General features: G+C 48.0%; 4 protein-coding genes across 10 annotated transcripts; 2 read left to right on the top strand and 2 right to left on the bottom strand.

Annotated features, from left to right (window-relative positions):
• The first annotated feature begins 4,869 nt into the window (after positions 1-4,869).
• LOC128847914 (zinc finger protein 569-like) lies at positions 4,870-14,219 on the top strand. The gene is made up of 4 exons (XM_054047645.1): positions 4,870-5,047; positions 8,344-8,470; positions 13,094-13,207; positions 13,576-14,219. Exons 1-4 carry the CDS (start codon positions 5,003-5,005, stop codon positions 14,217-14,219), a joined length of 930 nt encoding a protein of 309 aa, XP_053903620.1. The 5' UTR covers positions 4,870-5,002.
• Positions 14,220-23,446: 9,227 nt separating this feature from the next.
• LOC128848333 (zinc finger protein 251-like) lies at positions 23,447-33,925 on the top strand. 4 transcript variants are annotated; one of them, XM_054048303.1, is made up of 5 exons: positions 23,447-23,631; positions 24,318-24,434; positions 28,713-28,839; positions 31,694-31,807; positions 32,161-33,925. In XM_054048303.1, the coding sequence occupies exons 2-5, from the start codon at positions 24,384-24,386 to the stop codon at positions 32,805-32,807; spliced, it is 939 nt and encodes a 312-aa protein (XP_053904278.1). In that variant the 5' UTR covers positions 23,447-23,631; positions 24,318-24,383; the 3' UTR covers positions 32,808-33,925. The 4 variants fall into 4 exon arrangements, with proteins under 4 accessions (XP_053904278.1, XP_053904281.1, XP_053904282.1 ...); XM_054048306.1 differs by lacking the exon at positions 24,318-24,434 and adding an exon at positions 27,227-27,299; XM_054048305.1 differs by lacking the exon at positions 23,447-23,631 and adding an exon at positions 27,227-27,299 and having other exon boundaries at positions 24,346-24,434.
• Positions 33,926-35,812: 1,887 nt separating this feature from the next.
• On the bottom strand, positions 35,813-36,112 carry LOC128847915 (zinc finger protein 558-like). The gene has a single exon (XM_054047646.1). It carries the CDS (start codon positions 36,110-36,112, stop codon positions 35,813-35,815), a length of 300 nt encoding a protein of 99 aa, XP_053903621.1.
• Positions 36,113-40,110: 3,998 nt separating this feature from the next.
• LOC128848314 (zinc finger and SCAN domain-containing protein 2-like) lies at positions 40,111-56,458 on the bottom strand. Of its 4 annotated transcripts, none has more exons than XM_054048258.1 (4): positions 56,252-56,458; positions 43,334-43,459; positions 42,409-42,515; positions 40,111-41,945 (listed from the first exon to the last, which is right to left on the bottom strand). In XM_054048258.1, the coding sequence occupies exons 3-4, from the start codon at positions 42,485-42,487 to the stop codon at positions 40,795-40,797; spliced, it is 1,230 nt and encodes a 409-aa protein (XP_053904233.1). In that variant the 5' UTR covers positions 42,488-42,515; positions 43,334-43,459; positions 56,252-56,458; the 3' UTR covers positions 40,111-40,794. The 4 variants fall into 4 exon arrangements, with proteins under 4 accessions (XP_053904233.1, XP_053904236.1, XP_053904232.1 ...); XM_054048261.1 differs by having other exon boundaries at positions 40,111-41,942; positions 56,041-56,458; XM_054048257.1 differs by having other exon boundaries at positions 56,041-56,458.
• Between the last annotated feature and the right edge of the window lie 4,490 nt (positions 56,459-60,948).

The following is a 60,948-nucleotide window of genomic DNA, read 5'->3' on the forward strand; positions in this document are numbered from 1 at the left end:
AGATTGGGATCCAGCCTCTCTCTGGCCCTTCTTTTAGCATCTCCAAAAGACAAGCTCCCAAACAACTCCATGGAAAAATCATGGAGCAGGTCCTCAAGGAATCAATTCTGAAGCACTTAGAGGAGAGGAAAGTGATCAGGAACAGACAGCATGGAGTCACCAAGGGCAAGTCATGCCTGACTAACCTATTTGCCTTCTATGACGAAATGACTGGCTCTGTGGATGAGGGGAAAGCAGTGGACGTGTTATTCCTTGACTTTAGCAAAGCTTTTGATACAGTCTCCCACAATATTCTTGCCAGCAAGTTAAAGAAGTATGGGCTGGATGAATGGATTATAAGGTGGATAGAAAGCTGGCTGGATCGTCGGGCTCAACGGGTAGTGATCAATGGCTCCATGTCTAGTTGGCAGCTGGTATCAAGCGGAGTGCCCCAAGGGTTGGTCCTGGGGCCAGTTTTGTTCAATATCTTCATTAATGATCTGGAGGGTGGCGTGGATTGCATCCTCAGCAAGTTTGCAGATGACACTAAACTGGGAAGAGTGGTAGATACCCTGGAGGGTAGGGATAGGATACAGAGGGACCTAGACAAATTAGAGGATTGTGCCAAAAGAAATCTGGTGAGGTTCAACAAGGACAAGTGCAGAGTTCGGCACTTAGGATGGAAGAATCCCAGTCACTGCTACAGACTAGGGACCGAATGGCTAGGCAACAGTTCTGCAGAAAAGGACCTAGGGGTTACAGTGGACAAGAAGCTGGATATGAGTCAACAGTGTGTCCTTGTTGCCAAGAAGGCTAATGGCATTTTGGGCTGTATAAGTAGGGGCATTGCCAGCAGATCGAGGGATGTGATCAGTCCCCTCTATTTGGCATTGGCGAGGTCTCTTCTAGAGTACTGTGTCCAGTTTTGGGCCCCACACTACAAGAAGGAGGTGGAAAAATTGGAAAGAGTCCTGTGGAGGGCAACAAAAATGATTAGGGTGCTGGAGCACGACTTCTGAGGAGAGGCTGAGGGAACTGGGATTGTTTAGTCTGCAGAAGAGAAGAATGAGGGGGGATTTGATAGCTGCTTTCAACTACCTAAAGGGGGTTCCAAAGAGGATGGATCTATACTGTTCTAAGAGGTACCAGATGACAGAACAAGGAATAATGGCCTCAAGTTGCAGTGGGGGAGGTTTAAGTTGGATATTAGGAAAACCTTTTTCACTAGGAGGGTGGTGAAGCACTGAAATGGGTTACCTAGGGAGGTGGTGGAATCTCCTTCCTTAGAGGTTTTTAAGGTCAGGCTTGACAAAGCCCTGGCTGGGATGACTTAGTTGGGGATTGGTCCTGCTTTGAGCAGGGGGTCGGACTATATGACCTCCTCCTGAGGTCCCTTCCAACCCTGATATTCTATGATTCTAACTACCCTCCACTGACTGACTGTACCCACTAAACTGGGGTGTGGGAGTCAGGGTCTCATCCCCATCCAGATTCTCCCTGGCCACAAGGGGAGATGGGGGAGGAAGCTGGGGGCAAATCAAGCAGAGGCAACTGTGCCCACAGCCCCGGCCACTGAAATACTTCAGGCCCTCGGGGCAGGTGAGCATATCTTGCTGGCTCCTCTGTCAAACACAAAGGGTCCTCTGAGCTGAGGGTGAGGCAGGGAAAGGAGTTACAGTGAGACATGGAGGGGAGCATCTCCTTCTGGGGAATTGGATCTTGTCCTGGGGCCCCTGGCAGGGAGTTTGTGACATCTGGTGACTCAGGCTCTCTATTCCCAGGCAGTGAAGGGTGGACCAGGATTGGGTAGTAATTAGAAGGGAGGGGATGGCTGGCTGGGAGTCAGGACTCCTGGGTTCTATGCCCAGCTCTGGGAGGGGCAGTGAAGTCTAGTGGGTTGGGGCAGGGCTGTGAATCAGAACTCCTGGGTTCTTTTTCCACCTGTGCCACTGGCCTCTCTGTAACCTGGGTCCTTTGCTCACACTGGGACAGTTTTCCTCTCTAAACATTTCACATCATACCCCTTCCTAAGGGGATGATTGTTTCTGTGTATTTTTGGTTTAAAACTTGTAGAAAAGGAGAGAGGGGGAAAAGCCCAGAAAAACCTATACATTATTTCTCTGTCTCAAGCGGGAAAAGCTCTACTCCCTCCTTCTCCCCCCACCAGTAGTCTCCTCTCAGCCAGACATGCCTTTCGCCCCAGATCAACCCAGGCTGCTCCCCCTGCAAACTCTAAGCCCCTCCAGCTCTGTATTTACACTGGCGTAAGTCTTGGACACTTCCACAAGTGTGATGAAAGTCTCTCCCCTTGGAGGTTCTTCCTGCCAGCTGGGTTCCTGTCTGAGTGGGAGCCTTACAGAGACAGGAGAGCCTGGCAGTACTAACATTGGCCTCCCCCATCTTGCCCTAGGAGGGGATGGCTATAAGGAGACTGCGGGAGGCAGGGGTTTGGGGGGGGGACGGACCAGGGGTTGGCTGAGGAATTCTGAAAAGAAAAGGGACATGGCCCTGATGAGGACGTGGCCCCAGGGAGCTCGAATCCTGAAACCCAATGTAGGAGTGTCCACCAAACGGGATTGCACTGACATAAACTAAACTGATTTAAAAACAGATTAGGGAGAGGGCTGCATGGGAAGTGAAGGAGGGAATCAACGTTCACACAGAGACAGGGGTTTAACACGCTTTAGTTAATCTGGCCTGATTTCCCATTCACACGACCCCTCAATTAAAACCAGTGCAATATCTGGGGGTGGACCAGCCCTGGGAGGGGCTGTCTCTAGTTTATTCATTTCACTGGTTGCTACCGCAAGAGGGCTCTGCCTATTGCTACATATGGGGGCAGGCAGGGAAACATCCCTGGCTTGTTTGCTGGCTGGTGAACTTCCTGGGTCAGACGCTGCTGCTCGGTCTCCATTGTGAGCCGTGGGGAGCCCGGGCTGAGCCGCTGCTGCTCCCCTGCGGGGGCTGGAACCAGCCCCTGGGGCAGCCCCGGGCTCTGCCGACACCAGCCCCTGAGCCGGAGCCTGCAGGTGAGGGGAGAGACCCGGGGGAAAGGGCTGGGGCCGGGCAGGAAAGTGACTCTACATCACCGGCCGTGGGAGGCTCAGATCTCGGAACCCCTGGGAATCTGCCCCCTTGTTACTGCACGGAGGGCTGGGAGCTCAGTTAACAGCAATTAAGCTGCTGCCTTTTTGCCGCTCCGGGGGTAAAAATTGGGAGACATGCCAAGGAGACAAAAGAGGGGAGAGGAAAGGGATTGGGGAGGCCATGAACAGGGCCCCAAATGTCTCCCCCTTCTTTTTCCTCTATTGGGGGTGGAGTTGTCAGGAAGGAAAGGGGTAAAAATAGGGATGAGAAAGTGTGTGACATCTGATTGCATCATCTCTGCGCAGGGAGGGGGAAAACAGAGGGGGGAAGCACTGGGATTTATTCTTTGCTGAGGGGGTCCCTTCAAACTCCACGATGTTGGGGAAAGTCTCACCGGTATTAAAATTCTGACTGGAATGTGTTTGATCCATCAGATGTGCTGGGTCTTAAGCCACTTGGTGTCTTTGTGTGAAAGTTTCCATATGACCCCCTTTCTCGTGAATATCGTGACACCCCCTGAAAAGACCCACATGGATCTGTGAGAAGGATTGGGGCCCTGGGTGTTTTTCTAATCTGATTTGGTGGCTCTAGTGAGTGGCTCCTGAACATTCAGGTTTTGGGGGGGATATTTCTGCTTCAAAATATCTGTGTGTCTCCAACACACTCATATCTTCTTAGCTTAAAAAAATCTTTTTCTTGGGGAGGGGAGAAGTTTGGGATTTAGGCAGAACTGATGTCAGCTGGGTCTCTCTCTTGGCCTGGCCTGGGTCAGGCCATCTCTTAGACTCATGGGGATGGCCCAGGGATGTATTGTGGAACCCAGGAAATACGATGGTGTAGCTTGCTCCTTCCTCTTCTTTCAGTCAGCCATTGTGTGCTTGCACTTCTCCCCAAAGCCTTTTATTTTATGGACCCACAAAGGGAATGATAGATAGGCCCACCCGGTGGCTAAAATAGTGAGTGGATGGGCTAGTCTAATTTTCAATACACCAATTTTGGTTCATTTATTTCTGGTCTCTCACTTTTCTTGTTTACCAAGCATGATCTTAACAGAGTCCTTGAGTAATATCAGGAGGCCGTTTTGTTCTTTGGACTAATGTAGTCTGTCCATCTGTCTACCTTTTGCACCTTTTCCCCATTAATATTTGTTATTGGTCACTGTCATGGTTCATTAACTTTCACTCACTTTTTACAGGTGAGCTCACAATTAGGGTAAATTTGTAGGCCCAATTATCACAACACCTCTCCGGTTCCCATGGAGGCTTTCACCCCATGGAGTCCCAAAAGCTCCAGGTAAACATCCTTTGGGAGGGTTGCTTCCCCCAGGACTGTCTCTGAAGTAGGAAAGTGGTGGCTTTCTATTCTGTGCAGGAGGGGGATAGAAATTTCAAGAATCCTCTAGGTCCTCCATCCACCTAGCACTCCTTTGCTTTAACCGCAACTCCTCGAATGTTGTTACCAAATCCCCTCAGGATTTCCTGCTCGCTGTCTTGAAACTGCAGGAATTTCTGGGTTTGGAGGAAACATAATTTGCATTGAGCAGCAGAGAGAGGAAAAGCCAGTTCCTGCCTCTGCCTGGTCTCCGCGCTGCTGGGGGAATGGCCTGCCCTGGGGACAGTGTTGAGGGATCCCCCAAAGCGTATCCTTGATTCTGCTCTTTCCTAGAGTTTGCTTCAGAGATTTTGTTTGTTAGTTAATTACTGGGAGGGTTTGAAAATGTCCTGGTGGGTTTAGTCCTGTGGGAGGGGCCAGGTCTGCGCTGTAATGAAGTGACCTTTTCCCCAACATTGCAGGGTCCAGGGAAAGAGCCTGGGGGGAATCGGGGTGTGAAATGGATTAACGCCCCTTATGGACCCTGCTCCATCGCCCTTCTCACCCTGACAGGCTGAAGAATTGCGTCCACGTTTCGCTCCAGATTAGGAGACTGGGCAGAGAAATGGCTTCTGCACAGCTGGTGCAGGATGCAGCACAGCTCATTGAGGTAGGGGATTTCCAGGGAGCTGAAGGGTTTGTCCTGGAGAGGGGCAGGTGGGGAAGGAAATACACAGAGGGAGGGAATAGGAGGTGTGGACAGGGTGTGAAAAATCTGCTGGCACTTCTTAAAACTGAGGGGGAATGTCTACTCTGCCCATCTGTGGAACAGGAAACAAGTCACTTCACCTGGCACTGAAAAATGTATCTGACTCCTGCTAGCCACAGCCTGAGGTGACTAGCCAGCAAGCTGATGAGGGGGAGCACCAATGAGACCAGGGAAGAGATCCCATCTCCCTACATTAAGCCACTGAGATTGCTGGAATTCTTACTGGGATGCTGTCCATGGACTGCGCTTAGCGACAGACAGGAGATGGAGCCCCTATCTAGTTGCAATGCAATAGAGATCCCCACACAGACTGCTTCAGACTGTTACGCTACTCCCCAGGAGCTTCCTGTTGCCCTGACCCTCAATTAATAACTCCTGTGCAGCCTCTGCTACTGCTGAGTTTCACAGTGGGCAGCAGCAGGAGAGAGAGAGTTTCTGATCAGTTTCACAAACGCCCCCAGAGCTCTGAAGAGCAGCCTGGAATTGACCAGCAGAGATGGCTGCCTCTGGGCAGACTGGGGAAGGCAGAGTGGCAGCTTTAAGGAGAAGGCTGAATCATTTTTTATCCTCTAGACTGGTTGGGAAGAGCATTCTTTTTTAAGCTTTTGGAGTGCTGCAAAAATTTGTGCTGCTGCCCAGGGGAAAATTCCTGGTTCTCTGAAACCATTTTCTGTGCTAGGGAAGATCAGCTGCACTGAGACAGCAATATTGGAAGCTCCAGCTCCACACAGTGTGGGCTTGAATGGGCTTTACCAAGATTTTGAATTACACTAAATACGTTGGTAATGCACATTGGAAAACATAATCCCAACTATACATATAAAATGATGGGGTCTAAATTAGGTGCTAAACCACTCAAGAAAGAGATCTTGGAGTCCTCGTGGATAGTTCTCTGAAAACATCCACTCAATGGCAGTCAAAAAAGTGAACAGAATGTTGGGAATCATTAAGAAAGGGGTAGATAATAAGACAGAAAATATCATATTGCCTCTATATAAATCCATGGTATGTCCAGATCTTGAATACTGTGTGCAGATGTGGTTGCCCCATCTCAAAAAAGATCTATTGGAGTTGGAAAAGGTTCAGAAAAGGGCAACAAAAATGATTAGAGGTATGGAATGGCGGCCATATAGGGAGAGATGAATAAGACTGGGACTTTTCAGCTTGGAAAAGAGACGACTAAGGGGAGATATGATAGAGGCAGTGATGAGCTGCCAAAATCTGAACAACTGGTTCCCTCCTCACCCCACAAGGAGGTCATGGGCCGCCCCTGCCCCCCCCCCCCCGGGACTCCTGCCCCATCCAACCCCCTGCATTCCTTGATTGCCCCCCCGTGACCCCTGTCCCATCCATCCCCCTCCTTCCTGACTGCTCCCCCGGGACCCTTGCCCCCATTCAACCCCCCTGTTCCCCACCCTCTGACTGCCCCGACCACCCCACCCACCCCGAACTCCCCAGCCCTCTATCCAGCCCCCTTACCGAGGTGGCTGGTGGCGCTACAGCCGCGCCACTCGGCTTGAGCTGGGCCACGCCACCGCCGCGGAGCACCTGGAGCACCGGGTCAGGCTGAGCTCGCAGCCCCCTCCCCCCCCCCCCCCCCCGCTTCCCGCGAATCAGCTGTTCACGCAGGAAGCCTGGGAGGGCTGAGAAGCAAGCAGTGGCTTTGCGCTCAGGCCCAGGGAGGTGGAGCGGAGGTGAGCTGGGGTGGGGAGCGGTTCCCCTGCGCGCCTCTTCCCCCCCCCCCCCCTGGTTACCTGCTGCGGCACAGGTGGACCCCTGCCCCACCTCACATCCGCTCTGCCTCCGCCTCCCAGGGCCTGAACGCGAAGCCACCTCTTGCTTCTCCACCCTCCCAGGCTTCCTGCACAAACAACTGATTTGCGGGAAGTGGGGGGGAGGGGGAAAAGCAGGGCAGAGTGTTCAAGGGAGGAGGTGGAGCGGAGGTGAGCTGGGGGCGGGGCGGGGATCTGGAGCACCCATGGGGTCGGCGCCTAAGGCGCCACTTTTGGTCACTTCAACTTATCGGTTGTTAAATTTAGAAGCCCTTTTTTAGAACCGGTTGACCTGTGCAGGACAACCGGTTCTAAAAAAGGGCTTCTAAATTTAACAACCGGTTCCCATGAACTGGTGCAAACCAGCTCCAGCTCACCACTGGATAGAGGTCTATAAAATCATGACTGGTGCGGAAAAGGTAAATAAGGAAGTGTTATTTACTCCTCATAACACAAGAACTAGGGGTCACCAAATGAAATTAATAGGCAGCAGGTTTAAAACAAACAAAACACAATGCACAGTCTGTGGAACTCTTTGCCAGAGGATGTGAAGGCCAAGACTATAACAGGGTTAAAAAAGAACTAGATAATATCATGGAGGATAGATCCATCAATGGCTATTAGCCAGGATGGACAGGGATGCAAAATCATGCTTTCAAGTGTCCCTAGCCTCTGTTTGCCAGAAGCTGGGAATGGGCGACAAGGAATGGATCACTGGATGCTTATCTGTTCTCTTCATTCCTTCTGGGGCACCTGGCGTTGGCCACTGTTGGAAGACAGGATACTGGGCTAGATGGACTTTTGGTCTGACCCAGTATGGCCGTTCTTATGCTACTTTCAGATCCACCTTTCGCTAGTATGTATGTGGGTCTGGTAAACCACAGCATGGACTTCTACCACTCAAGCTAAAGAAGTAATACCGTTTGCTGGGGCAGTAATAGTTAGCTAACTTCTCATGGGTCAGCCACTAACTAGTGGCAGTAGTAGACTATTACCTTCTTGCAGACCAGCCCCTAGAAGGGTGTGACTAATGTATTGAACAGAATAGCAGGAGCAGACAGAAATTCATGCAATGCTGGTGAGTTTCTTAGCTGCTCCCAGGCTGTGTAGAATGACTCTGAAATGGATGAGGTTTTGTTCTGCTGCTACAAGTGCTGAGCAGCACAAAGGGGCCAAAACTGCCTATCGGGAGGAAATGCGGCAGCATCCGTGCCCCATTTGAATTCATCCTCTGAGCCAGACAGGCCAGGAACTTCTTGTCCTTTATGATGAGAGCTTTAATTCTGTAGAAATTCCCCTTGCTTGCCAGGGAAAATGTCTGCTCTTTGGGGCCAAGGGGGATTTTTTCCAGCCCTGCCTGTGACTGAGTTGGGGTTGTTGCTGAGATAGCAGATTTTAAGTGGAGGATTGTTGTGGTTGATATAGATGCCGGTGACCTTCGAGGATGTGGCTGTGTATTTCACTGATGAGGAATGGGCTCTGCTGAACCCCGGTCAGCGAACCTTCTACAGGGACGTCATGCAGGAGAACTATGAGAATGTGATCTCACTGGGTAAGGATTCCCATCCCTGCAGGTGTCAAGCTTGGGGGCTGAGGAGGTCTCTCTGAAGCACCCAGGCTGGCTTCTGCTTGGGGGGGGGTCTTCTCTAGTTCCTTGCGTGTCAGTGTGATCAGCCCCAGAACCCATGTGAGGGGGAGTGTCTCCTACACACCCTTCTGTGGATTAATGGGGATTGAGGATCGAACAGCCTCCTCAGGTCTCATCCTGTCCCTCCACCTTGGAGGAAGGCAAGGTTGTGTTGATTTCAGCGTCCAGGCCTAAATTCTAAATGTCTGGAGGGATGGGGCTTCTGCCCCTGCTGAGACTGTTTGTTTTCCCCCCTCCCGCTGCATTATCTTGCCATGGGATTTCTCCAGGTTCTTCCTCTCTCACCAATTCTTCATGCTCCCCGTCTTGATTTCTCTGGTTGGAGACAAATTTCTTTAAAGCAGTTCAGCCTCTTGGCCATTTGTGGTATCAATTTCCTCCCCTTTCTTACTTGTCCTCCCCCACTAGGGCATCTTTTCCCCCAGTAACTTGACACAAAATCCCTCCTAGGTCCCTCTAATCCTTTTGGCTGTGTAGCCAGGGTGAGTCCCAACTGTCCTCAGCCAAGTCTGAGTCCAGCATCTAAGCTCACCTCTCCTGAGTTTGGCTTTATTTCTAACACCGAAACCTTAGCCTGAGCTCCCCTCACAGCTTGGCCATTCCCAGTGCCTCCCTCCAGGACCCCCTGCCTCCCAGTTCTCTCTCCCCACCCCCACTTCCCTTATAGCCAGGAGGGAACTACCAAGCTGCCCCAGCCCTAGTGAGTGACCAGGGTTCAGCCAGTGGCTCCATGCAGGGTCCCAACACCTGCTCCCATGCTGCACATGCCAGGAGCACCTCCCCCATTACAGGCTGTGGGAACTCATTTACTCTTCCCTGCAGGCCTGTCTGACCTTGAATAGCCTTGTTCACTTTCCTCCAGTTTTCCAGCATGGGTTTACTTAACCTCTGGATCTTTCAGCCAGCCCCTCCTAAGGGACTCTCCTTTCCCCCCCCCCCCCCCCCCCCCGGCTTTACATTCTCTAGGGCAGGGGCAGTGGTGTTAGCCTGTACAGCACTTGTGGCAAAGGAGCCTTCCTCTCTGACCTGGGGCTCCGGAACGTTCCCACAATACATCGCAAATAACTTGGCACAACATTAGCTAAGGTAGGGTTACCATACGTCCTCTTTTTCCCGGACATGTTCGGCTTTTCGGCACTCAAACCCCCGTCCGGGGGGAATTGCCAAAAAGCCGAACATGTCCGGGAAAATGGCAGCTCTGCTCCTCCCCGACTCTTCGGCTCTGTTTAAGAGCCGGGCTGCCCGAGCGCTACCGGCTTTGGGCAGCCCCCGTGCCTCCAGACCCTGCGCCGCCGGAGCCCGGGAGGGGAAGTGCCCAGCTGGGGGCGCAGGGTCCGGAGGCATAGGGGCTGCCCAAAGCCCGAGCGCTACCGGCTTCACGGTTTGCTGGGCAGCCTCCAGATCCTGTGCCCCCGGCTGGGCGCTTCCCCTCCCGGGCTCCAGCTGCGCTGGGGAAGCGCCGGCTGGGGGTGCAGGGTCTGGGGGCTGCCCGGCAAACCCTGAAGCCGGTAGCACTGGGGCAGCCCTTTCCCCCTGGCTGGGAGTGGAAGGGAGGAGGGGGCGGAGTTAGGGTGGGGAAGGGGCGGGGTTGGGACGGGGCTAGGGGTGGGGAAATGGGCGGGGCCAGGGCCCGTGGAGGGTCCTCTTTTTTTTTATTTTTGAGATATGGTAACCCTAGCTAAGGTTGCTTCCATCAGTTAACTAAATGATTAGGAAATACAAAGTTAGGGATCAAAAAGTTGCAAAGGCAAATGTTCTGATGTTAGGAAATGCCTGGGCAATGTTCATTCGGGCCACTTAATGCAGGCCTCTTCTGCATGTGCATTATGGTACAGCCTTTAACATGCAAAAGTGAAAAGATTTGGAAGTGACTTGCCCAGCAACACACAAACTTTGTGGCAGAAGCAAGGATAGAACTCCACGTCTCCAGGTGACATTTGACCATCCTAATTACAAAACCATCCATTCTCTTCTGCAATCCTCTGCCTCATTCACATCAAATCTTCTAGCATTCTGCAGTAAATGAGGCAGACAACACTCCTTCCCTACAAAACTGAGATTCATTCCCAGAGCAGAAGTGGCCTGTGCACCAAATGAACCAGGGGACCTGGTTTAAATAAGTTAGTCTTTAGTTACATGATCCTATATTATAATGCACATGCACAAGGGGGGCAAATTAAGGTTGCATGGGCATTGCTCACTTTTGGCATTTTGCGACTTTTTGATTCTCTGAATCCTTCATTTTTTGTATTTCCTAAATTTTTATGTTTTAATTTATTGATGTGAGCAACCTTCACTAATGTTAAACTTAAGGAAATTAAAAAATAGACTTAGATTTTCTTTCTATTTTTTTTTTAAAGTGTAGGCTTGGAAGGATTAGATGTTTTTACCAGTAAATGCTGGCAAATGTTTTCACTGTACATGCAAACTGACGACACCAAAAAAAAAAAAAAAAAAAAATCAGTGGGAGATAGGCAAAGTAAGAATGCTGCTTGAGAATTTTAGTGTTTGTATATTTTGACACATGACAGTGTGTGTTTTAACAGTTCTAAATCTTTAACTTTTTGAATATCCATATTTACTGTCATCATTTGTCTGTTGCCCACACAATTTCTGGCAACTGTGAAAATTTAAATGGATTAATTGAAAAATATATGCTTAAAAATAAACAGTGATATTATCCTTTGAAATTATATTTAAAAAAAAATCAAATTTGGCCAAGTATACTTATATGCAATTTAAATAGTAATGAATGTACACCTTTATTGTCTTCAGTGCATTGTATTGGCATTATCCTTGTGGAGCTCCATATTTCATTACTCCATGCTATGTTGTGCAATATATTGAAAGTAACTAGATTAAATCATACTCTATTTACTGCAACTTCTAAATGACTTGCCTCAAAACAAAAATAGAAAACTGAGTAGGAACCCCTATCTGTAAGAAAGTAGGAAGTTAAGAGGTAACTATTCAGAGAGCCACCCCCCCCCCACCCCCCCAGTAGTAAAAGCTTGTAAACTGGTGCTTCTCAACCTGTGGCCCAGTCAGCACACAGCTGCAGACAATGTGACATCCTAAGGGCCATACGTGTGTGTGTGTGTGGATGTGGTCCATGTAACACATGGAGCCACATATGTGGCCCACAGTGGTAAATAGATTAAGAACCGTTGATATGAACAATGTACATGAAAAAGAGCTGTAATTTTTGTATCTTACTTTCATGTAACTCTTTTGTTGAGGAGAGTAACCAACAATTACCCTTTGGAAAGAAACAGTGTAACTTACCCCAGGTGACATGGCAGGAACTCCTCCAGAGCCAGTGTGCTTTCATTACTGCTCCTCCTGGGACCCTTCTTTTTAATGAAGTTATGGTCATCAGAGGTAACTGGTTGCCCTGGCAGCTGTCATGACAACTAGGGTCCTAGTGACTTGGGTAGCAAACGTGCCCTGGGGGAAACGGGCTTTTCTGGTGTTCCAGCTTTCCCAAATTTCGTTCATTTCACCCCACCCCACCCGACCTCCAACATGCAAATACAAAATACACAGTGGAGATGTTTCCATACATGAATTGTTCAAATTCCCTATGGCATACTTACAAAAAAAGATGCAACACTGAGGTACAGACCCTGTCCAACAGAAAATTCTGATGCAACCTTAACTAGTCTTCCTGCTGCAAGACCTTAATATTTAGAGACTGTCATTGGGGAGCAGACTAACACCCCAGCTTTCTCCAGAACTGCCTCCCACTGCCTCTGCACTCACTGGAGATCTGAATTCCACAAATGTGCTTTTTCTGACATCTAATCCCCCTGAATGGTTGCATTCTGTTCCCTTCTCTTCCTTACTGTGCTGAATCCCACTAGCTCATGCTCCTTGGTCCCGACTTCCCTAGGACTTTCTCACCATGTCTGAGCCCATCTCTGTCAGTCAGAAGTGGCTACAGGCTGCCTTCCACTGTGGCTGGAGTCTCCTCTTTCTGGGACATAAAGCTACCTTCTCAGTATTTTGTGAACCTCTTTTGATGCATGTCTGGCTTGAAGACTTGATCCAAGCAGAGATGGCCTGGGACCTGGCTCCCTAAGAGAGAAGCTTTCCCTGGGCTATAGAGTCAGGACTGCAGACAGTGGGGGGCCTAAACTGGAGCCCCATTTATACAAGAGAAAGAGCTGCTGGCAGGGCATTCTCTGTTGGAACCCTCCACCTTTGGAACTCTTTGCCACCCATTAGCTTGCAATACCCTGCAAGGCCCATGGTTTGTCCACAGCCATAAGGAGATGGGTAAGGCCAGGTTATAGTGGAGGGAAATTCTGGAAGGGATTCTGTCCTGGTTGGTAGACTATTAAATAGGAACCCCCTCTTCCAGAGATTGGCTCAAAGTAGAGATTGCTAATGGAGGAGCATTTAACTGGGCATCCAGTGGCTTGGAAAGACGTCAGAAGGATTTTACTATTTTGAATGGGCTAGAATGTACATTTGAATCTTTGTTACCACCCCCATTGATAATTCACTTTATCTTCCCTGGAGCAGGATTTCTGATTTCCAAACCTGACATGATCTCACAGCTGGAACAAGGGGAAGAGCCGTGGGTCCCAGATCTCCAGGACTCTGAGGAAAGCAGGATCCTAAAAGGTGCCCGCATGGGTGAGGATTTGGTTAAACTGACTTATAAAGCATCCATCTGGGATTCCAACAGAGGTCCCAGGAGCTCCCCTAGTTTTCCCTTATCTCACCCAGGTCAAGACTATGCCCAGCAGGTGCTGTATCCTCATGGCAGACATATCACATGGCTTTCCCCCCCGTCCTGACACCTGGCAGTTGCTCACTTCCGGCTGAATGTTCTCATGGGATGCAGATGCAAAATTGGTCCCATTTTTCCATCTCATTGGGGGATGGGTTTAGTGAGCTTTGCATCCTAATATTTCAGTTTCCCAACAGCTATTTAGGCTTGTTTCACCCTTTCCCCAGCATAGAAAATGACTCGTGTCTGGATTCTCTCCCTGTCCCAGCAGGTGACTGGATGGTGAGTGAGAACGAGGAGGAGAATCCCCCACAGAAAGCTCCTAAACAAGTGGAGTTGCATGGGTTGCTATTGGGAAGATCCATAGGTGATGCTCCCGCACAGGGAGAAGCTGGTGGGAGTCAGCTTGGATCAAAGGAGCAGAAGGAAAAGCACTCAGGGAAGGGACAGAGCAAATCCACTCCCCATGAGGGCGTTTCCAGAGACTTCCACAAAACCACGGTCCAGCAGACCGGAGAGACGCAGAAAATATGCCAGTACTGTGGAAAAATCTTCAGCTGCAACTCACACCTCACTCGACACCAGAGAACCCACACGGGGGAGAGACCCTATGAATGCCCCATCTGTAGGAAAAGCTTCGGTCAGAGCTCGCACCTGATTGTACACGAGAGGATCCACACGGGACAGAGACCCTTCAAGTGCGACGAATGCGAGAAAAGCTTCAATAGCAGCACGCGCCTCGTTGGACATCAGAGATGCCATAGGAAGAAGAAACTCTCTAAATTCCCTCTGTTGGCTAGAGCAAATCCCACATTTCCCAATTCCTTGAGTATCCAGCTACCTCTTTCTGGGGTCAGGGGGCAGCTGCAGGTGCCTCTGGTCTGCTCAGTGAATCTCTGGCTCTGCCTCCAGTAGCAAACCCCAAGCAGAGGAGGAGAAGCCCCGATCAATTTTTCCTCATTGCTGCACTGCCAGGCCCCTCTGCCTCTTGCCAGCCAGGGTGGGGTAGAGGAAAGAAGAACCTAGCTCCCCTAGCAACTCCTCTCCCTGGACTCAAATCCCTTTCCACTAACCAATTCCTTGAACTAAGCCACCTTTCTCCCACCAGAGATCTCTCTACACTCACAGCTGGGTCTTGGGCTGCCCTCTTCCCCCTTATTGGAGCTATTTCAGGTGGGGTGGGTGTCCCAGAGACTTTGTAGACTTTGGGAGGAAACCAGGGAGTTCAAATGCTGAGGACTAAGACTCAGACTTTAAGGTCAGAAGGGACCATCATGATCACCTAGTCTGACCACCTGCATATTGCAGGCCACAGAACCACCCTTCTAACAGTCCCCTAACCTCTGGCTGAGTTACTGAAATCCTCAAATCATGATTTAAAGACTTCAAGTTACAGAGAATCCACCATTTACACTAGTTTTAAATCTGCAAGTGACCCGTGCCCCATGCTGCAGAGGAAGGCAAAACCCTCCCAGGGTCTCTGCCAGTCTGGCCCGGGGGGAAAATTCCTTTCTGACTCTAAATAGGGTAATCAGTTTGACCCTGAGCATGTGGGTAAGACCCACCAGCCAGACACCTGGGGAAGAATTCTCTGTAATAAGTCCATCCTCCCCATCTAGTGTCCCATCACAGGCTGTTGGAGATATTTGCTGCTAGCAGTCACAGACTGGTGACGTTGCATTGTAGGCAGGTTCATCAGACCATCCCCTCCATAAACTTATCTAGTTCAGTCTTGAAGCCATTTAGGTTTTTTTACCCCCACTTGGAAGGCTGTTTGAGAACTTCACTCCTCTGGTTGTTAGAAGTCTTCATCTAATTTCAAGCCTAAATTTGTTGAGGACCAGTTTATATCTATTTGTTCTTCTGGCCACATTGGCGCTTAACTTAAATAACGCCTCTTCCTCCCTGGTGTTTAGTCCTCTAATGTATTTATAGAGAGCAATCCTATCTCCCCTCAGCCTTCGTTGGGTTAGGCTAAACAAGCCGAGCTCTCTGAATCTCTTCTCATAAGGTAGGTTTTCCATTCCTCAGATCATCCTAGCCGCCCTTGTCTGGACCTGCTCCAGTTTCAATTCATCTTTCTTAAACATGGGAGACCAGAATAGCACACAGTATTCCAGATGAGGTCTCACCAGTGTCTTGTATAAGGGTACAAACACTTCCCTGTCTCTACTGGAAATACCTCACCTGAGGCATTAGCCTTTTCCAAGTCACATGGGTGGGTCATAGTCATTCTGTGATCAACCAGTACACCCAGGTTGTTCTCCTCCTGTCACTTCCACGTGATATGTATGGATGAAGTGTAGAGGAAACAATGTTTTTGAGCAAAAGGAAGATGGTGAGTGGGCAGAGGGATTTGAATCAGCCAATGATAAGGAGCTGAAACTGGAGAACACTCTACGCTAGTTGGTTATAGCTCATTACTGCACAGTAACTGTGGGTGGCATGAAGAGAACAAGGGAAGGTACTTTGTGCCAGGCAGCGCAGAGACTGCAGTTAGTCTGTAGTGATCGGACAATCCCTGAAGCTGTCAAATAAACTCTTCTCTCCGAATTCAGAGTTGCAGCCCTAACCAGTTTGCTGTTTCTGATGTTCAGTTGAGACCACATCAGAGCACAATGAACTAAAGGGGTAACTAATGAATAACCTGGGGCTCTACCTAACTGGGAATCTTCCAGAGAAATTAGAGATCAACTTTAAAGTCCTTCTCTGTGTGTACTTTGGAGTTTGCAACAAATGAAATCTGCAGAGGGGGGGAGGGGAGGACTTTGGCTTATATTTATTTGAGGAAATACCTAAGTTATTTCAATAAGAGCAATTATTCTGATTCCTCTGAATATCTACTTTCAGAATGGCTGTTGGTCATGGTCACTGCCACTCAGAACTTCTCATTGTCCTCGTGGAGGACTACAGCTTTTGCTGACTAGGATGCAGAGAAGCTGTGCCTGTGAGAACATGCTGGTCATGGGATGTGGTGAACAAGGTTATTGTTTCTTTGCTGTACAGAGCCTCTTTCAGGAGAACCCTTTATTCCCTCTCCCAGAACCGTCCTGAGGTCACTTTTCATCATGCCTCTTGTGATGAATAAAATTTGCATATTTAGAAACAGTTTGCAGTCTGATTTCCTCTCTTCCCCTCCCACTGCCCACCAGTTCTTCTCTTCACTTGTATACTCTCCTGTTCTCATTACAGTGACACCCAGCTCCTTTTCTCCCCTTGTATGCTGGCTTTTCTTTCATTGTGCCTATACTACACACACACCCCACCACCCCCCACCCCCTCCCGGGCCTAAAATGTTCCTCTACATCTTGGCTGCAGCCTCTTCTTAGGGCCTTCCCCTTCCCTGCTGCCCCCCCTCCCCCAAATTCCAGTTCTTGGTCCTGCTTGCACCCTGGTTTTCACACCATACTGCTCTTTGTTCCCTTGTGACGGTGTTGTGGCAGGACCAAGGAGGGCGGATACCCCTAGGCACTTAGTGCAGGCCCCCAGCCCTTGAGTTCCTCCTGCTGGATCCACTCGGGTCGTGTGTGGGTCTACACTTGGGAACTGTAAAGGCATCTGCCTCCTTACTGTGTGTGTGAAGGGACTGATCAGGGGTTTTGCAGGGGGACAAAGGAGCATCTCCTTGAGGATCTTTGCAGGGTGTATGTGACATTCAGTCAGGCCCTAGCTGAGGAAACCACTCCTCAGCCTGGATGGGAGACAAGTAACTTCATTCTCAGGCACCCAGGGGGTGCCTGAGAGGCAGGACTCCTAGGTACTAGTTCCACTGTCCCTCTAACTTTTCATCTCACGGGGAAAGCGCTCACCCAGCCACATCTCTCATCCCACACCACTCCAGCTCTGGATCTATACTAGTCTTAGGCACTCCCAGAAGTGTGATGAGAAAACCTTGCCATGCAGGACCTTCCTTCCAGCCAGGCTGAGGACTCCTTAATGGGAGCCTTGAGAACCTAGTTGTCCTGGGATTGTGGTGGGAGGGAATGGATATAAGGAGCTTCCAGGAGCCTGGAGGTGAGAGTCCAGTAAGACTGGGGTTGTCTGGAGAATCCTGACAATAAAAGGGACGGGAACCTAGCCAAACAGAGGCTGCTAGGAGCCCTGCATCACATTTCTTTAGTTTAGTTTACACACAGCTAAATTGCTACAGATTACAAAGGGGTTGCACTAATATAAACTAAGGGCTTGTTCAAGGTGGGAATAGTTACTCTATAATAGCTCTCTGTGTTGACAATTTCATTGTTAACCACATGGGGAGTTAATGTGAAATAGTGCTTGTCCTCTAAATTCACACCCAGGCTTACTTTGCAAGATAAACTGGAATGATTAAAACAAAACAGTATGGCACAAAACAAATGGATTAAAAACTGGCTAACAGACAGGTCTCAGAATTGTAAATGAGGAATCTTCCCTGAGCGGGTGTGTGTATAGTGGGACCCTGCGGGGATCAGTTCTTGGCCTAACACTATTTCACATTTTGATCAGCGAGCTGGAAGAAAACCAAAAAGTATCACCCATAAAGTTTGCAGATTGCACAGAGTGTGTGTGTGTGTGGGGGGGGTAAATCACGAAGGAGACAGGTTGCTGACAGAGCAGTCTGAGTCACTTGGTGAGCTGGGCGCAAGCAAACAATTTATGGTTTAATATGGTCAAATGCAGAGTTATGAATCTAGAAACAAAGAATGTAGGCCACACTTGCAGGATTGGGCACTCTATTGTGCGAAGCAGGGACTCTTAATAAAAAAAAAAAAAAAAAAAAAAGACTTGAGGGACTGGTGGATAATCAGCTGAACCTGAGCTCCCAGGGCAATTCTGTGGCCAAAAGGGCTAATGCAAGCCTTGGATGCGTAAATGAGAATATCCAGGAAGAATAGGGAGGTTATGTTACCTCTGTATTTGGCTGTGGCTGGACCATTGCTGGACACTATTGTGTTCAGAGAATGATTAAAGGACTGGAAAACAAGATGTACAGTGACAGAGTGAGCTCCTGGGGTCGATTTTGCTTTGCAAAGGGAAGGTTAAGGGGGTGTCTTGCTCATAGTCTATACGTACCTATGTGGACAACAGAAGTGTGATACAGGAGGGCTCTTTATTGTGGTGAACAAAGGCATAAATGCAATGCACAGACAATCCAGGAAGTTTTTAAAGAGTGTTCGGGACAACTTTCTGGTACAAGTGCTGGAGGAACCAACTAGGGGCTGTGCTCCTCTTGACCTGCTGCTTACAAACAGGGAAGAATTGGTAGGGGAAATAGAAGTAGAAGTGGGTGGCAACCTAGGCAGCAGTGACCATGAGATGGTTGAGTTCAGGATCCTGACAAAAGGAAGAAAGGAGAGTAGCAAAATACAGATCCTGGACTTCAGAAAACCAGACTTTGACTCCCTTAGGGAACTGATGGGCATGATCCCCTGGGAGGCTGTTATGAGTGGGAAAGGAGTCCAGGAGAGCTGGCTGTATTTTAAAGAAGCCTTAGTGAGGGTGCAGGAACAAACCATCCTGAAGTGCAGAAAGAATAGCAAATATGGCAGGTGACCAGCTTGGCTTAACAGTGAAATCTTCGTGAGCTTAAACTCAGAAAGGAAGCTCACAAGAAGTAGAAATGTTGACAGATGACTAGGGAGGAGTATAAAAATATTGCTAGAGCATGCACAGGTGTAATCAGGAAGGCCAAGGCACAACTGGAGTTGCAGCTAGCAAGGGATGTGAAGGGTAACAAGAGGGTTTCTACAGGTATGTTAGCAACAAGAAGAAGGTCAGGGAAAGTGTGGGACCCTTACTGAATGGGAGAGGCAACCTAGTGACACATGATGTAGAAAAAGCTTTTTTTGCCTCGGTCTTCACAGACAAGATCAGCTCCCAGACTGCTGCACTGGGCAACGCAGTATGGGGAGGAGGTGAACAGCCCTCAGTGGTGAAAGAACAGGTTAAGGACTATTTAGAAAAGCTGGACATGCACAAGATCTGCACCATGGGTCCAGATCTAATGCATCCAAGGGTGCTGAGGCAGTTGGCTGATGTGATTGCACAGCCATTGGCCATTATCTTTGAAAATTCATGGCAATCGGGGAAGGTCCCAGATGATTGGAAAAAGGCAAACGTGCCCATATTTAAAAAAGGGAAGAAAGAGAACCCGGAGAACTACAGACCTGTCAGCCTCACTTCAGTCCCTGGCTAAATCATGGAGCAGGTCCTCAAAGAATCCATTTTGAAGCACTTGGAGGAGAGGAAGGTGATCAGGAATAGTCAGCATGGATTCACCAAAGGCAAGTCATGCCTGACCAACCTGATTGCCTTCTGTGATGAGATAACTGGCTCTGTGGATATGGGGAAAGCAATGGATGTGATATATCTTGACTTTGGCAGAGCTTTTGATATGGTCTACCACGGTCTTGCCAGCAAGTTAAAGAAGTATGGATTGGATGAATGGACTATAAATTGGATAGAAAGCTGGCTAGATTGTTGGGTTCAATGGGTAGTGATCAATGGCTCAATGTCTAGTTGGCAGCCGGTATCAAGTGGAGTGCCCCCAGGGTCGGTCCTGGGGCCGGTTTTGTTCAACATCTTTATTAATGATCTGGATGATGGGATTAATTGTACCCTCAGCAAGTTCGCAGATGACACCAAGCAGTGTGCCCTTGTTGCCAAGAAGGCCAACAGCATATTGGGATGTATTAGTAGGAGCATTGCCCGCAGATTGAGGGAAGTGATTATTCCCCTCTATTCGGCACTGGTGAGGCCACACTCGGAATATTGCATCCAGTTTTGGTCCCCCGACTACATAAGGGATGTGGACAAATTGGAAAGAGTCCAGCGGAGGTCAACGAAAATGATTAGAAGGCTGGGGCACATGATTTACGAGAAGAGGCTGAGGGAACTGGGGTTATTTAATCTGCAAAAGAGAAGAGTGAGTGGGGATTTGATAGCTGCCTTCAACTACCTGAAGAGGGGTTCCAAAGAGGATGGAGCTAGGCTGTTCTCAGTGGTGGCAGATGACAGAACAGGAAGCAATGGTCTCAAGTTGCAGTGGGGGAGGTCTAGGTTGGATATTAGGAAACATTATTTCACTAGGAGGGTGGTGAAGCGTCTGTAATGGGTTACCTAGGGAGGTGGTGGAATCTCCATTCTTAGAGGTTTTTAAGGCCTGGCTTGACAAAGCCCTGGCTGGGATGATTTAGTTGGGGATTGGTCCTGCTTTGAGCAGGGGGTTGGACTAGATGACCTCCTGAGGTCTCTTCCAACCCTAATATTCTATGATTCTATAAACAAGTTCTAATGTCTGGAAGTTGAAGCCAAATGCAGACAAGAAATAAGGTGCAATTGTTTAATACTGAGGGTTATTAACCAGTGGAAAAACTTACTAATTTTTAAATCAAGATTGGATATTTTTGGAAACCATATGAACTAGTTCAGGCAGGAATTAATTCAAGGAAGTTCTATGGCTTGTGTTATAGAGGAGGTGGGACTAGGCAATCACAATTGTCCCTCCTGGCCATGTAATGGATGAATCAATGCAAAGCTTCCCCATGGAGACAAGCCCTGGCCTAAACCTATTTGGAATTCAATGTAGAACTTGTCTGCACAGGAAGTAAATGAAGCATCCTTCTCTGTGAATGACCATAAAGGGGTTTAATGTGCTTTAAATTCACACCTGTAGCCAAGTGGATTTAATTTCCCCTCCAGACAAGCCCTGTGAGTTAATTCAGTGCAATTTCTGTGTGTAGACCAGTTCGCTGCCTGTCTCTGTCTTGCATAATGACAAGTTTCAGAGTAACAGCCGTGTTAGTCTGTATCCGCAAAAAGAAGAACAGGAGTACTTGTGGCACCTTAGAGACTAACAAATTTATTAGAGCATAAGCTTTCGTGGACTACAGCCCACTTCTTCGGATGCATATAGAATGGAACATATAATGAGGAGATATATATACACACATACAGAGAGCATAATCTTCCCACTGAAGATTACCTAAAGAAACTACACCATCTGCTAAAAAAACTCCCTGACAAAGCACAGGAACAAATCCGTACAGACACATGCCTAGAACCCCGACCAGGGGTATTCTATTTGCTACCCAAGATCCATAAACCTGGATATCCTGGACGCCCCATCATCTCAGGCATTGGCACCCTAACATCAGGCTTGTCTGGTTATGTAGACTCTGTCCTAAGACCCTACGCTACCAGCACTCCCAGCTATCTTCGAGACACCACTGACTTCCTGAGGAAACTACAATCCATCGGTGATCTTCCAGAAAACACCATCCTGGCCACTATGGACGTAGAAGCCCTCTACACCAATATTCCACACAAAGATGGACTACAAGCTATCAGGAACAGTATCCCTGATAATGTCACAGCTAACCTGGTGGCTGAACTTTGTGATTTTGTCCTCACCCACAACTATTTCACATTTGGGGACAATATATACCTTCAAGTCAGCGGCACTGCTATGGGTACCCGCATGGCCCCACAATATGCCAACATTTTTATGGCTGACTTAGAACAACGCTTCCTTAGCTCTCGTCCCCTAACGCCCCTACTCTACTTGCGCTACATTGATGACATCTTCATCATCTGGACCCATGGAAAAGAAGCCCTTGAGGAATTTCACCATGATTTCAATAATTTCCATCCCACCATCAACCTCAGCCTAGATCAATCCACACAAGCGGTCCATTTCCTGGACACTACTGTGCTAATAAGCGATGGTCACATCAATACCACCCTATACCGGAAACCTACTGACCGCTACACTTACCTACATGCCTCCAGCTTCCATCCAGGACACACCACACGATCCATTGTCTACAGCCAAGCTCTAAGATATAACCGCATTTGCTCCAATCCCTCGGATAGAGACAAGCACCTACAAGATCTCTATCAAGCATTCTTAAAACTACAATACCCACCTGCTGAAGTGAAAAAACAGATTGACAGAGCCAGACGAGTACCCAGAAGTCACCTCTTACAAGACAGGCCCAACAAAGAAAATAACAGAACACCACTAGCTGTCACCTTCAGCCCCCAACTAAAGCCTCTCCAGCGCATCATCAGAGATCTACAACCTATCCTGAAAGATGATCCTTTACTCTCACAGATCTTGGGAGACAGACCTGTCCTCGCTTACAGACAACCCCCCAACCTAAAGCAAATACTCACCAGCAACCACACATCACTGAACAAAACCACTAACCCAGGAACCTATCCTTGTAACAAACCCCGATGCCAACTCTGTCCACATATCTATTCAAGTGACATCATCATAGGACCTAATCACATCAGCCATACCATCAGGGGCTCGTTCACCTGCACATCTACCAATGTGATCTATGCCATCATGTGCCAGCAATGCCCCTCTGCCATGTACATTGGCCAAACCGGACAGTCTCTACGCAAAAGAATTAATGGACACAAATCTGACATCAGGAATCAAAATACTCAAAAACCAGTGGGAGAACACTTTAACCTGTCTGGTCATTCAGTGACAGACCTGCGGGTGGCTATATTACAACAGAAAAACTTCAAAAACAGACTCCAAAGAGAGACTGCAGAGCTAGAATTGATATGCAAACTAGACACAATTAACTCCGGTTTGAATAAGGACTGGGAATGGCTGAGCCATTACAAACGTTGACTATCTCCCCTTGTAAGTACTCTCACACTTCTTATCACACTGTCTGTACTCGGCTAGCTTGATTATCACTTCAAAAGTTTTTTTTTTTTTTTTTTTTTTTTTCTCTTAATTAATTGGCCTCTCAGAGTTAGTAAGACAACTCCCACCTGTTTATGCTCTCTGTATGTGTGTATATATATCTCCTCATTATATGTTCCATTCTATATGCATCCGAAGAAGTGGGCTGTAGTCCACGAAAGCTTATGCTCTAATAAATTTGTTAGTCTCTAAGGTGCCACAAGTACTCCTGTTCTTCTTTTTGTCTCTGTCTTGTTTAGGGCTGCCGTTTTGGTTAGACTAGTCCAGGAGGTTTACCTCCGGTGTGGAGCTGTTTGTGTCGTTACACCGGCTCTGGTTCGTTTTGTTAGTTGCTGCCACCAGAGGGCCCACTGTTAAAAGAGGAGAAGCTGGACTCGTTTTCTTGCTCTCTGGCTCTGCTGAATTTCCTGGGTCAAGTTGTTGCTGCTGCTTCCTTCCCTTGTTGTGACTGGGAGCCCGGGCTGAGCCGCTGCTGCTCCCCAGCGGGTCTGTGCGGGGAGAGACCTGCACTAACCTCTCTCTGTGCCCAGCCCGGGGGGACTTTCTTCGGGGGCTGCAACCAGCCCCTGGGACAGCCCCGGGCTCTGCCGACACCAGCCCCTGAGCCGGAGCCTGCAGGTGAGGGGAGAGAGCCGGGGGAAAGGGCTGGGGCCGGTGTGAGCTGTTTGCGTCGTTACACCGGGCAGAAAAGTGACTTTGCACCAACGGCCCCTGGGAAGCTGCTCGATGAGAGAAATCCCAGGGAGGGGGGAGTCTTGGGGGGTTTGTATTTTAAAAATCTGGCCCCCTAGACAAGCCAGGAGGAGCCACTTGCGCTCTGCAGGGCTGGGGAAATCTCCCCAGTATTCCAGTGCGGATAGGGAGGGTTTGCTGTGTCAAACGTGTCCGGTCTAAAGTGACTTGTCCTGGTTGGGTTGGTATAAACATTTCCACACCAACCCCCTTCCCTGTAACTAATGAGATAAATCCCTGGGAAGGCTCAGCGCACCCCCCCCCCCCCCCCATGCATTTGTCATCTGCGCAAAGTGACTCACACGGGCTCCAGATGTCTGTGGGACAAGAGGCTTCTGGGCATTCAGCTGCTGCAGAAATATTTGTGCTTCCAAAATGCGTGTAAAGAAGAACAGGAGTACTTGTGGCACCTTAGAGACTAACAAATTTGCGTGTTGAGTCCAGGCCCCTGCCTTCACTAGCAGGATTAAGTACTGATTTTACCCCAGATCGCTAAGTGGCCCCCTTAAGGATTGAACTCACAACACTGAGTTTAACAGGCCAATGCTCAAACCGCGTGTGTTTCTCTGAAGAGCCAAGGCGAGTGAGAGAGAGACAAGCTTTTGGGCTCACCCAGAAGTTCTTCTTCAGGGCAGGGAATGAACTTGGGAGCATCACAGCTAAATACAAGGTGGAACGGATTGTTTCACGTAAGTAGTTAATACCTATACAGATATACGCAGAACTACATACGCTAAACATTCTGCTCCATCTAGGGCAGGGGTCTCAAACTCAAATGACTGCGAGGGCCACATGAGGACTAGTGCATTGGCCCGAGGGCCGCATCACTGACATCTCCCCTCGTTGCCCCGGCCCTGCCCCCACGCCACCCCTAACATGAGTCCCTGCCCCTGCCCCGTCTCTTCTCCACCTCCTCCTCCAAGCAGTTTTAATAATATATATACACACTCAGTAAAGTCCCCCCACTGCACTGGGCTACACCACCACTCCACCCCTGATCTGCCTCTTCCAGGGGTGGCAGGTTTGTAGAAATTTTGGTGGTGCCCCAAACCTGCCCCCCCTGCCCCAAACTCCACCCCCACCTGCCTAAGGCTCTGGGAGGGAGTTTGGATGGGGGAGGGGGTCTGGGGTGCAGACTCTGGGATAGAGTTTGGGTGCTGGGTGCAGGCTCCGGGCTGGGGCAGGGAGTGGGGGTGCAGGCTCTGGGATGGAGTTTTGGGATAGGAGGGCGTGCAGGGGTGAGGGCTGTGGGGCTGGGGATGAGGGGTTTGGGGCATTGGCGAGACTCAGGACTAGGGCAGGGGAAGGGCAGCCTGCCCTGAGGCTAGTGGATGGGTGGCATTAGGACCCTGCGGCAGCAAGTGATGCCAGAAGCCAGTGTAAGGACAGGAAACACAACCTCCCGTTTTACAACTGACATGGCTACACCACCACTGTTTCTTTAACTAGGTCTCTATTTGACGCTTTCATGACATGTGATCTTTTTTTAAAAAAATCTTTTTCTGGGAACAGAGAGGGCTTTCAGATTTCATCCAAACGGTTGATAATGTGAGCGTATCACCCTTCCCAACAGCATTTTATTAGTGTAAATAAATAGTTCTAATCAAGCCTTATCGTCCCTTTCTCAAACATGCCACTTGGCCAAATCTTGCTGCTTTCAGCTGCAGAGCTATAGCTTAGACGAGCCATTTTATTTTTAGTTGTGACTTATAAAAGAGGAGGAAAGTGTTGTGTTTTGGAACTTTAACGATCACTAAAAGAGATCTGGAATGTTTTTGGGCATATACATTTCAGTCTTATGTACTTTAAATTGCCTAAAAGATTGTACAGACAACTGTAGAACCAGTAATCTTGTAACATGCAAGCGAGATAGTAAATGAAATCTGATTGAGTATACTTAGCACCCCACCCTCATGATATCTTAGTGACTTGACTGAAAGCGGAAGCGATTTTGATTTTATTTAGGAAAGTTGAAACAGTTTTCAAATCAGTTTAACCCCAAGCACTCCATCAGACAGACCTATTTTCCTCCCTGATTCAACAACACTCTTCTCTACAATAAGAAGCTGGGGAAGTTCCTGATATACCTGGACATCACGCAGCCAGCCCCAGTATACCTGGGCATCATTCAGCCAGCTGCCCAGCAAAAACAGGAGAGAGGAGACACACCAACACTTCTAGAGTTAAAAACAAGCAGATTTGACTTGGGTTCGTGTGTGTGTGTGTGTGTGTGTGTGTGTGTGTACGTGTATGTGTACCTAAGGAGGAGAGATCCCATTAGGCCTTGCCTGTGTACCCTATAGAAGCACAATAGGGCGGACAGTTCTTACCTACGTGGGGATCAAATATTTAATAATGGACTCTTCAGTCTAGCAGAGAAAGATATAAGATGATCCAATGGCTGAAAGTTGAAGCTCGACAAATTTAGACTGGAAAGGAGGTGTATATTTTTAAAAGTAAGAATAGTTAATCATTGGCGCAACCATCAGTGATGGTGGATTCTCCATCACTGACCCTTTTTAAATCCAGACTGGGTGTTTTATCTAAAAGCTCTGCTCTAGGAGTTATTTTAGAGGAAGTTCTCTGGCCTGTGTTACACAGGAGGTCAGACTAGATGATCCTTTCTGGCCTTGGAATTTGACTCTGATAAGAGGGACTGTTCATTGAAACATAACAAATTAAGGCCTCATAACTTGTGAAGCTAATTGAGACAAGTTTCCCTCTTTGCTCAAAAGAGAAGAGGCTGATCTGATGTGAGAAATACGTGCCACAAAATTGCTACTGGATGAATGAGGACAACTGGAGGATGCAATTTCTGTAAGATTTCCCTTTCATCCTTCAAAAGCTGCCTCCCCATCTGTCCCTTGCCTTTGTCCAAGGCTGGCAGTTTCTCAAGGCTAAAAAAGCAGAAATTGCTGCAAGTGCTCACAGGCCGGAATTCACGCCTTCCTTGGCGTGGTGTTTTGAAAGAGAAGCAAAAACGATGGGCATAATGGCAATGTTTCCAGCTGGGTTTAAAATCTGAGTTGGGGGTGGGGGGGAGATGGGAAGGAGCAATAAATGGGGAGGGAGACTCCAGGCTCCCAAACCTGCCCAGCTCCATTCGCTGCTGCACCCCCTGGGCAGACTGACTTTCCTGGGGACAAGGAGAGAGGAAAAAGCAGTTCCTGCCTCTGCCTGCGCCCCCTGCCTGCTGAGGGAACATGGTGCCCTCAGGGGAATCCTGAGTCCAAAACAAGGATCTCCTTTGATTCGGCTCATTTCTAGCATTTGGTTCACAGACTCAGATACTGGGAGGTTTAAAGATGTCTCAGTTCTGGTAGGAGGGGCCATGTCTGTGGTGTAATAAAGTGACTACGGACTTTCCCAGCATTGCAGAGTCAGAACCTCTGTGTGCAGGAGACAAACGTGGGGGGAGTCAAGGTGTGAAGTGGACTAAAACCCCCTCTGACGCCTCCCCAATCACCTCTCTCCCTGGCAGGCTGCAGAATAACATCCGTCCAGTCTGGCCACGTCATCCCAGAAGCGAAATGGCTTTAGCACAGCATATTCAGGTAGGAGATTTTCAGGGAGCTGCTGCAGGGTTTGCGCTGGACAGGGAGGGAGCAGGTCATACACAGGAGGAGAGAGTGGGAGGTGGGGAGAGACTGTAACAAACCTGCTGGGACTCTAGAGAACAGGGGAAATTCCCCCATCTGTGGACCAAGAATCAAGCCGCGTGTCCAGGCACTGAAAAACGTATCGGACTCCTGCTAGCCACAGCCCTAAGCTTCCTAGCCAGAGGTTAATACAAAGAGGAAAGGGGTCAACCAACCCTTCTTCCCATGATAGCTGCTGGAATTCCTCCTGGGAAGCTGTCCATGGACCGTACTCATGGGCTCCATTTCCAGGATCTGTCTCTTATCTAGTAGCCGCACGATGAGGTCTGAAGCAGTCTGCTTGGGGATCTCTGCTATCTGATCCCTTTCTGAACTTCCAGTTCTGGGGCATTTCTCCTACCCCGCCCCCCAATGAATAACTCCCATGCAGCTTCTGCTATTGCTCCGAGTTTCACAGTGGGCAGCAGCAACAGCAGAGAGTTTCTGATGCATTTCTCAAATGCCCACAGAGCTCTGAAGGGCAGCCTGGAATTGGCCAGCAGAGATTACTCCGGAGCTGCCTGTCGGCAGATTGGGAAAAGCAGCGCAGCAGCGTGTGGGGGCCCAGGCCGAATCATTTCTTATCTTCCAGACTGGTTGGGAAGAGCATTCGTTTTCATGATATCCTGGCTCTCTGAAGCCCCGTTGCAGTGCCAGACATTCCCATGTATGCCACGGTGGCTTGTGTGGGTCTTTGAGCAAGGTTTTAATTCCATTTTCATATCAATCTCTTGCTACCTGTGTGTGTCTGTGTGGTGGGCCTGGTAAACTCCCATACCACACACACATCTCTGCCGCTTGAGCTAAAGTAACTCCATTAGCTTGTGAGGGCAGTAGCCTATTGCATGTTTGAGGGCCAGCTGCCAGAGGGGTGTATCTAATATATTGGCCCAGTAGGTTGCAATTAGCAGGCACAAATAGAAATCTGATCTATTGGACCAGTAGCGGGCACAGACAGCAATTCAAATGATGCTAGTGAGTTTCTCAGGCTCTGCAGAACAGCTCTGAAACTAAGGACGTTCTCTTTACTTTTCTGCTGCTACCAGGGAAGCTCTGAGCAGTGCAGAGGGGCCAACGCCGCTGTCTCATGCGCAGAAACATGGCAGCATCCGACCCCCCCTTCATAATCCTCATCTCAGCCGGACAGGCTGGGAGCTTCGTTTCCCTCTGAAATGAGAGCTTTAATTCTGCAGCAGCACCTCCCTCTTGGCAGGGAAAGGGCTCTGCTCTCTGGGGCCGAGAGGGATTTTTCCAGCTCTGCCTGTGACTGAGCTGATGGGACACTGGCTGGGGCAGCAGGTTGTGAGCAGGGGACTCTTGTTCATGCAGATGCCCATGACCTTTGAGGACGTGGCTGTGTATTTCACCAAGGACGAATGGGCGCTGTTGGACCTGGGTCAGCGAGCCCTCTACAGAGACGTCATGCAGGAGAACTATGAGAACGTGACTTCACTGGGTAAGGATTCCAGTCTCCTAGGCATGTTGAAATTTGAACTTTGTATCGCCTGAATTGACCTCTGCTCACAGTTCTTCCCGGTCCCTTAGATTTCAGTGGGATCAGCCCCATAGCTCCCTTTCTACCTGGACTTCACATTCTCTAGGGCAGGACTGTGTGTGTCTGTGCAGTGCCTAGCACCAAGGGGCCCTGGAGGTCTCTAGGTACTACAGCAATCCAAGTCATTAATAACAGAAGATTTAATGGCTTATAATTACGGTGCACACTAACTCCCCGGCCATCTCTGCACCTTGGCAGATTTTAATACTCTGTCTGACTCACCGGGTTCCCTACCTACTCCAGCGTGCTTCCTTGACCTCTTCTTACCCCGGAACTGCTGCATTCAGTGACATCACTGCGCAGTACCGGGTTTACCATGGCGCCAGTAGCACTATTGCACCAGGCCCAGAGTCAGCCTGATCCCCTAGCCGGTTGAGCCGGCCAGGAAAGCTGCCCCTGTTCTGCCCCGCCTCTTCCCCAAAGCCCCCGCCCCTGCTCTGCCCCCACCCTGCCTCTTCTGCCCCTGCTCCGCCCCAGCCCCACCCCTGCTCCACCCCCGCCCTGCCTCTTCCCACCCTTCCCCTGCACTCATGGGGCAGCAGGAAGTGGAGCGACCCGGCCCGAGCCCGCTCTGCTCCCCTGGCTCCCAGGTGCACTGCCGGTGAGTGCTGGGGGGCAGTTCCCCCCTATCCCCCAGTCCCAAGGCTGGGAGCCAGGGAAGTGGAGTGGGCTGGGGCTGGGTCACTTCACTTCCCGCCACCCTATGAGTGCAGGGTTGGGCCCGCCCTGCAATCACTGTGCGGCAGGAAGTGGAGCAACTCAGCCCCAGCCTGCTCCACCGGCTTTTGCTGGGGGGCGGTTTCCTCCCTGCCCCCCAAGCCTGGGGAGGAGATGGCGTGGTGCGGGAAGGGGCATGGGATGGGGAAGAGAAGGGGGCAGGGAAAGTGGGGCCCCAGCATGCGGATCCCCTTGGCAGCAGCTGGGACTCCCCTGTTAAGCAGGCCCATCAAACCCTCACCCTGACAAGCCCCACCTCCCCTGCATCTGTACCACCTTGATGAGCCCCCCCAGACACCCTCCCCACTGAGCCCAAACCACCTACACCTGGACCCCCACCCAAATGAACCCCACCTCTCCTGCACTCAGACACCCCTCTGCTGAGCTCCAACCACTTTCACTTGGTCCCCCCTGGAGACTCCCATTGCTCCTGCACCTGGAACCTCCCTGTGCATCCAGATCCCCCACTGAGCTGCCTGCACCCAGACTGCCCCACACAGAACCCTCTGACCCCCCACACTGAACCCTCTTACCCCCATCTGGATCCCCCCACACTAAGTTCCTCTGCACTTGGATCCTGCTGCCAGGCTGAGCCTCCCTGCTCACATCTGGTGTGTCTGGTGCAAAAGGGGCAGGGCCCCAGGGTGTTTCTGTGGCAGGCCTGGCCCTTGTGCTGTGTCAGGTTCAGCCTCACTGCCAAGTCCCTGTCCCGGGGGGGCAGGGGAGGCTGTAGGGTATTCTCCCACCTCCATGCAGCCAGTGGCCTGTGCTCCCCACTGCCATGGTGGAGCTTCCACATTTTTTTTTTTCAATAAATAAAATTGCAGAATTTTAAAATATACACAGAATTTGATGCAGAATTCCCACAGGAATATGGGGCGCTGTACAGCTGTGATGGTGGGACTGTGAAGGGGGTGCTGGACAGTAGGGGATCTGTGGGTGGGGGAGCTGGGCCGGGGGTATGGTGTGCAGGGTGCTGTGCAGTTGTGGTGGGAGGTCAGCGGGAGGGATCTCTGGGCAGGGGGTGCTGGGCATAGAGATCTGTGGGGGAGGTCTCTGGGCGAGGGGGCGCTGGACATAAGGGGAGGGCATTGGGCAGTGTGGAAGGGGCACGCTGGCAGTGCAGGGCTGGGCAGACCAGTGTGCATCTAGCAGTTTTGGGTTTGTAAACAGTGCCCTTGTGCTGGGCTGAGTGGGGTCGCTCCCACTGCACTGCACCTCATTGCCCCCAACCAGCCCCTCGCTCTGCAGACCACCCCCCATCACGTGCCCTATTTCCCCAATGGGGGCCCACAAATATGTTTGGCACCAGGCCCACAAAAAGCTAATCCGGCCTTCCCGCTTCTCCTTCCCGCTGCTCACTCCCACCCCTTACCACACTGAATCCCGCTCGCTTGTGCGCACTGGTCCCAGCTTCCCTCTGACTCTCTCCGGGGCCCTCATTGTCCTCGAGAAGGGGATCGTGGGTGGAGTCTCTGCTCTCTGGGACACACAGCTGCCCTCTCTTGTCTTTTAGGGACCTCTTTGAGGAGTCTCTTGCTGGCTTTGTTCACAGCAAATAGTCAGTCTTCAGACCAGCCTATCACCCTCTCCGTGCCGTAGAGCCACGATTGCAGGCCGTGAGGGACTCTTTGGTACAAGAGATGGGGCTGGCGGCCGGGCATGCTCTGTTAGAGCCATGCACCCTTTCAGTTTGGGTCCCCCATTAATTGTTCATGGCTCAGAATAATTGCAATAACCAGTCATGGTTTGCAGCAGCCCAAAAGTCTGTTCATTACGCTTCCCCAGCCCATATGGAGATGGGGGAAGGCTGGGTAGCAGCAGAGGGAGATGCTAGAGGGGATTCCAGGTTGGGGGGGGGTATTAAAAAGGAACCCCTCTGAATATTTGACTGTGTTCATTAGTAGTGTCCTACGGCTTTGAAAAGACAGCTCTGGAATTATACTGTTTTGACTGGGCTAGAACGTTACATTTCAAACTTTGTTACCCAAATATGTAATTCACCCTCCTCTTACAAGGTTAATTTTCCCTGGAGCAGGATTTCTGATGTCCAGACCTGACTTGATCTGTCAGCTGGAACAAGGGGAAGAGACATGGGTCCCAGATCTCCAGGGCTTGGAGGAAAGGGGGATCCGGAGAGGTGCCTGCACAGGTGAGGATTTGGTTCAACTGATTTGTAAATCGTCCATCTGTGAAGGAAACAGCTGGGATTCCCACATAGGCCCTCTGAACTCCCCCAGTTTTGCTGCATTATCAACCAGATCAGGAGGGTAGCCAGCAAGTCCTCAGCTGTCATTCCCACCCATTCTAACTGACACCTTGCAGTAGCTCCTTCCCCTGGAGCATTCACATGGGATATGGAAGTGGAGTCGGTTCAGTCTTCCTGTTCAGGGGGATTTGGAACCTAATATTTCAATTTCCCCAACAGCTATTTTGGTTTGTTTCTGAGTTTGCTTTCCCCTGACACAGGGACTGACTCTGGTCTGGATTCTCTCCCTATCCCAGCAGGTGACAAGATCTTGTGTAAGAACGAGGGGGAGAATCCTCAGCAGGAAGGGCCTGCACAAGTGGAACCACACAGGACGGTATTGGGAGGATCCAGAGGAAATGTTCCTGCACAGGGAGAAGCTGGTGGGAGTCAGAATGGATCAAAGAGGCAGAAGGAAAAGGACTCAGGAAAGGGACAAAGTAAATCCACTTCCCATGAGGGTGGTTCCAGAGACAGCAACAAAACCACGGTCCAGCAGACTGGAGAGATGCAGAAAATATGCATAGACTGCGGGAAAATCTTCAGTTGCATCTCGCACCTCATTAGACACCAGAGAACCCACACTGGTGAGAGACCCTTTAAATGCCCCGACTGCGGGAAAGGCTTCGGTCGGAGCTCGCACCTGGTTGTACATGAGCGGATCCACACGGGAGAGAGACCATACAAGTGTGACGAATGCGAGAAAAGCTTCAATCAGAGCCCACACCTTATTAGACACCAGAAACTCCACCTGATGGAGAGACGCTGTAAATTACCTGCCTGGGATGGAGTGAATACCGCATTTCCCAGTTCCTTGAGTATCCAGCTGCCTATCGCTGGGATCAGGGCGCAGCTGCAGGTGCCTCCGGGCTGCTCGGTGAATCTCTGGCTCTGCCTCCGGTAGCAAACCGCAGGCAGAGGAGGAGAAGCCCTGATCAGTTTTTCCTCATTGCTGTGCTGCCAGGCCCCTCTGCCACTTGCCAGCCAGGTGGTGGTCAGGGAAAGAAGAACCCAACTCCTATAGACACTCATCTCTGGGGACTCAAATCCCTTTCCACTAACCAATTCCTTGAGCTAAGCCACCTTTCTCAGGGCAGAGACCTGTCTCTGCACCATCCTCTGGGACTTGAGCTGGGCCTCCCCCCGCTTACCGGCGTTCATGTGGGGTGGGTGCCCCAGAAGCCCTTCCCTTGCAGGCTTTCGGAGGAAACCAGGGAGATCAGTTCGGGAGACTAGGAGAGGAAGAATGGGCAGGGAACAGGTTGCTGGGAGTTTGAATCAGGTGAATGAATTAGCAAGTGATCAAGTGCTGAGACGGGATAACTCTGCACTAGTTGGCCAGAGCTCATTGCTGCAAAGAGGAACACCAGCTCGAAGGAAAGGAACAAGGTGGTGTGTGCCAGGATCACGGTTATTGTGTGCAATAATCTTCCCACCCCGTGAGCCACCAGCAGCTCTGAGACCAGCACTTAGGCATTTCAGTCGGTCAGTGCAGAGTCGCAGCTCCAAGGAGTCGATTTCTGATGTTGGGTTAAAATGACCTCAGAGCACCCTGGGCTAAAAGGGTAACTCAAGAATGACAGCACGGGGGGTTCCTCACTGGGAATCTTCAAGAGAAAGTAGAGACCAGTAATTTCCTATGTGTATTTGGGGTTTGCAACAAGCAGTGGGTGTTGGGAAAGGAAAGTGTGGCTTATATTTATCTCTGGGGAAATCACTGGGGTATTTAACAGTAATTATGCTGATTCTTTGGAATGTCTAAAATTAGTGACTAGTATGGGTCACTGACAGTCCAGATCTTTGCCCCTCCCTGTGTCCTTCCCAAACGAGCAGAGTGAGGCTCAGTGAGGGGTCCCGCTGTGATGCCATTCTGCTCACTGGGGAATGGGATTGATTCTTTGATACCCGTTGCCCATTTCAGGTGACGTTTCACCCCCTCTGCGCTAGTTACTCCCTCTCCCAGAACACTCTCTCTGTCACACTTTTTTATTTCTATTTCGGTAAATAAAACCTGCACCTACAGATGCTGTCTGGAATCCTCTTTTTTTTTTTTTTTTTTTTCCCCACTGGGAGACCCTTCCACTCATGCTGATTTGAGAGAGGGTCCTGGGCCACTGTGCCATCACCGCGGGGATGCACACACAGCTCCTCTCTGCCTTTCTACCTCATGTGCTGCGGGTGCTTGCCTGGGAATCTCAGCAGCCGGCCTTCCCTCCCAGCCCTGGGGCTCAAACACTTCTCCTCCGCTGCAGCCTCCTTCCTCTCCCCCCACCTCAGATCCCAGCTCCTGGGTCTCTCCTTGGAAGCCTGACCTGTACCTCTGCTGTCATTTCCAGTTGCTCCCTTTTTGCTTGGCCTGAGCCCACCTTGCACTGTGGTGCCAGCAGGAGCAAACAGCACAGAGCCCAGCAAGTGGTTACCATAAAGATAACCCAGCAGGGATCTGGACCTCTGAGGTCCCCCTGCTGAGAGGGTCATGACTGTACACTCTTCATAGACGTGTGCATGGGGACCACAACTGGGACACAAGGCAGCAGCTGGTACATTATTCCTGCACCCCAGCAATGGCCCTGGCTAGGAGCTGAGTCCTGGGGCAATTCAAGTGACTGGGGTTAATCTCTAAGGCCCTGAGTGGTTTGGGTCCTGCTTTCCTCAGAGCTCTTTCTTTCTCCACGTGCCATTGCACTAGCTGAGACAACAGAGCTCACGTCTACTGGGTGGACCCAGGAGGGGGACTCGCTGCAGGGCCATGCTCCTCGCTGGAGGGCTCTGATTCTGGAATTTGCTTCTTGCAGCCCAACAGAGTCACTGTCCCTGCCTGTTAGGTTCTGTGCCAGGCCCGTGTGGTCTCCCCAGCGGCCAGGCAGCGAGGGTGTTGACAGGGCGCTGATCAGCTCTGATGGGAGGTCACACAGCACTCGCAGAGGATGAATGGTTTGTGCTTTTAAGTGGAACCCATGCAGCTGGGCTGACAGAATAGGCCCATTCTTACAGAAACCCAGCTACCTACAGAGTCAATCTCCCCTTTAAGAGCCTGCGTGGTTGAGCCTCTGAGAGACCTGCGCTGACCGGCCTGTCAGCCTGGGATGCAGTCGCTGTGGGCTAGATACCCACAGGGTCTTGGCTACTGTGACACTGGGCATCACTGCACTGAACTTCTAGGCACCTAGAAAATCACCGGGATGCACAAAGACTGAGTTAGGTGCTCAGGGCTCCCCACAGAATGGGATTCACAAAAGCTGGCCTGCTTGTTGGCTCCCTACCTTAGCTATGTAACAGGAGATGTCCAGGAGATGGGCGAGTCAAAAATTCTTCAACCAGTTTTGTGCTACCTTTTTCATTCTTATTTTTATAGTAAGTATAAGGGGATTGTGAAAATTTTAGATTCTACGCATGAGGTCACTATGACATTCTGTGCCCCAAAGCAACAACCTCGGAGGGAAACCCATCACAATCTGCCACCTGAAAAGATTAAGAATCCCCACTCTAGCATGACGCCTGCATGGATGAGGAATCAAGCTTAGGAACATAAGGAGTTTCAGTGCAGCGAGCACAATGAGTAGGCCCCTTCTCTCTCCTCCCATGGAAAGGTTAGCAGGAAACCGAAAAACCCAGCAGCTCTGCAGCCAAGTGCCGATTGGGGCTTCTCTTCCTCTGCATGGGGTTTGATGAGCCTCTCAGTCTAGCAATCAGCTTACAGGTCAGCTGCTGCCATCTCCTGGACAGACGCTTGAGAGTTGAACATTACTGATATTTGCAGGGAATCAACAGCTCTATCGTTCCTTCCAGCCAGCCCTAGACTGGGCTCTGACACAATTTCTGTCTTGTGCATCTCCTTAGTGAGGGGCGAGCTGTCCTGAAGCCTTTCCTGCCGTCGAGACATTTGTAGGGCTTTCCTCCTGTATTGAATCACCGATGGATAGTGAGGGTTGAGTTTGCCCGGAAGTTTTTCCCGCACTTGGAGCAGATGTATGGTTTCTCTCCCGTGTGGGTTTTCTGGTGTTTAGTGAGGGTCCTGCGGGTCCTGAAGCTGCTTTTGCACTCTCGCCCGTGTGAATTCTCTGGTGGACAGTGAGGCTTGAGTGGACACCATAGCTTTTCCTGCAGTAAGGGCACCGATGGGGTTTCTCCCGTGTGGATTCGGAAGAGGGCTGATCTACTGCTGAAGTTTTTCCCACATTCAACACATAAGATATTCACCTTCCTCATCTGTGATGTTTGCTATCACAGTGTGTGTCACCTTTTCCCTTAGGCGAGAACTGACCCCGTCTGTTCCCTGACTGCTTTTTTTGCAACCTTTCTGACCTGCGCTGGCTCTCACAGACTTTGCCCTTCACCTGCTCAGGACTTTTGAAAACTTTCCCTTTGGATCTCTGTGATGTCACTAGAGAATTCTCCTCCTCATTCTCTGACTTGTCATCTGTTTGAATGAAAGGGACAATCCAGACATATCACTCCCTGTGCTAGGGGGAAAGGAAACCTCAGAAAGGGGAGGAGTAAAAGGGGATTCGGAGGAAGCCAACTGGAAGAATTGTTTGGGAGACTAAAATATGAGAAGTTGAATCCTTCAAAGCTTTATCTCCAGAGAACAGGGAGGAACATGACCAATTTTGTTTCCACATCCCTAAGGGGAAAAGGAGGGAGCCATTGCCAGGTGTCAGCTAGGACGGGTGATAACCCATGAGTGACATCTGCCAGGAGGATACAATGCTGGCTGGGCACAATCCTGACCGGGGTGAGATGAGGCAAAACCAGGGGATCTCATGGGAATCCCAGGATTTTCCTTTCCTCAGCCACGGTTTCAGAGTTGGTCTAGCCAGTTCCTCCTCTGCACTCTACTGGGAGCTCTGGAGATCCGGGACCCAGGCCTCTTCACCTTGCTCCAGCCGGGCAAGCCAGTTTGTGAACTGGAAATCCTGCGCAGGTGAGAGCAGGGAGAGCTACAGATCTGTAGACTATTTCTCACAAAGAACGTGCCAGCGGTTTTAACCCCAGCACACTTAAAGGCAGTAAAATCCCAGAGTCAGCTCCCCAGGGACTTGCATCCATAGGACACCCTGCTCATGGGGGATTTAACCTCCACTGGGAGCACACACAGCCGGACACTCATCATCAAAGGGGCATGGAAGGTAAGTCCATCACTGTCCATATCCCAGAAAGGGGAGACTCTGGCCACAGGGGAAGCCACTCCTTACCGCCAGAGAGGCACAGCGACAGGGAGAGTTAAAGGGAAGCTGAGACCAGTGAGCGAGCTAGTGGGGTTCAGCACAGTCAGGAAGTGGGGCATGGGCAGTGGGTAATGGAGGCTGGGGGAGGCTAAGCTTCCCCAAACCTCCACTAATGCTCCCCGCTGCAGCCCTGGGACCAGGCCGTGGCTGGATTCAGCACTCCTCTGGGTAGCCCGGGCTCAGGGCTTGGGGCTCCTCCAGATTGTTCCGGGCGCCAGCAGGCCGGCCAGGGTTTGTGGCTGCACCGGCGAGACGGGAGGCAGAAGAGGCTGAACGGGGCAGGGCCTCGGGCAGAAGGGGTGGGGCTTCAGGCACAAGGCTAGCCTCCTCAAACCGGGGGTGCACATGCTGCCCATGAACTGGGATGTCACCAAATGCAGCAGTCCGGGGGCATCCAATGTCCACAACATACATTAGGGGAATTAGGATCTCTAGGGAGTCAAGTGCAGCGAGAGGGAATATTGTGGAAGGAGGAAAATGACTGATGTTTTAAACTCTGGTAGCACCCAGAAACTGCAAAGAGGACTGGGGCTCCCTCGCACTGGGAGTTTACAAGAGACACACAGTCCCTGCCCTGAAGAGCTTCCAAGACAGGACTGAATGAATGAGTGTAACGAACAGCAGTAGAACGAGGGAGTCCGGAGAACTGTTAGTGACACAGATGAACAATGTGCACAGCCCGAGTGCACCAAATCAAATGACAGTATTAGCTTGTTTCCAGCGACCTCTCTGTGGATTTCTGGTTTTCATTTCTATTGTTTTTAAACAAGTGTAATTTAAAATAAACCAACCACCTCACTACCTGTTTCTCTTTCTTTTTAAAATCAACCTATTTCTATCACTTTAACAGTTGAGAGGGACGTCTCGGGTGAATTCCTCTGGAAAAGGAGCATGTGAGAAATGAAAATCAGGCCATGTGCCCTCAGAAGGGATTGGCTGAAAGACATAAGGATAAAATGAACTGGAACAAGGATATTGACCAGCTCTGGCCACTGGTCTTCCTGAAGGAGGGCACCTTGAAGTGGTGAAACCCATGAGCCTTCCAATGACCATAACAATTATGCAAGTGGGATTTTTAAGTCCAGATAGGGCTACCCAAGCCAGAGCAGCCAAAGGGTAGGGAGCAGATGAAAAGCAATGCACTGCTCCTCCAGGTTGGGGGGAGAGCGACAGTGGGCACAGACCCCAGTGGGGGAGCAGCAGCTGCTCAGCCAGGCTCCCAGATCACATGGAGGCAGCAGCAGCATCTGACCCAGGAAGCTCAATTTCCAGTATGCTTAGCAGAGGGAGAAAGAGAAAACAGCCTCCTTACCTTAGCACTCACCCGAGCCTTCTGGGGGCAGCAGCTAATGAAACCCCTTCCCTACGCTCCCCACATGACAGAGGAAGGATCTTGCCTTCTCCCAAGCTAGAGCAAAACTAGCATGACAGTGCCACAAATAAAGGAGAGCCCTGCAGCTCAGCACCAGCAGATGCTTTCAATATGGGGGCACTTTCCATCCGTCCTGGGTATCCTTATAACGTGCCCTTCCCCCACCTCCTTTGGTCTCCTCTTTCCACGATCAGCCGCTTATATGAAGAGGAAAGACAGCAACGTTTTCTGGAATCCCCCTGTAGGGAAGAAGGCCCTGAAAATGCAAGTTCGACAACGTGGTAATAAATACACGAGAGTCCGATGAGAAGCCCCAGTCCCCTCTCCTCCTTAGTGAAGCACGGACTGAGTCTTGGCCTGCATTTAAAAGTTACGTCGGCATAGCTATAGTGGGTCGGGTGTGAGAAAAAACACACTCTTGACCAATGTAGTTATGCTGGTCAAATAGACATTTAGGATCAGCTTTTTATTACTGTCCAGCAGACAGCACAAACTCAGGAGAGTAAAGCACCCACACAGCCCGGTATAAATGCCATCTCTATCCACAGCCCCGCAAGGAACCAACCACACTCCAGCTCATGGGCTGTATCACCCATTGCACTGAAGCAGCAGCCTGCTGTGACCAGATGGGAGCTTGGCTCCGCTATTCCAGTGCAGAAGTTCACAGAGCTAACTAGGTAAAGAGTTCGTGCGTTAGCCGAGCAAAATGTCAACATTCATGCTAAAGTCAGGGATGCAAAAGAACTGTAATGATTATGTACATTAACTACCTTTCCAAATTGTTTCCCCAGGGAAATGTTTTTTGTACACACACAGACTCACCTAGACACCACATGTCCCTATTTTCCTATAGTCACGGTTCTCATGCTTAGACTCACCTAAACACCACTTGTGGCAAACCCCACATTTAAAAAGGGAATGGTTTTAAAGCTGCTCTCGAACTACTTTTTAAATTACCCAGCCAGGCAGAACCATGGGTAATGTATTAATTCACCTTTTAGTTCACTGTGCTCCTGTGTAGTTTTAAACAAACATCAGGAACCACAAGCACCTCTTCAAGACTCTACATCTGACCTCACTGAGTCAAGCGACTGTTTCTCTCTCTACCTGAGCTGATGGCAGCTTCACTGCTTGTGAGATCACTCGGGGCCAGTTTTTCAAAGATGCCTAAAGATGTAGGTTAGGTGCCTACTTGGATTTTCAAAAGCACCTAACCAGGTAAGGTGCCTAACTGCCATAGGTTTCTTTAGGTGCCTAAATACCTATGGAAATCTGGCCCTTGGACTATAACTCTGTGACCTGCCTGCTACGTGCTTCCTTAACTTTTCCCCTGCATGCCAGCTACAATTCCTCATAGAAATAATGAGCTGGGTGCAGCTAATGCAGCGAGTTCTCCAGTCTCAGCATTCTCACCATCATTCACTGATTCTATGTCATTGGGTTCTAGGTACCTTGGGTGAAACTCGGTACCCCAAGACAAGTAATTGGGGGTCAAAAGGGGCTCTAATGTTTAAACCAGGAACGTACTCTGTGTGACACAGATGCCACTCACTGAGAAGCTATTAACTTGCACTGATGCAGGTTTCACCTGGGAAATAATATACATACACGTGTACACATTTTTATATACGTATCAGGTTAAATCCGGAGCCTGGACATGAACTGTCCAGCTCCATTGGATGTTACAATACAGATTTCCAGCCTGTGCTATGGTGTTGTAAAGATACATTACAGACCTGTCTGCTCTTGCAGCAGTGAGAGCCACAGGTAAATCATATGCCAATCTATGTAAATCTATCTGTGGTATTTCCCCCTCTCCATTTACAGATTTGCTGTCTCTCATACTCTGGTGCTGGAAACACGGGTGACAGTAGGAATGGTGTCGCATCTCACATCCTCTCCATATAGCATCAGACTGGCATTTCCTTTAGGCATAGCGTCAGTGCAACTCCTCAGTTTCCCTAGTCAAGAAAATCTAGTCTCTGGCCCTAGTGAATTATATAATTCAAGTCCCATCTCACCTGCTGTCCCACATCCTGCCAGGCCAGAGAAAAAGGGTGTGGAATGAGCATGGGAAATTTAAGAAATTTTGAGACAAAAAAAAATAAAATCCCAGTTCCCTCCCCACAAATCCCGAACAACTGACGCACCAGCCCCCAAACTTCTTTTTCTTCTTCCGCATTTCCCCTTCACCCTTGCCTGTGCCTCTCCCACACATGAATCTCCACACCACCAATTATTTATAACTGAATTTGTTTGAAAAGCCCTAGAGGAAGAACCAGGACCCGTGCCTATCTCCTGTGGGTTTTCTGATGCCTGATAAGATGCGAGCTCCGACTAAACCCTTTCCCACAGTCAGAGCACTTATAGGGTCTCTCTCCCGTGTGGGCTCGCTGATGCCTGAGGAGTTCGGAACTGTGGCTATAGCTTTTCCAGCAGTCCCCGCATTTGTAGGGTTTCTGTTCCAGGTGGTGTTTCTGATGTTTAACGAGTTTGGAGCTGGTGGCGAAGCCTTCCCCACATTCGGGACAACAGAAAGGTTTCTCTGTCACATGTGTTCCCTGATGTCTGATGAGCTTGGAGCTCACGCTGAAGCTTTTCCCACATTCACCACATTTGTAGGGTCTCTCTCCCGTATGGGATCTCTGGTGTCTGATCAGGTCTGAGCTCATGCCAAAGCTTTTCCCACAGTCAGCGCATTTATAGGGTCTCTCTCCCGTGTGGAGTCTGTGGTGTATAATCAGGGCTGAGCTCCGAATGAACTTTTTCCCGCAGTCGGGGCAGTCATAGGATTTTCTTTCAATATGGACTCTTTGGTGCTTAATGAGGTGTAAGCTCAGATAGAAGCTTTTCCCACAGTCGGGGCATCTATAGGGTTTTTCTCCCGTGTGGATCCTCTGATGCCTGATAAGGTTTGAGCTCAGGTTGAAGCTCTTCCCACAGTCAGGGCATTTATAGGGCCTCTCTCCTGTGTGTGTCCTCTGGTGAGGAATGAGGTACGAGCTGCGGCTGAAGCTTTTCCCACACTGAGGGCATTTGTAGGGTCTCTCTCCCGTGTGCAGTCTCTGGTGTATAATGAGGTCAGAAGTGCGACCAAAGTTTTTCCCACAGTCGGGGCAGCTGTACGGTTTCTCTCCGGTATGAATCATGCGGTGTCTTGTGAAGTTTGAGTAACGACTGAAGCTCTCCCCGCAGTCGGCACAGATAGAGGTTTTCTCCCCTGTATGGATTCTCTGATGTTCAATGAAGCGGCAGCTCCATCGGAAGCTTTTCCCGCAGTCGGGGCATTTATAAGGGTGATTCTCCCGGGCTTCTCCCAGCTCAGGACTCAGGGAAACACCACCTTTATCTCTTCCTGATACTGTCCATTGTGATTCCACTCGCTCAGGATCTTCCTGCTGAGGATTCTCCTCCTCGTTCTCACTCACCATCCCATCACCTGCTGGGACAGAGAATCCAGACATGAGTCCTCCCCTGTGCCGGGGACAGAGAACCTCAGAAAGAGAAATGGAAAAGGGGAGTGCATTTAGTTCTGTCTTGAGTGCAGGGGACTGGACTTGATGACCGATTGAGTCCCCTTCCAGTTCTACAATTCTACGATTGTAAGATTCCATAAAACAAACAAAACTAAAACTGGATGATAAGATCAGTAACCGCAAGTGAATTCCTCAAACCCTTCCCCAGAGAAGGGAGATGAGGGGACCCATTCTGCCTCCACATCCCATCTGGATACTCAGTGGGGAGGGAGCTACTGCTGGGTGTTGGTCAGGATGGGTGGGAGGCCGGGAGCGCCATCTGCCATGAGGGTACGACAGCTGCTGGGGACAATCCTGACTGAACCATGAAAAGGGGGAGCCCACAGGGGCATTGGAAGGTTTGGGAGTGGGTTTAACTTTATCTCTTACCTGCTTGAGGGCCTCTCGGAGTCTCCTTTTCTGAAGAATCCTCAGAGTCCAGGACACAGGGCTCTTCCTCTTGGTCCATGTGGCAGATGGAGTCCGGTTTGGGGATTCTGCTCATCAGAAGGAAATGGGTGAGATCAGGATGGGCTAAGTCTCCATTCAGCATTTCCCACAAGAGAACATCCCATAACGTCACACCCAGCCCTTTTCTCTGCAGGGAGGAGATCTGATCCTCACGGATGGGGAACGTGTTCACGAGACCCTGTGGGAGAGCCTAGTGCCTGCAGGGAGACGTGCCGTGTGTCTCCTGGGGTAAACTCATGGATCTCCAGACACGGGGAACTGATGAGTTAGGCAGAGAGCAGATAATAAGCCGCTTGTCACAACACGGTAAGGGGCCAGCGACCCCAGGGATAGAATCAGGGGCATCAGAGCAGGGGGGAGGGGGCATGGCCCTTCCACTTTTTACTGGGTGAGCGAGGAGGGGCAGGGTGTAGAGAAGAGCAAGCGGGGGATAGTGTCTTGGGGGGAAGAGGCATCGCAGAAGTGGGACCTCAGGAGAAAAGGTGGTGCGAGGGTGGGGCCTCCAGGGGATTGAGGGTGGGGGCAGGGCCACAGTTCAGGCACTGGTGGCTCCCCCACTTTTAGGAAACTTCCACTGCCCCTTGATGGAACCAACCCCAGACAGGGGACACAGGGAGTCACTCTCTTTTGAAACCCTGGGGATGCCCAGATTAACACTGAGTCCTGAGTTTCCATACCAATGGAATGAGGTGTGGAGGTGACCCTCTCTCTCACACAGGGCCTAGCACCTGCAAGTGCTGATCACCCCAGATATCTTAGGAGCAAGGGCTGTAGGATCCTGGAGCTGAAGCTGACCTGCAGAGACCACCCAGATCCTAACACCCAAGGGGACAGGGATACTTACTCTGTGAGGTCACAGTCTCCTAATTCTCCTGCATGATGTCCCTGTAGAGGGCTCTCTAATAGGGTCCAGCAGAGCCCCCTGCCCCTCGGTGAAATACACAGCCACCTCCTCGAAGGTCACCAGTCCCTGAAACAGCCAGAGTCCCCTCTCAGAACCTGCTGCCCCAGCCACAATCCCACCAGCTCACTCACAGGCATCTCTGCTCCAATCTCAACTGCATTATGCTTTTCAATGGCACTTTTCCATCCTGTGACCCCTGGGATAGACTGACCTTCCAGTAATCCCTCTCCCTTCCCACTCAGACCTATTGCTTTCTCCCTGTTGTTATCCCATTGCCGGTGCCCAGTCAGGTATCTATCACTGTCAAAAACACTCTACACTAACAAATGAATTCAGCCTCGTCTTGAGTTCCCAGTGCTGTTGGTTCTCCGGCCTCCTTCCTCAAGAGCTGGGTAGCCACAGAGAGAAATAATTTTTTACTTCATAACATTAGAAGTATCCAGAAGGGTTCCATAGGGGTCTGTCCTAAGTCCAATACTATTCAATATTTTCATTAACAACTTGGCTAATGACGTGGACACTATGCTTATAAAAACTGCAGATGAAACAAGCTGGGAGGGGTTGAGAGCACTTTGGAGGCCAGGATTAGAATTGAAAATGACCTCAATAAATTGCAGAATTGGTGTGAAATCAACAAGATGAAATTAAATAAAGACAAGTGCACCATACTACTCTGAGGAAGGACAAATCAAATGAACAAATACAAAAGGGGGAAGGAATACCTGGCCAGGCATTAGTACTACAGAAAAGCATCCGGGAGCTATAGTGGATCCCAAGCTGAACAGGATGCAACAATGTGAAGCCGTTGTGAAAAAGACTAATATTATTCTTGGGTGAATGAACAGGAGTATCATATGTAAGACGCAGGAACTAACTGTTCCACTCTCCTCTGCACCCGCGAGGCCTCAGCTGGAGTATTGTGTCCAGTTTTTAGCATCGCACCCTCAGAAAGACGTGGACAAATTGAAAAGAGACCATAGGAGAGCAACCTTTCCTCATAGGATAAAAGGTTTAGAAATTACAGGGGGAGGGATAGCTCAGTGGTTTGAGCATTGGCCTGCTAAACCCAGGGTTGAGAGTTCAATCCTTGAGGGGGCCACTTAGGGATCTGGGGAAAAATCAGTACTTGGTCCTGCTAGTGAAGGCAGGGGGCTGGACTTGATGACCTTTCAAGGTCCCTTCCAGTTCTAGGAGATGGGATATCTCCATTTATTTATTTAAAACCTGACCTATGAGGAAAGGTTAAATAACCTGGGCATGTTTAGACATGAGAAAAGAAGACTGAGGGGGGACCTGATAACAGTCTTCAAATATGTTAAGCGTTGTTATAAAAAGGACGGTGATCAGTTATTCTCCATGTTTACTGAAGGTAGGACAAGAAGTAATGGGCTAAATCTGCAGCAAGGGATTTTGAGATTAGATATTCAGAAAACCTTGCTAAACTATAAGGATAGTTAGGTTCTGAATGAGGTTAACTGATGAGTTTGTGGAATCCCCATCACTGGAGGTTTTTAAGAACAGGTTGGATAAACACTTGTCAGGAATGGTAAATGTATAGTTGGGCCTGCATCAACACAGGGGGCTGGAGTAGATGACCTCTCAAGATCACTTCCAGACCTATATTTCTTTGATTCTATGGCTAGTCATTTATTTCTTAGGAGTGGTAAGAGAATCTATCCATTCTGTGGGGTGATCTTTAGTGATATTCAGTGTGATGAAGCAAAGAAACTTCCAACCAGCACAGTAAGGGTTAAAGAAAACCTTTGGGCACAGCTAGCCCCTCCCCACTATACCTGCAACCAATGCCAGGCCTGGAGGGGGGATAAAAAAGAAGGGAGCTTGGCTCAGTTCAGGGCTGACTGGGGAAGAGACAGGAGCTAGTTGTCTCCCTGCCTGAAGAGATGGAGCACTGGCTCCCCAACCAAGGGAGGCTGTGGAGGAATCCCCAGCATGGGAAGTAACTGGCTGAGTGAACCCCAGAGACATTGTGTGGGTCAACCTCACCAGCTTGTGGCTGTCCTGCCTGAAGGAGTCTGGGATGACAGCAAGGTTCTGTCTGCACCCCAGAGGGAATCCTGTGGGAAGCAAGCTGCCTGGTAGATTGGACTAGAGGGGCCATGCCCCAAATGGAATGGGCTGGTAGTAAGTAGCCCAGGACAGTAACTTCTCCCTGCCAGGAGGAACACCAAGCCCACTGTTCAGGGTTTGACATACAGGGCCCTCGGCTGGGACCTGGTGGAGATGGAGGGCCTGGGTGCCCCATCCTCCACCTAGCCTTAAAGGCTGAGGCTACTCAGCCAGCAGGGGGCTGAGATATAGTGGATATAGTGTACTTACATTTTCAAGGTCCCTCACCAAAGGCTCTTAAGTAAACTAAGCTGTCATGGGATAAGAGGGAAGGTTCTCATGGATTGGTAACTGGTTAGAAGACAGGAAACAAAGGGTAGGAATAAATGGTAAGTTTTCAGAATGGAGAGCAGTAAATAGTGGTGTCCCCCAGGGGTCTGTACTGGGACCAGTACTGTTCAACCTATTAACAAATAATCTGGAAAAAGAGGTAAACACTGATGTGGCAAAATTTGCAGATGATACAAAACTACTCAAGATAATTAAGTCTAAAGCAGACTGTGAAGAGCTCCAAAGGAATCTCACAAAACTGGGTGACTGGGCAACAAAATAGCAGATGAAATTCAGTGTTGATAAATGCAAAGTAATGCATATTGGAAAACATTATCTCAACTATACCTATAAAATGAAGGGGTTTGTTAGCTGTTACCACTCAAGAGAGAGATCTTGAAATCATTGAGTGGAGAGAACTATCCACAATGTGCAGCAGCAGTCAAAAAAGCAAACAGGATGTTGGGAATCATTAAGAAAAGGATGGATAATAAGACAGAAAGGATCATATTGTCTCTATATAAATCCATGGTACGCCCGCATCTGGAATACTGCGTGCAGATGTGGTTGCCCCATCTCAAAAAAGGTATATTGGAACTGGAAAAGGTTCAGAAAAGGGGAACAAAAAATATTGGGTGTATGGAACAGCTTCCATATGAGGAGTGATTAATAAGACTGACTTTTCATCTTGAAAAAGAGATGACTGGGGGGAATATGATAGAGGTCTATAAAATCATGACTGGTGTGGAGAAAATAAATAAGGAAGTGTTATTTACTCCTTCTCATAACACAAGAACTAGGGGTCACCCAATGAAATTAATAGGCAGCAGATTTAAAATAAACAAAAGGAAGTATTTTTTCACACAACGCACGGTCAACCTGTGGAACTCTTTGCCAGAGGATGTTGTGAAGGCCAAGACTATAACAGGGTTCAAAAAAGAACTCGATAAGTTAATAGAGGGTAGGTCTATCAATGGATATTAGCCAGGATGGGCAGGGATGGTGTCCCTTGCCTCTGTTTGCCAGAACCTGGGAATGAGCTGCTGGCAATGGATCATTCAGTGATTACCTGTTCTGTTCATTCCCTCTGGGGCACCTGGCATTGGTCATTGTTGGAAGATAGGATACTGGGCTAGATGGACCTTTAGTCTGACCCCAGTATGCCTGTTCTTATGTTCTTATCTAACCACTAGGCTGCCCAGTCATCCAAGCCCTGTTCTAGTCAGTAATAGTATTTTTGTCATAAAAAGCTAGATAACTGATAGACTCAATGTTTTTAATTAGTAATTTAACTACTTACTGTACCAAGCCCTGTTCTAGTCTGTAATAGTATTTTTGTCATAAAAAACTAGATAACTGATAGACTCAATGTTTTTAATTAGTAATTTAACTACTTACTGTACAATTATGGGAAATTACTAAATAATTCACATACTCAGTAGGGCTGTCAAATTATTGTGATTAAAACAATTAATTTCAGTTTTAATTGCACTGTTAATAACAGAATACCAATTTTAATTTATTATAAATATTTTTGGATGTTTTTCTACATTTTCAAAAAATATTGATTTCAATTACAATGCAGAATACTTTATATTTTTTATTAAAAATATTTGCACTGTAAAAAAAAAAGAAAGTGAGTGCAATATACAAGTCAAAGCATGAAGGAGGATATGAATGTTAAGCATATTTGGCACGTAAATACTTTGCAATGCCGGCTAAAAGCGTCACACGAACACCTTTTCTCACTTTCAGGGGACATCGTAAATAAGTAGCAGCCAGCATTATCTCCTGTAAATGAAAACAAACTTGTTTGTCTTGGCGATTGGCTGAACAAGAAGTAGGACTGAGAGGACTTGTAGGCTCTAAAGTTTTACATTGTTGGGTTTTTTTGTGCAGTTATGTAAAAAAATAATTCTTCATTTGTAAGTTGCACTTTCATAAGAGGTTGCACTTCAGTACTTGTATGAGGTGAATTTAAAAATACTATTTCTTTTTTTTTTTTTTTTTTACAGTGCAGGAAATGCTGTACTCTTTGTAATCTATGTTGTAATTGAAATCAATACATTTGAACATGTAGAAAAACATCCAAAAATATTTATAATTTAAATTAGTGTTCTATTGTTTAACAGTACAATTAAAACTGCAATTAATCACGACTAATTTTTTAATCGAGTTAATTTGTTTCAAGTTAATTGCTTGAGTTAACTGCGATTGACAGCCCTAATTCCAATTGACAAGTTTCAGAGTAACAGCCGTGTTAGTCTGTATCCGCAAAAAGAAGAACAGGAGTACTTGTGGCACCTTAGAGACTAACAAATTTATTAGAGCATAAGCTTTCGTGGACTACAACCCACTTCTTCGGATGCATATAGAATGGAACATATAATGAGGAGATATATATACACACATACAGAGAGCATAAACAGGTGGGAGTTGTCTTACCAACTCTGAGAGGCCAATTAATTAAGAGAGAAAAAAAAAAAAAAACCCTTTTGAAGTGATAATCAAGCTAGCCGAGTACAGACAGGGGCTCGTTCACCTGCACATCTACCAATGTGATATATGCCATCATGTGCCAGCAATGCCCCTCTGCCATGTACATTGGCCAAACCGGACAGTCTCTACGCAAAAGAATTAATGGACACAAATCTGACATCAGGAATCAAAATACTCAAAAACCAGTGGGAGAACACTTTAACCTGTCTGGTCATTCAGTGACAGACCTGCGGGTGGCTATATTACAACAGAAAAACTTCAAAAACAGACTCCAAAGAGAGACTGCAGAGCTAGAATTGATATGCAAACTAGACACAATCAACTCCGGTTTGAATAAGGACTGGGAATGGCTGAGCCATTACAAACGTTGACTCTATCTCCCCTTGTAAGTATTCTCACACTTCTTATCACACTGTCTGTACTCGGCTAGCTTGATTATCACTTCAAAAGTTTTTTTTTTTTTTTTTTCCTCTTAATTAATTGGCCTCTCAGAGTTGGTAAGACAACTCCCACCTGTTTATGCTCTCTGTATGTGTGTATATATATCTCCTCATTATATGTTCCATTCTATATGCATCCGAAGAAGTGGGCTGTAGTCCACGAAAGCTTATGCTCTAATAAATTTGTTAATTCCAATTGAGTTATTTTATAATTACATGGTAAAAATGAGAAAGTCAGCAATTTTTCAGTAATTGTGTACTGTGGCACTTTTGTACTTTTATGTCTAATTGTGTAAGCAAGTAGTTTTTAAATGAGGTAAAACTTGGGGGTACACAAGACAAACCAGACTCCTGAAGGGGGTACAGTGATCTGGAAAGGTTGAGAGCCACTGCTGTAGGCCTTAGCGAGTGTAAACCATTAGCACAGGTCATACTTTAAGATACTATGGATAATACCAACCCATCTAAATTAAAAAGGTTTATACAAAAGATGTAAAGGGCTGTGACTGAAACCAAGAATTGCCAGGGGAGGAGAACACACAGCTACATGTTTTACAACAGGGATCAGAACAGGAACAACTGGAACTAGTCTGTTCCACTCAAAAGATTTCTCTGCCCTAGCCAGGATCTCCAATCCTGTCACTGTCTGGGCAGACATCGGCACCTGCATGGAACACCACTCCATTCAAACACTACAGCCCTCCGGAAAGTGTAATTCTGGTTGTAAGTGCATGGAATAATTTCTGCTCCTTTCACTCTCATCCCTCAGAAATTGTTTGCCATGGGTCAAGGCAAGGGTGGGGGATGCAATTTCTAAGGTATTTGTGACACCCTTCACATAACGCAGCCCCCACCTTTCCTCGGCCATGGTCTGAGGGATGCAAATTCTGAAGGATGAACTATTTCAGAAATTGCTTCTCCCACCTGCTTTCCACCGTGGTGCGGAAAGATGTTGTCTCATTTTTGGCTGGTGTCTTTGGCTCATCAGAAAGTCCTTCCCCTCCCGAACGAAGAGAGAATTTGGTATCCACTATTCAGCTCTAAAAGTTGTAAGAACTCACTTATTTTTTAGAAAATATTCCACCATATTTAAACCATCTCTTTGAGCCCAGTTATATTCCAGGGGATCCTTTTAAACCCTGGCACCTCTCCTAAGTCTCACAGGGCTCAACTCAGTCAGCAACCTTGTCCATTGTTATTGACATAAATGGGCAAATGATTCTCAATCTGAGAGGAAACTGAGGTAAGGACTTAGAGCAAACTAAAAGTTCTTGCAGTTTTAAAGGGGGATGAGAAACAAAAACAATCAGGGGATTTTATATCAATTAGATAAATACAAAGTATTTCCCACCTGTTGCCAGTCACACAGGGAGCCCCACATGATGCTACTTTAACAGGAATATGGAGGGGATGGAAGAGCCAGAATATTCCAGAAATGTCCATCCCCTGTTGCTGGCAAAGAATAGCTAATATGTTCCCAGAAGCAGCCATGGGCTCAGAACTGGGGGAATGAAAACCCCCTCAGAGACTATTTGTCCTGAACTTTTAGGACCTCTCAGGGTGAGAGTGGTCATGAGAACATGAGGGGTCAATATACAGGAATATAGGATTGTTATAAGTGATGGAGGTTTTCAGCCACAATAAAACAATCCATCAGGGTCTGGCCAGCTGTCTTGTTAACAGCTGGGATGCATCATACACCCCAATGGGGAAGTACCTGGCTTTGATGTTTATTAAATATTGAGCCAGTTGTTTTCATCAGGAAACATGTCAATTTTAGGACGTAAAAGGGGAAATGATTCTCAAATGTGAGGGGGAAAGTTGATCAATGGGGAGTTTAACTCTCCCCCACCCCTCTATACCCCAACAAGGTGGTGCCACAGGACAAGAGTTTCTCTCCAAAACAAGAAATTGCTTCTGTTGAAAAAGGTGGAAAAGTACTAAATCTGAGGACGTTTTATAGCACTACTTGTAAATTAGATGGAAAATAGAAAATCAATGAAGATTTTGAAAGAAGGGGCAAAATCTACAGGGGTTTTATATCAATGTTCAATAGCTAGAGAGGAAAATGGGTGAAATCAGAGATAATTTGAAATCCATATTAGAGGATTGGATTAGATAGAAAGTGGCACCGCATGAGGAGATTTTCGATCAGTGTTTGATACAGGTATCAAAATGCTTGGTACAAGTGTTTGATACCTGACACAAAATCTGAGGAGACAGAATATTAGTAACAGAAAATGAGAAAGTATCCGCATCAGCCACAGACATTCGCTCTTCATGGCCTCTGTTTTGGCCTGCCATGCCCTGTCATTGACAGAGAACAGCCAGTCACCCCATTCCCACTCCAGAGCTGTCTGCATGTCAATACGGAGGGGAACGAGTCCCATACCGTTCATCTGTCACAAGTGTTTGAGACCCTTTGGGGTGAAAGCAGCGATGGGAACGTGAGGGGGTTAATCCGGCGGGATTATTATAAGCAATGGGAATTTGTGGCAACTCTAGGAACTGGGATCAGGGACCCAGACAGGCACAGAACAGCCCCCTGTGAAAGGATCACCTATAACCCCTCATTCTGCTCTAAAGCAGTCTGCAAAGGGGAGGAAAATTTGATTCTCAGATGTGAGGGGGAAAGTTGATCACTGGGGAGTTCAACCCTTGGCCTTGTTCCCCATGTCTGTGCCCGACGAGGGATTTAATCACACCCCTCATATTCCCCATCTGTGGTAACGCCTTGGTTTCCTCCAAAATCAGGAGAAGCTGCTGCACTTCACAAGGGTGATTAGAAAAATAAAAATCAAAGGGTTTTATATCAATATTGGATGATGAGAGACAAAATTGAAAACTGTGAGGGAATTTTATCATAATATATTTATTATAATGAGAGAGAAAGGAGCAAAATCAAAGGGGAAATGTATATCCTATTTGATAATTAGGTCAAAAAGGGGCAAGATCTGAGAGGCTTTTATATAAATATTTGATAATTAGTGTGGGGGGGGAGGCTAAAGCAAAGCAGAATTTATATTAGTATTTGATAATTAGTACTTGATAATCAAGACTAAAAAAAATTAAATGGAGCAGTTTTCTATCAAAAATGCAGATTTGTCAAAATCAAAATGTTTTCTGGGAATGTGTCAATTTCAATGTTTTTGTTTCATTTCAATAATATTGAAACATTTTGTTCCAGATTTTTCATTTCAACCCATTTAGATTTTTATATTTGATTGAGATACTAATGGTAACATATTATATTTCACATAGGTGTCATTTTTAATATTTTAACTGGGCCAACGTGTCAGGCTCTACTTGAATTCTCCAGTTGATCAATTCCAAATGTCCAGGTAATGTTCTAGTCATCTGTGGGCAGAAGAACCCTATTATTAATTTTGGTGAAAACTGAAAAAAATGGAAGGGGAAAAGCTGAGGACCTGTGGAGCCCCTTTTCCCTGGTTAGCACAGCCACAGAGATTCAAGCACCTCTGTAATTGTCTGTCTGATGGTGGGCATTATCACCCTCCAGCATAACAATACACCATCTCATCTCTGCCCCTCCAGCCATAGTGTTTAACATGTCAACACCCTGAATGACAAACAAGGGAGGGGAGGAAGGAGGGAACTAGGGGGGATTAGGGGCATGCAAACAGCCCAGGTGGTGGGATGGGGGGGGGGTAATGGGGCACACAGAACCATTAGCGGGGGGGACATTGGGGATCCAGGTATGGGAGGAAAGCAGGGCATGAGGGAAGGGGGTGCACATGCAGCTGTTGGCCTGAAGGGGGGGAATTGTGGACCCGGGTAAGGGAGAAGGGAATTGGGGGGGGGGGGGAGATTGGGAGACCCTGGTATGAGGGGGATGGGGAAGAGCCCCAGCCATGAGGGAGGGGATGGAGGGTGTTGCAGGGAGCTCCTGAAATAGAGACGGATGGGAGGGTGGCAGGCAATGAGCTGGTAGGTATGTGGGGGGAATATGGAGAGTTTCAGGGAGCCCAGCTTGTGCAATGAGCTCAGTCTACAAAAGCTGTAAAGGAGTTACATGAGAAGATAAGAATGGCCAGACAACTGAGTCAGACCAGAGGTCCATCTAGCCCAATATCCTGTATTCCAACAGTGGCCAATGCCAGGTGCCCCAGAGAGAATGAACAGAACAGGTCATCATGAATTGTAATGGAGGTAGGTTTGCAGTTGGTATGGTGCTGATTTATTTAAAAATGTAGGATAGTGTGTGCAGTTTTAATGGGATGCTCAGGGATGCTGGACAGAGCTGAGGCTGCAATATCTGCTGGTTGTTGCTATGCAGAGCTATAATTTCCTTCTTGCAAACATGTACCCGTTTAACTTTCTGCACATGTTATTCCTGCTGAAATCAATATGATTACTCAGATGCTTGAAGTGAAGTGTCTGCAAGATGAAGACTCATATTTGTAGTAATGGGAATATGAACTTTGAGGAGCATTTGCCTGGGGGTTGCATATAGGTTAACAAAGTAAACTTCATTATAATGTAGTTGTTTTATTTTTGAATGTACGTGGATTTGCTTTTCAGACTGATCCAGAGGTGCTGTTAATGTGTAAATGATTTATTAAATTTTTCATAAAGCATTTTGAGTCCGGTTTATTTTCTGAGAATATAAAAGACTTGTATTCACTTGGGGGTCAGTAAAGTTTATTAGGGAGGTACCCAAGGGGATTGTGTTGAAATATTCAATTCTGTGCACTTGGGGAGAACAGTGGGCCAAGTTTTCCAAGAGGCTACTTACTTTGCTTTCCTTAATTGATGGGTCCCTAGCCTGAAACATCTTGGGCCTCTTTTCAGAAATGCTGAGCTGCAACAACTCCTAATGAAATCAATGGCAATTCAATACCCCCTGAGAATCAGGCCTGTGGTGTCACAAGTCAGACACCCCAAAACTGAGGCATTCAAAGTCAGTGGCCACTTCTGAAATGAGTGCAAACCCAGAACAGTTAAATCATCAAGTGATCCATCCCCTGTTGCACCTATCTGGGTCAAATAATTTGGTCTCTGATAAATCTCTAAATTAAGGAATACAAAATTTTAAAAAGAAGAACAGGAGTACTTGTGGCACCTTAGAGACTAACAAATTTATTAGAGCATAAGCAGGTTAAAGTCTCTACGCAAAAGAATTAATGGACACAAATCTGACATCAGGAATCAAAATACTCAAAAACCAGTGGGAGAACACTTTAACCTGTCTGGTCATTCAGTGACAGACCTGCGGGTGGCTATATTACAACAGAAAAACTTCAAAAACAGACTCCAACGAGAGACTGCTGAGCTAGAATTGATATGCAAACTAGACACAATCAACTCCGGTTTGAATAAGGACTGGGAATGGCTGAGCCATTACAAACATTGACTCTATCTCCCCTTGTAAGTATTCTCACACTTCTTATCAAACTGTCTGCATCCGAAGAAGTGGGCTGTAGTCCACGAAAGCTTATGCTCTAATAAATTTGTTAGTCTCTAAGGTGCCACAAGTACTCCTGTTCTTCTTTTTGTCTGTACTCGGCTAGCTTGATTATCACTTCAAAAGTTTTTTTTTTTTCTCTCTTAATTAATTGGCCTCTCAGAGTTGGTAAGACAACTCCCACCTGTTTATGCTCTCTGTATGTGTGTATATATATCTCCTCAATATATGTTCCATTCTATATGCATCTGAAGAAGTGGGCTGTAGTCCACGAAAGCTTATGCTCTAATAAATTTGTTAGTCTCTAAGGTGCCACAAGTACTCCTGTTCTTCTTTTTGCGGATACAGACTAACACGGCTGCTACTCTGAAACCTGACAAAATTTTAAGTATCAGAGGGGTAGCCGTGTTAGTCTGGATCTATAAAAAGCAACAGAGAGTCATGTGGCACCTTTAGTCTTAAAGGTGCCACAAGACTCTCTGTTGCTTTTTTACAGATTCAGACTAACACGGCTACCTCTCTGATACTTGACACCATGCAAGGCACTGCATTTAGCCGTATGAAATGGAAATCTATCAACCTCATGAAGAAACTTGCACAAGTACAGACAGATATCATCTTCCTTTCCAAATGCAAACGGAAGGACATCTGTTAGTCTTAAAGGTGCCACAGGACTCTCTGTTACAAAATTTTAAAGCACCTAAGTTACTCAGGAGGCAAGTCCTATTGACTTTCAATGGGATTTAAGATCTTAAATCACTGAGACACTAATTTGACCCAATCAGACTAATAAATAAATTGCTGATGGGGAAGGGGAAAGCACTAACATAAGGAGTTAATATGTATCCATTTTTGTATTAAATTTGAAAGACCTTTTCTACTCTGCAAAAAAAAAAAAAAATTTAATGCCATTATAAAGTTGTGTGATTGTATAAAAATATAAACAACTGTTTTAATGGACTTTTTTGAAGCACAAATATTCTAAAAATAGCTTGATGTTCAGCATGGCCTGACCCTCGATGTGGCTAGAACCCTCCATATGGAATAATCATAAGCACATAAGAATGGCCATAGTGGGTCAGACCAATGGTTCATCTATCCCAGTAGCTTGTCTTCCAACAGTGGCTAATACCAGGTGCCTCAGAGGGAACGAACAGAACAGTGATTACCTGTGATTATCAAGTCATCCATCCCCTGTTGCCCATTCCCAGCTTCTGACAAACTTGAAAGCATGGTTTTGCATCCCGGCCCATCCTGGCTAATAGCCGTTGATGGACCTATCCTCCATGAACTTATCTAGTTCTTTTTTGAACCCTGTTATATAGTCTTGGCCTTCACAACATCCTCTGACAAGAAGTTCCACAGGTGGACTGTGCATTGTGTGAAGAAATACTTCCTTTTGTTTGTTTTAAACCTGCTGCCTATTAAAATCAATTTGCTCAGATTAGCAAAAATATTGAGGACTCCTTCTAAGTGATACGCATGTATCATTTCAGGAGGTGTCTGTCACATTATCACAAGGAGAAGAGTTTCTTTGGAAATGTTCATAGAAACACACACAGCCCTAGTCCTTTTACACCTGTCAAACTCCTGGAGCAAACACATCCTTGTCAGCCCTTTAATACTGGGGATGTTTACCCCATCCCCGCAGAGTCTGAGGGAACCCCACAACTTGTCTCCGGGAGGTTTGCAAGGGGGCTAGACTATTAAATGATGAATGAACCCCACCGCTCCCCTCTTTTTGTTAGTTCCCTATGTGCACAAAGACTGTTCAATCTATCACCTTTCACACCTCACCACCTCCACCTCTGTCTCCTTTTTCCCCTCTTCCTTCCTCGCAGCACCTCTGGGAACTGTTCTTGGCCCCCTGCAGCCGCTCTTCTCACCTGAACCTCCAGTCTGCATCCTGGAAGGCAAGAGCAGCCGCTTCATTGTTGCTAGTGCAGCTCAGATCCCCGTCCCACAGGTGCATTGATAACAAAGGGGACAGATTATTTCCCAGGGGCTGCAAGAGCTGAGACTCCCGGGACCCTTTGTGCAGAGTCACTTTCCTGCCCAGCCCCAGCCAGCACTTTCCCCCATGTCTCTCTCAATTACCTTCAGTCTCCGGCTCAGGAGTTGGAGCCAGGGGCTGGTTCCAACCACCGGAGAAAGTCCCCCCTGGCTGGGCACAGAGGGGGGCTAGTGCAGGTCTAGCTGCACTAGCCCTCTGGGGCGCAGCAGCGGCTCATCCCGGGCTCCCGACTCGCAGGGGCATCTTGGACCTGCATAGTTTATATGATCCCTTTGTTCTTTATAACCCCCCAGCCCTTCTTATTCCCCTCCTCTCTGCTGCTCCAGCCCCTTCCTGTGCCCCTCGATACCAACCCGCGCTGCAACAACTCCCAGGGACCGAGGACTTCCTCAGTCTGCAACCTAGAAATAGAACCCAGGCGTCCTGACTCCCAGGTCCCAGCCCCCTCCCCGTTCCTATCCCACTCCTGCTCTCCCCCTCACAGCCTGGGATCAGAGAGCTCCATTCACCGGGTGTCACAAACTCCCCTGCCACAGGGTGCCGGAGGCACCAGCCAATCCCCCCCAGGAGTGGAGCCGCCCGCTCCATGTCCCACCGCAGCATCCCCTTCCCCCCAGGCCAAGGAGTCCTTTGTATTGGCAGAGGAGTCATGGCCCAGTGGCTGGGGGCCCAGTGGCTGGGAACCCAGCCTGGAGCATGCAGGAAGTGCACACCGGCCCTGGGGGCCTGCTGGGGCATTGCAGTAGCCTGGGCTGTGGGGCAGGTGCAAGTGTCAGAATCCGAAATTGCTCCTTTGCTGTCACTGAGCAGGCTGGATGGAGCTGAGCTGTGCTCAGTAACATCTGCTGAAACCGCTGGATTGGGATTTACAAAGGGGGGGGGGGGGAGATGCACTACCAGACAGGGAACCCTAGGATAGGGAGGGTGGGGTGAGCCATGTACAGTGGTTGTCAAAATAGGCGTGGACTGGCAGAGGGGCTTGTGTTCCTCACTGGATGGTCCAATTCAGCACCCTCTCCCCAGGGTCATGGTGTTAAAGGTGCAGTGTGGCCCAAAGCCCAGATACAGCAGCTCTTCTCTATCTGAACTGATGTACTGAGCTGCCAAAAGAGACTGGATACAGGAGAATATTTTACACACAGATACCATCCTAAAAATGTTCGTCGTCTCATACATGCAAGGAATTCTTTTAAATATGGTGTTTAAAAGAATTCCTTGTCAGTTTATGTAGATGGAATGTGCCAACGCATATAGCCTCATAGTAGCTCACAGATTTGTCTTATCTGTGGTTCTACTCCATTTCCTGTAATCCTCTGGAAATGTCTTTTCACTCCATTTATTTTTAAAACACTATTTTTATGACTCATTGCCCTTAGCACATCATCATTTACTTTGTTTAACGGTGAACAGATAGATGGCGGGCTACTTAATGTATAGTTTTAATAGCATACGAACATAGACAATAATAATGAATGCTAGTGGATAAGAAATCATATGCATAGTGTTTTGTAATATAAAATATCCTATTATTATTGTTATTTTGTAATTTACAATTGTTATTTCAATTTTTTGTTTTTGTTTTTATTTTCTCTATAGCATGCATTTATTCGTTGTTATTATGTAACGTCAGGGGTGTCTGATTTCCTGAGTTGCCATCAAAACTTCTTCTATTTCTTTGGATCTACCAATTAGGACAGATTTCCTTAATCATTATTTTGCCTCTCTCCAGCACTCAGGTAACTTCCAACATAGACAAAGCCTTATTCCCAGATAGGAGTATCCGCCCAGGTAGTTATTCCTGTATAACAATGTCATTACTGGTATAGTTATACCAGTATGATTCCCCCATACAGAAAAGCCCTGAGACTCATGCAGCATGAAGTTATAATAGATGTTAAATGCATCATTATATTCTTAATGAGATCTTAATTATGACACTACTAGTCTGTATGGCCACTAAATCTCCTTCACCATCTGAGGTATTTGCACATGAATGTCTACAGCCCTTCGTTTGTGTCTTTTGTGGGAGAGTCCTGGAAAAAGAGCTAAAGCTCTTTAAACTTCCCCTCCCTTCCCTTTTGTTAGAGAGGATGTTTTATCAGGGGCAATTTTGGCCCAATAATATTATAATAAATGGTTTAAAGTTACCATTTCAGGACATCTAGTTTTGTCTCTCTGCTCTTCTCTGGTCAGCACAACTTTCATGATCAGGATGATGAAGGCCCAGTAGTGTTATGGTAGATCCTGGTGTGCAAGCAAAGGGTGGTTGCAGCCATCCGGTGATGCTCACCTATTGCAATTTACCCACCCTACCTAGCTGTACAGTGACTCCCTCACCCATAAGCAATATATATAAAGGGGCATCACCCTCTTTAGCCCATTATTCCAGGTTTGGTGATCTCAGCTGTAAAGATTGCCTCTGCTGTGGTTCTAGGATTAATTCATAAGAATATAAGAACAGCCATACTGGGTCAGACCAAAGGTCCATGTAGCCCAGTATCCTGTCCTCCAACAGTGGCCAATGCCAGGTGCCCCAGAGGGAATGAACAGAACAGGTAATCATCAAGTGATCCATCCCCTGTCACTCATTCCCAGCTTCTGGCAAATGGAGGCTAGGGACACCATCCCTGCCCTTGCTGGCTAATAGTCATTGATGGACCTATCCTCCATGAATGTATCTAGTTCTTTTTTGAACCCTGTTATAGTCTTGGCCTTCACAACATCCTCTGGCAAGGAGTTCCACAGGTTGACTATGCCTTATGTGGAAAAAATACTTCCTTTTGTTTGTTTGAAACCTGCTGCCTATTTCATTTGATGGCCCTTAGTTCTTGTGTTATGAGAAAGAGTAAATAATACTTCCTTATTTACTTTCTCCACACCAGTCATGATTTTATAGACCTCTATCATATCCCCCCTTAGTCGTCTCTTTTCCAAGCTGAAAAGTCCCAGTCTTATTAATCTCTCCTCATACGGCAGCTGTTCCATACCCCTAATCATTCTTGTTGCCATTTTCTGAACCTTTTCCAAGTCCAATATATCTTTTTTGAGATGGGTGACCACATCTGCATGCAGTATTCAAGATGTGGGCATACCATGGCTTTATATATGGAGATATATCTATCTCATACAACTGGAAGGGACTCTGAAATGTCATCGAATCCAGCCCCCTGCCTTCACTAGCAAGACCAAGTACTGATTTTTTTGCCCCAGATTCCCTAAGTGGCCTCCTCAAGGATTGAACTCACAACCCTGGGTATAGCAAGCCAATACTCAAACCACTGAGTTTCAAGGACCTTCAGGAAATCATGGATCAGCAGAAACTAAAAAATGTATCAAGTGTCAAAGCTCAACCCTTCTTTGGTATCAGAGACACCACATGGGAGAGACTCCCTCTATTAAGAACATATGGACAGACTGGGTCAGACCAATGGCCATCTGCCCAGTATCCTGTCTTCCAACAGTGGCCAATGTCAGATGCCCCAGAGGGAATGAACAGAGCAGGGCAATTATCAAGTGATCCATCATCTGTCATCTAGTCTCAGCTGTCCTGGCAGTTAGAGGTGTAGGGACATTCAGTGTATGAGGTTGTGCCATTGATGGACCTATCCTCCAAGAACTTAATTCTTTTTTTTTAACCCAATTATACTTTTGGCCTTCACAACATCCCCTGGCAACAAGTTCCAAGGGTTGCCTATGTGTTGTGTGAAGACTGTGTGTTGTGTGTTTGTTTGTTTTAAACATTCAGCCTATTAATTTCATTGGGTGACCCCTACTTCTTGTGTTATGAGAAGGGGTAAATAACACTTCCTTATTTGCTTTCTCCACACCAGTCATGATTCTATAGACCTCTATCATATTACCCCTTAGACGCCTCTTTTCCAAGCTGAACAGTCCGTGTTTTACTAATCTCTTCTCATATGGAAGCTGTTCCATACCCCTAATAATTTCTGTTGCCCTTCTCTGTACCTTTTCCAATTCTAATATATCTCTTTTGAGATGGGGCTACCAGAATTACACACCATATTCAAGCTGTGGGCATATCATGGATTTATATAGTGGTATTAGGATATTTTCTATCCCTTTTCTAATGGTTCCTGGACTGTGGGGAAAGCATCAATCAGAGCTCAAACTTTACTAGCTATAATAAAATCCACAGTAGAGCAAGAGAGGATCAGATAGACCTGTAACTGTGCACATGCCCAGAGGTGGAAACATGGGCACCACGGTAATATTTAGTGAAAAAACTTAGGGGCCAATCGAGTTTAGGTGCCTATAGAGTTACAGCTTCCCATTGCGAGAACCTTTCACCACTGCCTCCCCTATGACAGAGCTGCACACCATGGTGAGAAATGCAGATGCAGCCTACCTTTCACTGCAGTGTGTAGCAATATGCATAGTACCTGTACTCTACATGCCACCATAAGTGTAAACAGAGCCTCAATTGTCTTGTTTCTTCTGTTTCCTTTCTTGGATGAGATGAGATGAAAAGGCTCAGTTCAGATGAGAGTGCTAAGAGCTGGTATTTCAACTCAGAGAGATTTGACTTACCAAATTTCAGGCCAATCTGGCTATTTTTATTTATTTTAGAGAAGGGGCAAAAATGGGAATTATACACACTCAGTGGCTTTGTAAAGTGTAACCTATAAACCCTTATAAAGAGACTTTGCTGGCGGCCCCATCTTGCCCCATTAAAGAAATATGTTTACTCAGGTTCTCACTAGATAAAGAGCTCTGGATTCTGGGGAACTCAGTTCATTTTATTCCTCCTTATTCAAGGCAA

Source organism: Malaclemys terrapin, chromosome 13 (assembly GCF_027887155.1).
Source record: "Malaclemys terrapin pileata isolate rMalTer1 chromosome 13, rMalTer1.hap1, whole genome shotgun sequence".
NCBI lineage: Eukaryota > Metazoa > Chordata > Testudines > Emydidae > Malaclemys > Malaclemys terrapin.

Bases quoted from the DNA above. Each gene is read 5' to 3' on its own strand.
- LOC128847914 (XM_054047645.1), top strand. From the start codon at position 5,003: ATGGCTTCTGCACAGCTGGTGCAGGATGCAGCACAGCTCATTGAG. The intron at 5,048-8,343 runs GTAGGGGATTTC...TGGTTGATATAG, and splicing joins ATGCAGCACAGCTCATTGAG to ATGCCGGTGACCTTCGAGGA. The intron at 8,471-13,093 runs GTAAGGATTCCC...TCCCTGGAGCAG, and splicing joins TGAGAATGTGATCTCACTGG to GATTTCTGATTTCCAAACCT.
- LOC128847915 (XM_054047646.1), bottom strand. From the start codon at position 36,112: ATGAGGAAGGTGAATATCTTATGTGTTGAATGTGGGAAAAACTTCAGC.
- LOC128848333 (XM_054048303.1), top strand. From the start codon at position 24,384: ATGAACTTGGGAGCATCACAGCTAAATACAAGGTGGAACGGATTGTTT. The intron at 24,435-28,712 runs GTAAGTAGTTAA...TTGTTCATGCAG, and splicing joins GGTGGAACGGATTGTTTCAC to ATGCCCATGACCTTTGAGGA. The intron at 28,840-31,693 runs GTAAGGATTCCA...TCCCTGGAGCAG, and splicing joins TGAGAACGTGACTTCACTGG to GATTTCTGATGTCCAGACCT.
- LOC128848314 (XM_054048260.1), bottom strand. From the start codon at position 42,487: ATGGACCAAGAGGAAGAGCCCTGTGTCCTGGACTCTGAGGATTCTTCA. The intron at 41,946-42,408 runs GTAAGAGATAAA...TCTCTGTCCCAG, and splicing joins TCCGAGAGGCCCTCAAGCAG to CAGGTGATGGGATGGTGAGT.